Source organism: Phoxinus phoxinus (genome assembly GCF_949152265.1).
Source record: "Phoxinus phoxinus genome assembly, chromosome: 10".
Lineage (NCBI taxonomy): Eukaryota > Metazoa > Chordata > Actinopteri > Cypriniformes > Leuciscidae > Phoxinus > Phoxinus phoxinus.
Window position 1 is genome coordinate 14,242,502 of NC_136885.1, and position 56,124 is coordinate 14,298,625.

Genomic DNA, 56,124 nt, shown 5'->3' on the forward strand with positions numbered 1-56,124 from the left:
ATATCATTCTGTTTCTGCATCATGTCTTCATGTTGGTCCGGACTGAGGACTTTGTCCACATCACAGACAATGTCATCTCTGCAGGCAAAGGGAAAAACCCTAAAGCCAGATCCAGCCTTGACAACATTCTCCACCTTGCTCTTTCTCGTCCTCATCCTCTTCCTCCTTATACACCTCTCATACACATACTCTTCCTTCGCTCCCTCTTATATCGTTTCCATCCATTGTTGGTATCAACATTCAGTTGCAACATTTTGAGTCAATTTTGGCAGTCTGAACTGACTTGTATTATGCACCGTTGGTTTGGTCACATCATTAGAAATAAGTGTGAGCAATTTTGAGTCGTTGTGTGTAAATGACAGCTGTGTTGTAGTTGTGTTTGACTTGCCTGCGTTTAGCGTTTTGAAACATAAGTGCGAAATGTGTTTTAGTGAGTGAGAATGTGTTTAGAGTTTTGCGAAGAGAGTGCCTGAAATTTGCAAACAGTGTTTTAACTACCTGAACTTGTTTAATGTTTTACAGAAAGAGTGATTCATTCGACAAATTGGTTTACGGCTATTGATATTTTGGTTCAGAGAATGGGGTTTAGTGTTTTAGCAATTCAGAAAAACTGTAAGTACAAAACACATCTCTGACATATTATTATTGTAAATTGATGACAGTTTATGAAATTATGACGCTGAATTTCACTACAGGGTATTTCTGGCAAACACAGCTGTCATTTTTTTTTACTGTATATATAACAGTATTTTTTTTTTCAAGGCTTATTTATTTATTTATTTTGGTGGAATCATTGCAAGATACCAGACATATTTCCATCAGCGTTAGCACAATGAATTCTGCTGGCTGTGGGCAAAGGAACAGGGATGCCTGAGCTCTCTACATGTTTCTCTGCTCTCTTTCTCTGACCTTAAAAACAATCAGAGTAAACACACAGAGGCCCCTGAGAGAGCCCAGACCCCTACCGTGTCCTCAAAACCTGCACTCTCCAGCGTGCAGCCTTAATCAAACATACTGGCATGCTGTTTACTAGAACACACAGGGGAAACAAAGTGTAGGAGCCCCTAAGTCTCAGCGTTAACCAGGACCATCTGAGCGTGTGTGTGTGTGTGTGTGTGTAAGTGTTTTAGAAGACAGTGAAGTCTTCTGCGTATTTACTGTGTACGTTTGATCAAGACATCCTAAATCCTTATATTTGATTTCTTCTCTGTGCTCGATATGTATTTGCGTGTTTGAACAAAAACAGAAGTCCGTCTGTGCGACTGCTTCATTTCCTTTCCAGAAAGCCTGTTTCCTGAGCTGTGTGGAGCCCAAATGTGGCTCCTCACAGAGGGAATTCAGAAAAGGATCAATTGCACTTGTTACATCTCAGGTTTCCCTCTCCCCAACCCCCTTACTTCACTCACACAGGACTGAATTCTCAGCTGCAAGCAATTACTGCAAGGACTTACTGACTAACAGTTTCCAGATTGCCTCTTGATGGCCCCCAAATTGACAAAGACAGTCTGGAGTATGGACAATGTAAATCCATTTCTGGTTTTGTCAGTTCCAGACAGCTGGTCGGGGAGACCAAAGGCTGCGGCTTTGAGAACTCAGTGGCAATCTTAACATGTAGACAAATTTTCATCCCTAGCAACCTTTCCATCCCAGAGTAAGGTCATTTTCTCTGAATTGCAAATATTGTGCAGCCAAGAAAATATCTGCCAGTTTCTTGAGACGCTGTGTTCAAGACAAGTGGAACATATAACAGTTTTGGCTCTACTGTGCAAGAGTGTTAATGTGTCATTCACACTGATTGCTTGACGTATTTATGAGTAAACCAATCAGATGCCGTTTGAAAGAAACATATAGCAAAGAAATCAATTGTTTCGACGTCAAAGGTATGGTGCAAAAAAAGGAAGGACTTTATTCCAGAATGTGATTTCCACATTGCTACACACACCGAGTGTTGTTTTGTTCCCTAAATCGACTTGAAACATTTACTCCTGATTAGTTTAATCTTTGATGGGATTTTACAGATGTTGAATTGTTCTATGTTCTACAGTTGAACTGTTATTACTGTTGGCTTGTTTGTTTACAGGCTCCAGAAAGAGCAGAAGTAAAACTATCCATTGACAATGTGATGACTGGAGTCCTGCCATATTGCTGGAAGCAGTCGTGAGGACGGAAAGTTTTCTCAAAATGCATGAGAGAAGGAATGGCCTGCAGCCGACGGCTGTCTCGTTCAATTAGTGAGTCAGAGGAGGGACTGTCAGAGGAAAAACATGGCGCTGTGGTTTTGTCATGAGCTTGAGACAAATGGGTGCCAGATGAACGCTTGTATTAGTTTTAGCAGAGACCAGATTTGACATGCATTCCATAGAGAATCTTTAGAAAAAACATTGAAATTTCCCCCTATTCATTGTTTTTTTAAAAAGGTAAAGTGGTGGATTAAGCAAAATTGGAAGCAAAAAGAGTACTAAACAGCGGCAGTATTCACAGTTGATACCTAGCTGGAAAATACAGATTAAGATGGTGTTAACTGTGTTTTGGACAGCTGGTCATTAGCTGGTAGATAGGCAACAACAACAACAACAAAGCCTGTAACACCATGTTATAAGCTAGTTTTTGATAAAGTGCTGGTCAGATCTAGACTAGCAAATGTCCAACTTGGACCAATGATTGACCAGTCTAGACCAGCTATTGAAAAGCTTGGAGCAGCTAGTTACCAGCTATTGACCAGTTTAGACCAGTTAACAGCCCCTTTCACACATACAGTCTTCACTGGTAAATTACCGGTAAGAGATCAGGCGTGAACAGGACTTTAAAAAAAATACCGGTAAATTGGCTCTGGCAATGTGTCGCACTCAAAACTATGCAGTAGGTTACTATTATGCGCGTCACGTGTTTTTAAGAGCAAAAACGTGTTCTGTTCGATCATCCCCTTATGCCTTTCACTCAGACGTCAATTTTTTTTTTGCTCATTTCCGATGACTGACATCACAGAATTTACCGGTATTTTGAAGCTGATGTGTGAATGGTCTCTTACTGGTAAAAAGCCAGAATGGCGTTGCTTGTGTGAACAGCGTATTTGTGTGTTTGTGTCATTGTGGCAATTTTACGGTAATTTACCGGGATTGCTGTGTGAAAGGGGCTTTCTTGGACCAGCTAGTGGAAGCATGTAATAACCAGCTTGGACCAGCCGATGACCAACTTGCACCAGCTAAGGACCAGTTTAGATCAGCTAATAACCAGCTTAGAGAAGCTAATGACCAGTTTAGATCAATACATAACCAGATTGGAGCAGCTAATGATCATCTTGGACCAGCTAATAATCAATTTAGACTAGCTAATGACCAGCTTTGTACCAGCTTTCTTTTCATAAAAAATATTTAGTTTTTGGAGTCTACTAGAATAGGTTTTCATGCTTAAAAATGATCTCAGCCAACAAATGACTAGCTTGGACCAACTAATAACTATGGACAACCTAATGACCAGTTCAGACCCACTAATGCTTAGACCATGCTATAACTAGCTTGGACCACTTAATGATTGGGTTTAGACCAGGTAATGATCAGCTCGGATCAGCTAATAACCAATTTAGGCCAGCTAATAACTAATTTGGACCAGCAAATGACCAGCCAATGACCATCTTGGACCAGCTATAACCAGCCTAGACCAGTTTAGACCAGCAAATAACTGGAGTGGGATTGAGAACCACTGGTTTAGACTAGCTAATAACCAGCTTAGGTAATCTTAACCACTGCAAAGGTCAAATGGTAGTTGGTTTGTTGCTGGTCCATTAATGGGATAGTTCACCCAAAAATGAAAATTCTGTCAGTAATTACTCACCCTCATGTTGTTCCAACCCCGTAAGACTTTCGTTCATCTATTCATCACACGCATCACACACATGACCAGCATTGGCCAATAGTGAGCCTACGTGGTGACGTGCAACACAGACGCTCTGCGCAGATATACTACGCAAACACACTCAGGCCCAGGGAGAATATAATGAATAATGGAATAAAGTCGTTAGTTTTTTTAGTTTTTTTGCGCACAAAAAGTATTCTCGTCGCTTGAAAAACATATGGTTGAGCCACTGTAGTCACTTGGACTATTTTAACAATGTTTTTAATAACTTTCTGGGCTGGCAAGTTTCAATCCCTTAAGAAGCCTATGGAGGAGTGAGACAGCTCTCAGATTTAATAAAAAATATCTTAATTTGTGTTCCAAATATGAACGAAAGTCTTACGGGGTTGGAACAACATGAGGGTGAGTAATTACTGACAGAATTTTCATTTTTGGGTGAACTATCCCTTTAAGGTCTACAGCCAATGACCAGCTTGGACCAGTTAGAAACTTTCCACAATGTTCCAAAAAACACACCAAATAGCTTAATCTAAAATTTTCAGCTTGTTACATGACTGTCAAAGCAACTCACCAGCATACGATCAGTTCTTTGCTTTAAATTAAATAGAGCTATGAGAACATGAAACCCTTTAACAGCTCTGCATGATTATAAATCAAGCAAAAATAACACAACCATATATAACATTTCACATAGGAAGACATTTGAAGCTAACTCTGAACATGGACATTTCTCCTCTTTAAAGACAGAAATGATTGCCGGAGAGAAGAACAGCCCATGAAGTCTTTCTGTTTGTAGCCAAACCACAAGCTGCCTGTATAATGACTGTTTCTCTAATTCTTGACCAGCATATCCAATCTCATTGCCCAAAAGCCTGATCACACAGAACAGCTTGTGAGGCCTAAGGGTAAAAGAACTGAAAACAGAGCTTGGCCCTGATTGCTTCTAACGCACCGATTTCGGGTTCAAAGCGCACAGCTGTGAGAGAGAAACAGAGCCCCGAGCCGGGAAGGTCAACAGACAGCGTTCGAGGGGATGGGGCACGAAGCGATCCACCCGGAGACAGCCAGCAGCTGCGGAGTGACAGTGTGAGCTGGCTGGACCGCACTCCTCTCTCACCATACAAAGACATCATGCCACATCGCTGTCATGGCTGTCAGCGCACCGACCAGCTCGTTAACAAAAGAAGAGCCAATCAGAGCTCTGAGCTCAAGATATTGACAAGAGTGTGAAGACTTTGAGTCCTTAAGTAGCCAATCAACAAGGCAGACAGGACAGAAGTTAATTAACCAGATTTCTGTGAAAGGGGATAAAGTGATAATGACATCAACACAAAGGCAAATGAAAGGGTTGGTCGCTTTTGGATTGAATCGCTTAAAATGCGATTTAGCATTCACTCAAAGGAAGTAGCTTATGATGATATACAGTACAATGTGCTAAACACATGTTGCTGGAGTTTTCGCCCAGAAATGTGATGTTATTTAAAAACACAAAACTAAAAGTTACAGCATGTGTTTCACCATCCCCCCATCCTGCCTTGTTTTCACTGTGAGGGCAATGAGAGTTGAAGCATGCAGTCTTTGAAAAAAAACAATGTTTGTGTGTTTTCCATGCGCTGAGCGTAAATATCGAGTTTTTCTGACGTTTGCACAATATTTATTTGTGGAGGGAAAAGGTTGACATGTTGTGGACGTTTAGCTCATAAAAGAGCTCACTCAGGTCCTGTCCCCGAGTGCGGTCCCACCATGCGCTTCTTGACGTAAATTATTCCCGGCAAGTGAAGAAATACTTGAATCATTTCATGCAAAATATTGCCTCTGGCCTCTGGGTTGTGTACAGTAATAAATTCTGTTTGGTGCAGGCGACGTTTTTTATTCAAAATATCACAGTGACAGTTTAAAGACTGTGGAATTACAGCTAATTAAAGAGACCTTATAGTGAACCTCAGTGTGATTGGCAGGAAAAAGCTTGAGGATCATTTGCTGAGCCTCCGCCTTTCATCAAAATCAGTGCAAAGTCATCTGACAGAACCAACAAAATATTTATGGCACAATATTTGTGGCACAGGAATTCAAAGGCTGCAAGTGAACTACAGGTTTGAAAGTACCAAATAAAACAAAGCAATAGAAATCTATGGTCAATAAGAAAAGCTGTGCCAAGAGCTTAGAAATGCAGTCTTTGTATACATTTTGGTTTTATAAAACTTTTAGACAATTATGAAGAAAAGTTTCAATTCACTGACTCTAAAAATGTCATGTGGTGTGACCATCAGATAAAAAGTTATAACATATTTTCCTTGCACCTTCAATTCATTTGAGTCTTATCCATTTTTTAAAAAGTTTTAAGTATATATTTCAAGCAAAATATCATTTGAATTATTTAAGAGTTTAATTCATGTCGGGGCTGATGGCCTCTGGTTAGCGCACTGACGTATGATGCAACTGCGCCTCCGGCCGACCCGGGTTCAAATCCGACTCAAGGTCCTTTGCTGATCTCTCTTAACCCAATGCGTTCCTGTCAATCTTCACTGTCCTATCCGCTAAAAAAAGGCCAAACAAATATTTGGGGAGTCGCACAACATGACGTTTTACAACATGAACTAACCTTGAAATTTCATAAAAAGGTTACATTTTCAATATTTTTAAATACGTACTGACCTTAACACACAGTCATGAGATCATTTGATGTATAATGTATGCTTTTTATTGATCAGGCATTGATCTTTTTTTTTCTCATATTTTAAATAATAATCACAAAGATCTTGATTTGTTGGGCAAAGGTTGTTCAAATAATAAGCAGTTTTCAGAAAACTTCATAAGATTTTATATTTTTATTCTTTTAATGAGGCTTTTTTTCTTTCTTAAAGGTTCATTCAAAAATGAAAATTATCCCATAATTGAATCACCCTCAAGCCATAGGTGTATATGACTTTCTTCTTTCAGCCACTCGAGTCTCTCATGGACCGACGTTACCGGAAACTAGTGATTACAGTTTATGAAGTTATAATTTTGGATATTTTTCTTACAAAAACACATCGCTTCGCTTCAGAAGGCCTTTATTAACCCTCTGGAGTCGTATGGATTACTTTTATGATGGATGGATGCACTTTTTGGGGCTTCAAAATCTGTTATTCACTCCCATAATAAAGCTTGAAAGCACCAGGATATTTAAATATATATATCATTCCGATTGTGTTTGGCTGAAAGAAGAAAGTCATATACACCTATGGTTTGAGGGTGCGTAAATTAAGTGGAGGCAAAATAATAAAAAAAGGCTATATTTACAAAAATGACGGAATGCACAAAGCCTCCTTCTGAATAGAACCTCAAAAAGAGCAGGCTATTCAAAAGTGGTAGCAAGTTCCTTGGTTCAGATCAGGCTGTGTTGTCCTCACTGGTGTTTGAGCTTCAGAGTCACGCATGTCTCAGGCTGTGAGGGCACACATCTCTCCCATTCCCAGGGTTTATTATTACAAATAACCACTTCCATCTGCACGCTGACACTCAGTGGGGCACGGAGCCAGAGCAGATGCATACCAGTCTGTCCCTCTCCCAGTGAGAGAAGGTCTGTCAGCAAACCCTCTCCCCAGATCCTCAGTTTAAAACCACTGTGGACATGGTGATGAAAAATAAGAAATGGACTGGAGAAATCTGGAGGAATTTCGTTTTTGCTTCTCTTCTTCTCTGTCTCTCTTTCTGTCACTCTGTCTCTACTAGCCTGACCCTCACCTTCCACCCTGTGCCTCTTATCTGTCAGTGATCCCTCATTCTCCTGACTGTGATTGGCAGTCCTTAAAGGAAGCTCTCCAACCAGAGTGGAGGAGGTCCTGGTACAAAAGAAAGTCACCACAAAACAAACAATCTGATGAGAATGTGGCGTCTCGCTAACTCACTAATGAGTCCAACAAAGGCATGAGAACTGCGCATGGGAGGTTTACGAGTAAATGCTAATATGATTTTTACTTAAAGGTAAAGTAACATTTTGATTCAAATACTTTGTCCTTTCCCAGTTTAGAGACAATGGTAAGACAGGTTGCTTATCCCCAACATGTAAACACTGTGGATCTGTTTTGTGATTTTGTGGTAAAAAAAGAAGTTTTTGTTTTGTTTGAGTATCACCAGCCTGACATGGCAACATTAGCTTAACCAATGGTGTGAATTTGGGGGCAGGACTATCTGGCCAACCAATGGCAGGTGAGGTGAGTGTCCAAAAAACACACGATTTTTGCAATTCTGTTTGTCGATGCTTTATATGCATCTATATAGGCTTCAATTATTTGTATATATATGTTTTTTCTTTGTTATAGGCTATGTATATGCATATATGTATGGTGTCGATGAATCATGAAGTTTTTGTTTACATAATACATGTGTGTGTATATCTTTGTTAAACATCCCAGTGCATGAAATGTTAATTTTTTTTTATATACAGTTTCTCAGAAAGTAATATTCATTGCTAATGACTATTTACCAAGGAAAGATTTACTCAAAAAAATTATCTCATTATTCACTCATACCAAAATTATAGGATTTTTTTTCTGCCGTATAGACAACAAAATTAGATGTCAGGTTTTTGTTCTCTATACAGTGAAAGTGAATGGCGATTAGGGGCTGTCACAGTGAAAGAAGAAGAAAAAAAAGGACGAAAAGCATCAGGCAGTTATGAAAGTGGTCCAGATGGCTTGTGCGCTATATTCCTCTATACGTCCTCTAAAGACATCATGATTTGTTACGAAACACACAAGAGGCATCATGTATAATGACCTTTTCAAATTATGACACGTAACCTGGCATGGCACGCAAATATCAACTTAAATTTAGTTATTTTCCTCCAGCAAAGCCATTTAGAAGACTTGGAAAGTCAGATGAATTACTTATTTTTTTTTTCATTTTGAGCTTGAGAAACCTAGTCATCACTTCCTTTCATTGTATGTAAAAGATAAGCGCCAACATTCTACTACACAAGTCAGAAAAGTCCATACACTTTGGAACAACATGAAGGTAACAGAATTGATGACAAGTTTTCCATATAACAGTTCTTTAAACACCTTTATGTCAGTTACTACACTTCCCATATAATCCGCTCTTGTAGCTGAATGCTGTATGAGTTATTCTGCTGCGGGCTGAGTATTCAATAACTCATTTCAGCTTTGTGGAATAGTTGTGCGTGGCCTGCCAGTGACCCTTTGCTCTTGAGGTGAGGTCAGGCTCTCCTGTAGGCCTCCCAGCTGTCTCTCTCCCCACACCCACACGTCCCTCTCCGCTTGCCCTCGGATTTCTCTCTCTCCTTCTTCACTCCCCCGGTTTTTCCTCTCCCGCGTCCAGAAGGGTTGACAGCTCCAAACAAAACAGGGCCTGTGAGTTGACTGACACATTCTGCCTCTGAAAGGAGAGCATTTAACACGCCTCACACCCTGCACTGCCCACCACACACACACAACACTTAGCCAGCCGAAACAAAACGCCAGCATAGAGAAAAGAGTGGATCGGCCAGAGTTTCGGGGGAATCTGCACCTTGAAGAAGAGAAAAGGGGGAGAAAAGATTTGAGAGAGGGAGGAAAAATAGTTTTTTCAGGTTCAAAGACAGTCTTTTCTCCCGCCTGCACCCTGTCACTCATCCTGAGCGGGTTGCCCGGAGGATAGCGCTCCTTTTTCATTGGTGTCATTCATCCATCCGTCAGGCTGATGTGCACTCCAATGGGTTTGGTGGAAAGCTGCGGAAACTTCCTGTCAGGGCCTGCCGTGAGATCAACACCTGTTGGAGTGAGACGGAGTGCCGCTTTCCAGCCCGCACACTAAAGCCACACATACACAAACACACACTCAACAAACACAAACAAACCATACTATCTCCTTTCTCACAACTCTATTAGATATATTTATATTAGTGTTAAAAGGCAAAAATCAACATTAACAGTATAAAACAGCAGTTATGTTTGGCTTTATGATAGCAATGTGGATTTGGCATTGTGCAGTCTAAATGAAAAAAAAAACTACACTATTTACTTTTGAAAGAAGTTTATGTCTATATTTTTTTTTTAAATGTTTTATTTAAAAAGTTTTTTTTCTATATGATTTACTTCAATAAATAATGAGAACACATTACATCAAATAAAATAATACAATTAATTAAAAAAAACAAATTATATTAAATAAGGGATTCATGATTAAGATGGCAAAAAAAAAGCATATAAGCGATTAAAAAAATCTGATGCCAAATTGTTTAAAAAAATTCAGATAGATTTGGTATGTGTTTGGCTGGCCTATATATATATATATATATATATATATATAGAGAGAGAGAGAGAGAGAGAGAGAGAGAGAGAGAGAGAGAGAGAGAGAGAGAGAGAGAGAGAGAGAGAGAGAGAGAGAGGTGCACAAACTGGTGTGCAGATGTGGTAAAAAACATGCGCGAAACCGTGGAGGAAAGCACTTTTGTTTTGAGTATACCAACATTATTTTTCTCCCTTTTTGGGGACATGGGACACGTTTGCTTACTGGAGTATTATCTTTCTCCATCTCTGGTAAGATAGCAATCAAGATAATATGTTAATTATTAATGATTAATTATTAGGGATCCGTGATCGGTATGGAGGACCAGGCCTCACGGTTCGTGTTTCGCGGATTAACTGCTAAATTTAATGTAATTTGGGCTTGTTTCAGACAGCGCTTGAACACCGAATTGATTCCTCTTTCACGTTTACTTGCACTCGAATGGACATATACACTCAACATTATGTCAAAATACAATACCTGTCTCGGCAAGTATTCTCTTGGTTATGTCATAAGTGTAAAGAAAGTGTAAAGAAAGAAACCGGATGTGTCAGTAGCATATTCGGTCTGTGCGTTCGGACTTAAAGTGACAGCAGCCTATTTAATGTTAATACAATAAAATAAAATACAGATTTAACAAAGATGAACCTATATTTAATTTCTACAGTGAACAAATAGTGTTATTTTACATTTAGGCAGCTTGTAGGATAAGTGTGTCTCGTAAAGTGTGAAGCAGCATCTCCAGGTGCTCCTTTGAGAACCAGACCAAAAATTTTGAATATAAGGCGTCCAAAGATAATTTTGTAAAATATTGCCATACTTTTTTTTCCTTTTCTTTATTCTCGTAAAGTGTGAAGCAGCATCTCCAGGTGCTCATTTGAGAACCAGACCAAACATTTTGAATATAAGGCGTCCAAAGATAATTTTGTAAAATATTGCCATACTCTTTTTTCCTTTTCTTTATTTTTAATCAGACTTCAAATGTCTACTTCATCATGATACAAAATACTGCATTTACTCGTGACTTCTATTCCACCACAGAACCATTACTTAAACTTCACTCTCACACTCTCACAGCGCTTTTCCCGGCTGTATGCAGCCAGCAATCTGAGCCATGTATGTTGTCATGAAGCTGTGATGCCAGAGGTGCCGTGATGCTAAATGAACTGACCACAGTCCTGCTATCAGGTACATTCTCATGGAGACCATTAGTGCTGCTGTCCCCTGAGGCAGGCCTTTGAATAATGCATGTGAGAGCTCCTGAGGCATATCCACCGCTCTTGTTACCTCTCATGGCATATCCTGTCAGAGTCACAGGTCAACATGTCGCCTGCTGGACTGTGTTACACACGGCTCAAACCACCACAGACAGATTCTGGTTTCAAAAGCAGAGCAGAGCAACGAAAGTAATCACTGGCTTTTATAAAGAACTCTTGGAGAAAACGTAATAGGTGGACAAAGGCTGTACTTTTCTTTTTCACTGATTCTGTTCAAACCTTATTCTATTTAGCATTACCTGAAGGATGTAAGGATCTTACCTATGAAATAAAAATCTGAGACTTGACTTGTGAAATATTAAATGATGAAATATTATAAAATAACTGTTTTCTATTTAATATATTTTCAAATGTAATTTATTCGTGTGATGCAAAGCTGAATTTTCAGCACCATTACTACAGTCGTCAGTGTCACACGATCCTTCAGAAATCAAGAAACATTCTTTTTATTGTTTATTGTTAATAAATGATATCATTTATTATTATCAATGTTGAACACAGTTGGTCTTGAAATATAAGACTTTTGTAATAGTATACATGTCTTTACTGATATTTTTGATCAATTTAATGCGTCCTTGCTGAATGAAAGTGTACGTCCTCGTTCAGTTGTGACAGATTTTACACTGGAAAATACAGTGACAAAATTGTTCATCATGCAGAAGTCAACAAAAATCCCCTTAAAACCAAACATTTATAAAAGTAGTTGCATTCCCAACAATTCACAATACTATTAACATAACATTTACTGAATAGATTTAGTAAATGCATAAAAAACGTTATTGCTTGAGTGTTGGTTTCATGCTTTAATACAATCATTTGCATGAAACATTGTGCTTTGTGGTTCTGGTTGCAAGTGAACCCATATTTATTATAGACCCGTATTTTCTTATACCTTGCATAGTTTTGTTCGTGGTTTTCAAGGATGAAGTCATGCAAACTCTCCATCTTGACTTCTGCTTAATTTATCAAGCTTCTCCCAAGTCACATATACGAATTTGTGCCAAAACACAGAGGTTGATTGGACACATGACATACACAAGAAAATATACAGCGTTTTCTCCCTTTTTAAATTGATAAGCCTATTTATTATTCGATCCTAATTAAACACGATTCCGTAGTTGCAGTTAATTGTTTGCAGCTTTTTTGCTTCCCTGATCTTCCTGGGATATCTGGTAAGAAATAAACTGGAACTGACACACCTGAATCTTTCTCTTTTTTAGATACAGAAACACACACGCAGTGTTCAGTCTTAATTAGAGTGAATGAAAGGATTGTGTGTGGGCTGGAGGAGGGAAATGAGTGTAGTGCTCTGCTGAAAGTGATCCCTGTCACACACAGGATGTCTGCTCACTCTCTCTCTCTCTCTCAAAACCCTCCATCACACACACAATATCTCTCTCTCTCTATATATATATTAAAGAACTGAGGACCTAAGAGAGAGACATCAAAATAGAGAGAGTGGGACAGCTGCCGATTCCCACAAAGTCTGTTGTTGCGGGCAGAGCGGACTGGAATTCCCCCATTCATGTGTGTAAAGGCACCCGCAGTCCCCGTAATGACTCGCAATGACCACGAACCCTTTATAAGACTTCACTATATCAACAATCTCTCATTGTTGCCATTCTGCACACATTCGTGCAAGCCAAGCCAAGGAGCCATTTCTCTTCTCCAAAGACAATTCTCTCAGAACACTCATACTCACACACATATACAAATGGAGAGAATATATTAAAGTCTGTCATCATTTACTCACCCTCATGTCGTTCCAAACCTGTATGACTTCCTTTCTTCCGTGAAACCAAAAAAGAAGGTGGACAAACTTAAACAGTAGGGCAAACTTAAATTAAACAAATTAGTTCAATCAGATTAACTTTTATGAGTATTTAGAACTTACTTTGACTTTTGAGTTCACAAAACTGACACATTTTAAGTGATCTCAATTGTTTCATTGTTTTGAGTTTTGTGAACTGCCTTCTTTTAATTTAGACAAACTTAAAATTAACTGAAACTGGGATAGGATTTCTATTTCCCATGCAGCATGCTTTGTCATGGCACTCGACAGGGAGAGTAAATGCTCAAATTCAGTGTTATGTAATGATTTTTGAGTAAAATGGGAGATTTAGATGTGTTTTGCTATGTTCATTTAGAAGAGTTTTTGTTGTGTTGTGTTTTTTTTTTTTGGGGGGGGGGGGGGGGGGTCCTATCTTGGTGACAAGTGGAGCATGAGCTTAGTTTGAGATGAGGTACATATATATTAAATGTTAATGATAATTTTAAGCGACTAAGCTTACTCAAATTTTTTAAGTTAAGAGCAAATCAAAATAATAATAAAAATCTGCAAGTTCTGCTTAAACTTTGAATCTCTTAAATTAATGTATGTTCGGGTTATGTAACACCCAAAGTCCTTTTTTTGTGCTTTCATAAAATCTGGATAAGGATTTGGTGTTTACTGAAAAAATGCAGTTGTAAACAAATGGAGAATAATGCCGTAGGGTTATAGGATTATAAAATTAGAAGTTTGTTGTTGAACGATCCGAACCAGCTTAATCAAACTGAAGACGTTCACAAGTTTTGGCACTGTTTTAGCACTTAGTACAAGACGGAGCGAGAGGGAGAATATTATTCCAGGGTGTTTTGGCACCAGAGGACAGCTCTATGAAAGGTTACCCAGGTGGTCTTTCCTCAACTCCTCCGTCTCTCCCCCAGCAGAATGTCAGTTTCAATTCCCTGGCTCAATCCCCCCCAGTCCCTTACCCAAATCATCATGTGAACCTCAGATTGCTTAAATATGGGCCTGTGAATCTGATACTCTGTTGGGTTTGGAGTCTTGACGGAGGTGCTGAGAGCCGGCTGATGAGGGGGCCCAGCCGTCCGCCATATTGCCGCCCAGTATGCCGTGTCATGTTCTCTGAACAATCGCCCGTGTCCCTCTAGTTGGGTAAACAACAGAGGCTGTCAGCCGGTGTCAGGTTTGGGCTTTTCAAAGCAAAAGAAGGAGAATGACAGATGACTGCTCTGAGTGTAGCCGACACTTCGCTGATAATGGTGATCCGAGTGATGATATGGAGAGGCAGAGTGCGATGGGCGAGCGAGATATACCCGGTAAAACATACAGAACCCACAGTTTTAACAAACACACTGCTGGGAAAGACTGCGAGGCGCTTTCAGTGAGATTCCCTGGCTCGCCCCGATTCTCTGATTCATCCGTGGAGGAATTTTGACACGCGCTGAGGTTGAATCACATCCACAATAGCGAGTTAGCAACGAAAAGCTGAATTCAAGGCTCGTTCAACTGCATGAAAATGAGAATAAATAAATGAAAGAAGGAACTGGATAGAATGGATATGAGCCAAAGTAGGAGCGAGCCAATAATCAGTAATAACAATATTTGTTTGAATAAGTTGAAAGATACCTTATTCCTGTGTTAAGAAAATGTAATTTTAGTCATTTAATTTTAATGTGATTCACGTAATGTATTGTTAACAACAAGTGTTGATTTACATAATGTATTGTTAACAATTTTAATACATTTGAAACAGATAAACATATACATTTTCCTGTGTTAAAAAATTATAATATTTTAGTCATTACATTTTTTTTGGGTTCACATAAAGTGCTGATTTATGAAATATAAAAAAATTCTAAATAAATGTGAATTAATATTAGTAATTATATTATTGATATATATAAAAAAGGTTTTTTTTTCTGTGTTAAGAAAAATAAATAGTCATTTAATTTTAAGATGGTTCACAATGAGCTGGTTTCAGCAGATTTTTACAAAAAGGAAAAATATTTTTTTTCACTCTGTCCATCAGGTGATTTCTAAATTATAGAAATAACAGAATACTTTGGTGATAGAAAATCTGGTCAGTGTCAGCTGCGAGATGCACAGATGAAGGGACCGTATTTAATGTCAGCCTTTCGGATTCCTTGGTGTAAATCAGCTGACCCTTTCACAAACTGCTCGATGAATTAAGCTCCACAGAACACTTTCATTAAATTGAACTCAAACTAATCTGTTCAGGGTTCATGGGGTTGACAAGCCACAAAAAAACAACATGTCTGACACGGCCGGCACGAGCGTACCTGTAACCTGAGCCGAGGGACGGTGGCGTGCCAAAACTCGGGAACCCGCGCGCAGAGAAAGAGTCCAGTTAGAGCGGATCCCCACCCCACACATCAGCTCTCGAGTGCTGGCCAGGCCTGCACAGTGGGGTCCCTCCATCTGGACACATTTCTACCCTGACAGGAGCCATGGCTGCATTAATGAACGTATTCACATATGGCCCACTCAGGACTGTCACTGCTGGAGATGGAGAGCAGACTGGAGGACTGGACTGTGTGGAGAGAGAGAGAGAGTGAGAGTGAGAGAGAGAAAAAAGAGAGAGAAATCTGTGAGTTTCCTTAAAACACAGAACTCTCGTTCTATAGCCCATCTGTCAACCATTATGGGCCCGGAGCATCAGCTAAATACGGAGCTCCTCCTATACATGGAACGTACAGAGAGAATCATTTTTGTTCAACATATAGAAAAATAAAACATTATGCAGATGAAATTACTAAAGGTGTATTCAGAATTAATAATTCAAACTGATGTTTATATGAAGAATTTTTCAAATTCATATCATTCTAGGCTACATTTGAGGTTTAACATATAATGGTTTAATATGCAATACATGATCAAATGCATTTTATTTTTTTGTGCAGTGATGAATTACAAACAAAAAATGTACAAAAGAGAATGATACTTTGGGCCTAAAAGTCGTTTTAATCCTTAAGAACTTGCCTTGATTTCGTGCAACCTCATAAAAACTAGCTTTTGAACAAGAGTCTTGAAGCTATAAATTGCACATAATGTCAAAGGAGATATAAAGTTAATAAAGAAATTATAAAGTAAACGGAGCAAATGTTAAATACACATTAACAAATGTAATGAAACGTTTTATAAGTTATCTCGTAAAAATAAAACTTTTTTTATGAGGAGCAAAACAACCACTGAAAATGGCGATGCCAAGAGATTTATGGTGGATAATAGCGACCTCTTGTGGGCCCACTAAGAAGTGGCAGGGTTTAACATCAAATACAATATTTTCATTTGAAAAAGTATTTTTGTCTTCATTTTATGATTTTAATACATGAAATATTAAGTCAATAAAAAAGTAATGAAGGTAAAATATATGAAAATGCTAGTAAAAGCTAAAAGGAAAAACTTTTGTTGTGGAAGGTACACAACCAAATAGGCCTATTTCTTTAATTTTAAATCTTTAATGCAATTGGGTGAAAAACTCAACCAATCCGATTCAACCTTCTCTCTGATTGGAAGGTGCAAACCTGTCAATCAATTAGAAAATAGGAGGAGCTTAAGTTCTACACTGAAACCAATGGTCAGTTACACGAAAACGTCCTAAAGTAAAGAGCTCCGTATTATTACCAAAAGCTCCCTCCACTACCCCGTGGTAGGACAGGTTTAGAGATCCAATCCTCTATTAATATTATCATCGATATTAATTACATTATTATTGTTATAAAAAAAAATTGCATTACAATTTATTTAGTCATTTGACGCAATAATGTGCTATTTTATACTATTTTAACAGTAAAAATAAAATTATCCCAAAACAAATCAACAAAGAATTTGCAATGATAGAACTAAAGATACTAATTAATACTAATATTCTATATCCATATGGTAATTTAAGCCATAATTAAGTTATACCCTGATTATATATTTATATGCTATAATTATAGCCTTTAAACAAGACTGCATAGAATGTAAAATAACAACAATAATAATAATAAAGTGTAGTATAAAACTAATAGGATTATTATTTGGCCATAAAAGTGGGCCTTAAACGTTACTTCAATTCCAAAGTAAGAATCGTTTAAGAAATATTTTTAATGTCTTCTAATGATATTTTACACGGTTAAACCATGAATCACTGAACTCGAGCTGTAGGTTTTATAAATGCAGTAAAATGAGTTGCGCATGCGCCCTCCAGTGTCCTTCGACTACATTACAATCGTGACGTCAACACAACACAAGGTATTTTCTCTATCTACATCTTTCCTAAACCGAGACGCAAATGTTTCTGTATGCAATAATTCACTAACGTTCTTTTTTAACTAACACAATAATCTGGTATTAAAAACGGCAACTGTTGCCAATATGAGTGCAAACCATCGTAATCAAAATATAAATAGTAGCCAATTCTAAATTCTACAATTCAAAACCCTTCCCTAAAAATACGTCCGTGTGCGCAGAGAAATTTAGCCAGGTCTTGCTCTCGTCTCGGGATGCGCCTTTAAGGATTCCTCCCCCGGTTTCCTGAACTGACCTCTTCCCTTTGAAACCACTTCCTCCCCTTCTCCCAATCGGCCATGTTTAATTTGACTCATTCATGAAAAGTTATGTAAACACAACAGTAAAGCCATGATCGTGAAGGCGACATAGTAAGCGATGCTAGATTACTGAACAGCACTGTGATCTTCCGTGTGGATGCACCGCGTTGTTTGTACAGAGACTGATCATTTGCACGAGCATTAATCACCAGCAGTGGGAATAAAAGAGTAGCGCGTGAACTGCGTGTGAGGCTTCGGCAGGTGGGCACGCGCACACATCAAATTCATACCAGTGGCGTAGAATGGATATAATTAAATACAACAAAACAACCGTTCATAATATTAACCTGCTTGGTCAGTGACTGGGAAAGTTTAGCTAGTTGGAAATGATACGTCATACATATTGCGGTGATTTCACTGGCATCTAACGTTACGTATTGTTGCCATTGTTTATTTAACGTTAGGGATTCCTTGTATGCCTTCATGTCAGATGCATGCAATATTGATACACTAACAGAAAACAAACAACTACATAAGTATCAAGTGGAAAATTATTTTAAAATTCCTCCGACTTTGTTGTTAAACAACAATTCTATGTATAATGTAAGTTTAGTATTTGTGATATTCTGGGCCTATCAAAAACCAAATCGTCACTAACCAATTTCCTTAAAAAGACTCTTCATGTCATATCATATTTTATTAATTATATGTCTGCTAAACCTAATATAAATGCTTTATAATAGATTTTGAATTACGCAAGCCTTTGAAAATATTATCAAATGCTGTGTTTTTATAGGAAATCATGAGGAAAAAGCAGAATGTGAAAAACAGGAAAGCAGAAGAGACAACCGTTGTCCAAGAGTTTGCAGTGGAAAAAATCATCCGCAGAAGAGTCAACGATGGAAAAGTTGAATACTATCTAAAGTGGAAAGGCTTTACAGAGTGAGTGTCTGAAACAATGTTGCCTGTGTGTGTCTGTGTCAAAAATTTATTTAATATATCTACCAGTATATGACATGTCTATAGTGCTTCCATCAGTGCAGAGAACACCTGGGAGCCAGAGGACAACATGGATTGTCCCGAGCTGATAGAGGAGTTTCTCAGAAACCTAACCGTCTCAGGAGTGACCGATCAAGAGGGGTGTCAGTCTCTAGACCATGAGTTCCAGCCCAAGCAAGAGTTAACTGAGCTAGACGCTGATACGGTTAGTGTCTTTATATACAGCTGTGCAGTTCACTTTCACTCCTGCAGGTATTACTGCACCACAGTGTTTCAAGAGAAGCATTAAAATTCCTGAATATCAATACATTTAGTTGCATTAGATAAGTCCAATCCTGGATCTGGAGGGCCGCCTTCCTGCAGTTTTTAGCTCCAACCCACACACCTAAACCAGCTAATCAAGGTCTTCAGGATTGTTGGAACAGGGTGGAGCTATTCTCAGCAGGCTCTCCAGGACCAGGATTGCACACCTTTAGTATTGAGTTTGTTATTTCCAAAACCTTGCCAGGCTTTATGATAGTTTAGTTCAGTGTCTGTAATCATGCAGGCTCACCAGCGGCTTCAGGAAGAACTCATCGAGAGAGGTAATGAGGAGGTTGGTGATCACAGCGCTGAGATCCCAGCAGGACAATCCAGCCACCCAGAACCTGACTGCATCATCGGATGCACAGACCGACAAGGAGAGATCATGTTTCTCATCAAGTGGTAATATTTCTAACACTGGACCATTTGTGGAGATTCTTGTTATTCCACACTGCTCTGTTCATTTTAAATGCAATGTAAATCACACAAAAAGTTTAGATGTTTTAACGATAATCTTTAGTATTAAGATCTGTAATCACACATCAATATTAACTTATGTTTCACACCACATTGCCTTGATTGGAAAATTGTTTAGAAATGATTAGAATAGAAGCACGTTGTTGTCAGGTGCAACACAATTACTAAAATTAAAAATACAAAAATAAAACCTAATTCAAAAGTAAAAAACGTATATCATCTCAGTAATGCTAAAATAGTATTGTGACCATACTCTTTCAGTGTTTAGTATGAAATACTATTATATACTAGTTTAGGTTTTAGTGATTTTGAAAATATTTATATTTAACCTAAATTACTTGACTTTGTTTTATTCTAGTTACTTGCCAAGTTTAAGTTTGTCTAATTTATAAATTCAATTTTATTCCAACTTTCCATTTTTAATCCTTTTAGTTTTAGTTAACAATACTGTTCTGCTTAAAGTTAATACTGATACCAAGGAATTCCTTTTCCTTTCATGTCCATGCTCTTCTTCGACACACGAATAGAGATGAAGATCAAAAACACCCTCACAGCAAAAACATGGCGTAGTTTACAATTGTGTTGCCACTAATCTGCAGCCGGTGATTATGTGCTTTTAATTTGCCGTGTTTGTCCATTAACACTGATCATTATTTCTTTATTTCATCGCAGGAAAAACACAGATGAGGTCGCTTTACTGTCAGCCAGAGAGGCCAGTAAAAGGTGGCCCCAGATGGTAATCCGCTTTTACGAGGACAAGCTGACCTGGCATGGCGAAGACGAGCAGTGAGAGGGGAAATATGTAGCAGCGAATACTACTGTACCTCCTGGCAGCTTTACACATACACAAACACTGTGGCATAAGTCTACTGTTTGACATACCGTGTTTTCAAAAGGTGTGAATCCACAGCCCAATGTGAAGCTCTTCCTAACACACTAACCTGTAGAAATGTGAGTGGAGTATTAGAGCGCTACTGTTAGTGTACAAGTGGTTTATTAATCGAATGTTGTTGTGTCTCTTGGTCTGTTGTTTGAAAAGTTCACTTGTGATGTTCATTCTTCTGTCCTCTTTGTTACTACGATCTGAACTGTGATTTAACATAGGAGATGACGACGGATGTACGAAACCTGCTCGAGAGGAACTGTTTGTTGTGTAAATGTACTGTATAAACCCCCTGGCTACGCACTTACTGGAGTTATACTGTGATGGATCCCGTGATCAGTGAGAGCATAAAGTGTGGCTCATGCAGGTATAAATCTTTAGATTTGCACAAAACAGATTCTAGAATGTAGCCTATACAATCACATTTTTTTGTGAACATCGACACGCTTGTGGTTGGGTCAGTGTCACTTTCGTAGCAGCAGTGTCATTTTAGGTTTTGACCTTTGTCTTGTAGTTTCACTCTTCTGGCTTCCTGTTTTCTGTAAAGATCACTGTTAACATTAAATCTCGAAAGAGCAATCTCTATAGGTGCTTTAAATAAACACAAAATTACCTCAGAAGTGTTGTGATCATTCTTATAAACATGTTCATTTGCAGTCCTCTGTAAAAGTGTTTTACAAAAATCTAATAATCTTTACTACATTATAGGAGAGATGGATAAAGCAGCCTTTTCTTACCAGTTTGTGCATTTAAATATCAAAATGCTCAATTCAATTTTAAAATAACCAGTCTGTAATATCAAGAGGTTTGAAAACCCACAAGCAGGGCCTAAAACGAACTTTTTGCCAAACCTGCCAATGGCCGGTGAATTTTTATTTAATTTTATTGGCCATAAATACTTTTTACCAGCTATGAAACATAGATTAATCCACATTAAACTTACACACGTTATTCAGTCAAGAGCAATGAGCGATTGTTCTTTGTCTTTTGTTGTTTGATTAACATTAAAAACACAGTCACTTTAAGAGCTAATGCACGGGTCCAATAAACTGTTACTTTTTTTTCTCAAATGTTTACGTTTACTTAAAGCTGCAGTCCGTAGCTTTTCCTCTTTGTCGCCATCTCTGTTTGAAATCTGCAATTGCAGTTATTTGTGGAATTATCAACTTTACTGAGTTGTGCCTTGTTGAGAAATACTCCGCAACAGTGTAGTTAATTTGTCTTCTCACTTGTCTTCTGTACCTAACGAGAAAAGAGGTGATGTGATAGCGCTTATGTCATTTCCAGCTCTATTTTCTGATGTTCCATCTCAGACTAGCGTACTAGAACATGACATCGAAGTAAAAGATGCCAAACCGATAAAGCAACATCCATATCGTGTTAACGAAATTAAGAGATCCGCAATGAAGACCGAAACTGACTATTTGTTACAAAATGATTTAGCTCGTCATAGTTATAGTCCGTGGAGTTCCCCATGTCTTCTGGTAAAGAAACCTGATGGTTCCTTTCGTTTCTGTACGGACTACCGAAAGGTTAATGCTGTCACCGTACCTGATTGTTATCCACTACCGAGAATGGAGGATTGCGTTGATAGTGTTGGTTCAGCAAAGGTCGTTAGTAAACTTGACTTACTGAAAGGGTACTGGCAAGTATCGTTAACCCCACGTGCATCTGACATATCTGCTTTCATAACTCCGGATTCTTTTCTACAATACCAGGTTATGGCGTTCGGGTTACGAAACGCACCTGCTACGTTCCAGCGGCTGATACAAACTGTTCTCGCTAGCGTACCGAATTGTAGAGCATATTTGCAAAACACGGAGTTCACGCCACCTTTCAAAAGCCCTTCCGATATCCTTGTTTTGCATGGGCCCGGTTGCAGTCTCTTTTTTTCTGTAACCACTCCGAAGTCAAAAGTCTTTTGCATTTTACAACGGGTGAATCTCGTCACTGGTGATTGTCGCTTACCGTTTTGAATCGAGCTAAGGCAAGCAGATAGTTTTGAACACTGGCTGGTATGTACTTGCTCAAAATTTTATTTTGGATCATTTTTAACCCAAAAAAGTTACGGACTGGAGCTTTAAGACATAACTGAATCTGTTATGTTTACAAGGAGACTTGCCAAGACAGGCATCTTGACTTAATTTAGTTTGAATATGTCTGTTCAAGCGCAGGAAGAAGTAAAAGAGAATTCAATTCATCATTTGACGCTTCTTGACGCACATGCCAGATGTTTACATACAGAAAACTTTTCTCACAGCGCGCAAGTAACAAATTAAGTTCCCTTTCTTCTTGCACTTGAATATTTAAATTGGCCAGGCTTAAACATTCGTGACAACAATGCTGGCCCAAGTGTCATTCATGTTCACGTTCTGTTAATTAATTAATATTAATGAATTAATATTAGCATTACTAGAATTTATAAAAATTTTGTTGGCCTACTGGCGATATTCTGTTTCATATACTCGGCAACACCGATTTTTACTCGCATTTGCCGCTTGAGTGTCAATTCAGGCCCTGGCTACAAGTCAACTGTCCTTGAATAACTGCTAGTTGTTTCAAACATGCAGGTGTTATGGTTATGGTACCATTTTTTCCAGCTGCTTTTTCCTGCTCCTTTTATTTTTAATGACGCTGCTAGTCTGCTATGTCTCTGGCGGCTGGTAAAAATGAAGCACCGCTGTCAGTCAGGGACACAAAATGAGCTCTGATGTTTTTCCCTAGTCTACAGTTCCCATGAATCAGCCCCAGTTGGTCAACAAGACCAATGTCTCATGAAAATACTTCCTTCTTTATGCTTCCCATTTTTAAACCTCAGCTCTGGCTATGTGTTCCTGTCCTATGTGAGTTTGTGAGTGTATGTGTGAGGTCTTTTTTTCACGTTTGGACGCATGCAGGAATTCACTGGAGTGTGGGTGAGGGACCCTCGCATCCAGAAGGAAGATTTCTGGCATGCCTACATGGATTATGAAATCTGTATACATGTAAGTGCAATAGAAACATATATAGGACACAAAATAGTCAAACAAGAGGGCAGAAACTCCCGGATCATTCTCTGTATTTTGTATTCCCTTAGACAAACAGCTTGGCCTTCACTAAGAAGTGTTCCTGTGTGCGGCGGAGATACAGCGAGTTTGTGTGGCTAAGAAAAAAGCTACAGGAAAATGCCATGCTCATGTATGTAAGCACTGCATCATATTCCTGTCATTTACTTTGTTTGTTAATTGTGCACTGATGGTTATAGGTTTGTAATAGAGTCAATGATGTATAACAATATTTTTAAAAGTTCATATATTTGTGTTCATGTTGGTTTCTAGAGCTTTTATGCCATTTTCATGAAAGACTAAAATTCTTATGAAGTGTACCCATCAAACTGACAAATATATATAAACTGCCCGGCCAAAAACAGTTGCTCTTTGGATTTAAATGGGCAAATGTGTAAAAGTCTATGACGGGATCATTATTGCAGCGATTATTATGTTTCTAGCATGCGTTTGGCAACCATTCTTCTAACCCTAATTGATGTATGTAGGAAGACACATCATGGACTTATTCCAGAATGACAATATCAAGATTCATTATGTAGGCTTAAATTATGAAAGAATGATTGGGAGGGAGCATGAAGAATCATTTTCACACATGAATCGGCACCTCTCCAGACCTTAAATTCATTGAAAGTCTTTGGGATGTGCTGAAAGAGACTTTACAGAGTGCTGGACTCTTGCATTGACAATACAAGATCTTGACCAAAAATGTATGAACCTCTTGATGGAAATAAATGTTGTGATATTATTTCTATCAAGTGGTGCATTAATTTTTTGCTAGAAACATAATAATCACCGCAATAATGGTCCAATCATAGACTCTTAAGAATTTGCTTTTTTAAATCAAAACAGTGAATTATTAGCGTATTATTTTTGGGGGGTTGGGCAGTGTATTTGTATTCATGTTGGTTTCTTGAGGTTTTATACTATTTTCAAGAAAGACTAAAAATCTAATTATATATTTGTCACATATTTTCCTCATATGAACGGCATTGTATATGTGAGACTTAAATATTGAATGTATTTTTTGAATAAATTACTGAGCGTCGCGTCATTGACCAAATATACATCTCTATTCATTCAAATATAATTTAGGTAATTTATTAGTATCTACAAATTATTAATTGTTGCTAATTACAATGGTTATTTTAGTATTATGTATATATTTTATTATTTATTATTATTTTGAATAAGCTGTCATTTTTATATTTTCAGTGTTCGTTATAATTTTAGTTCAAGTTTAAATAATTATGTTGTAATTTTAGTACTTTATATTAAACATAGGCAATTTCAGTTCGCTGCCAAGAGATAATATTTATTTTGTGTGCAATTTTTTTAACGTTTTTTTATTTAATCTAATACTTTTATTTGATTTAACAAATAGATTTTTCAATAGTTTTAGTTAATAAAAACAATACTGCTAATGACCACAATTAGGCAGCTGTTTTGATGCACTGCAGGCATATTCAAGTTTTAGTCATTAGGCAAGCTTCTGTGTGACGCATGTAAACTGAATCTTTGTGGTTGTATGAATTGCAGAACACACCTACCCAAACTTCCTCCGAAAAACCCGTTCTTCAGTCTCAACAATGCCAGAGAAATTGGAGCCCGTATGCAGGGACTCCGAAACTTTATAGAAGTGTGAGTATCAGAATAGCCCTAAAGACCATGTTAAATTAAAACATAAAACCATGACTAAAATAATTAATTTAGCTTGAGAACATATCTCAGGTTACTGTATATCTCGACTCATAGAAAATGCAGTATATGTATGTAATCTATGCTTACATCCTCCAGCGTGGTTCACAGTCCGGTTCTGCTGTCGGACAGTTGCTTGCACCTCTTCCTACAGTCCCAGCTGAGTGTGAAACAAATGGAGGCCTGTGCTGAAGGCAGGAGTCACTACACAGTGTCTGAGGCCATTCACAGTTTTGGCTCAGGAAACAAACGCTTTGATTTTCAATCTGAAGAGAACATGGAAGAGGAGGAAGATTAGCACTGAGAATCCGAGTGATTGACTATTTCTTGCTAATAAAATAGAGCAAATTTACTACATTTACAAAGGCATTGCTGAAGTGCAACCCATGCTTGAAGAGGGACAATGAAACATGAAAAAAGTTACTGTCATTGTTGAGTAAAACAGTGTTTTGTCTCCGTATGATGATTAATCTGTATTGAAGAAGATAACCTAATAAATTAAATTATTTAATCCACGGTTGCGCACACATTAATGTCTTGCTTGGCAATCAAATTAATGTATAAAAGCATAATGTGGCCTGTGTGGAAGACAGTTTGTTGTTAAAACTACAGATGTGTGCGTTGAGAGGTTTACGAGAAGGAATTTATGTTTGCGTGTAAAGTCCCTTAAACGCAATAACCACATCCTAATAAGCAAATACAGAGCATTAGGACATTATGTGATTTAAACCCGACCTCACAGAGCTAAATCCCAATAATAATCTCTACTCAAACAATTTTACTGCCATAGTTAGCTATAAAAGATCATTGTCTGGATGTCATACAAATTGTGCCTTGTCATAAATATTTAACAATCGTGTGAGGCCATACTTGACCTGCAGATGGCGCCGCTGCTCTTCTGTCTTTCCATGACTGTCGGTCTCATCCCTGCAAAATCATAAATGTTTAATCAAACGAGTAAAAAGCCCTAAAAGCAAGCAGTATTTCCCCTTTTCAAATCATCCACTGCTCTCGTTGACTGGGACATCAAATCATCAAGACATTCTAGAACAGGAGAATAAAGGAATTATATATCGCCAAAAGCAAACAGTTCAAAACACACATCAAAAAAAAGGGCTGCAAGCAATATTCAATAAACTGAAATCATCAAGGCAAAAATATATTTTACAAGGGGTGAAGGGTTGGATGGTTTGTATCAGGGCTGTCATCTTTTGAGTTTAGCTTGGAGTAAGAATTATGGATGGGGGGTGGGGGGGGGGCTGATTCGATTAATAATCTTGATTCTTGATTCAATATTTACATTTATTTGGCTAAAGATCAGGTGCAGTAGTAGACAACATGTAAATTTTTCTCAAGGAAACAATCTCTCTCAACTAGCTGTAAACAGAGGGAAACCTGTCAGCTGGTTATTGGTATATTAGCATAAAGCAAAATGCTAGAGTTAATTTTTCTAACATGATATGGTCATTGAATGGCTTTACGTGATATTGTTCACAAGCGGGTTTTTTCACGTCTTCCCACGGTTGAATTACTCATTGAAAGGTTAGACATGAACATTTCAGTAAGCTGTGTATCTTTCAACATACCTTCTGATGTTGATTCATGTTTACATGCTAGATAACTAGCAGCAATAAAGAGAACAGATCGGTTCACATGCAGCTTGAACTGAGGCGGTACAGCGTTCTGCCATGACTCATGCCACATTAAGGTTAGTTCACCCAAAATTTGTAATCCTGTCATCATTTACTTATACCCTCATATTATTCCCAACATGTACTTCCTTTCATCTGCAGAACACAAATGAAGATATTTTACTAAAATCTGAGCAATTTCTGCGTTCCTTCATTGACAGACCACTTTGATCCTTTAAAAAGTTGATAAAGAGATTGTAAAACTAATCCATATGAAGTGAGTAATTTAATCCAATTTTTTTGGAAGACACACAATGGCTTTGCTGAACAGATTTAATTTAGGCTTTTATTCAAATAAACAGTCATGATGTTAGCTCAAGCATGTTTGCTTGACGTGCGAAAAACCAATGAGGTTCATTCTTATGTTACGCAGCACGTTTGAGCTTCAGCTAGCACCACTGAGGTTTATTCGTGTTACGCAGCACGTTTGAGCTTCAGCAAGAACCACTGAGATTCATTCTTGTGTTACGCAGCACGTTTGAGCTTCAGCTAGCACCACTGAGGTTTATTCGTGTTACGCAGCACGTTTGAGCTTCAGCAAGAACCACTGAGATTCATTCTTGTGTTACGCAGCACGTTTGAGCTTCAGCAAGAACCACTGAGATTCATTCTTATGTTACGCAGCACGTTTGAGCTTCAGCAAGAACCACTGAGATTCATTCTTATGTTACGCAGCACGTTTGAGCTTCAGCAAGAACCACTGAGATTCATTCTTGTGTTACGCAGCACGTTTGAGCTTCAGCAAGAACCACTGAGATTCATTCTTGTGTTACGCAGTCGCAGCACGTTTGAGCTTCAGCTAGCACCACTGAGATTCATTCGTGTTACGCAGCACGTTTGAGCTTCAGCTAGCACCACTGAGATTCATTCTTGTGTTACGCAGCACGTTTGAGCTTCAGCTAGCACCACTGAGATTCATTCTTGTGTTACGCAGCACGTTTGAGCTTCAGCAAGAACCACTGAGATTCATTCTTGTGTTACGCAGTCGCAGCACGTTTGAGCTTCAGCTAGCACCACTGAGATTCATTCTTGTGTTACGCAGCACGTTTGAGCTTCAGCTAGCACCACTGAGATTCATTCTTGTGTTACGCAGCACGTTTGAGCTTCAGCTAGCACCACTGAGGTTTATTCGTGTTACGCAGCACGTTTGAGCTTCAGCATGAACCACTGAGATTCATTCTTGTGTTACGCAGCACGTTTGAGCTTCAGCTAGCACCACTGAGATTCATTCTTGTGTTACGCAGCACGTTTGAACTTCAGCTAGCACCACTGAGATTCATTCTTGTGTTACGCAGCACGTTTGAGCTTCAGCAAGAACCACTGAGATTCATTCTTGTGTTACGCAGCACGTTTGAGCTTCAGCAAGAACCACTGAGATTCATTCTTGTGTTACGCAGTCGCAGCACGTTTGAGCTTCAGCTAGCACCACTGAGGTTTATTCGTGTTACGCAGCACGTTTGAGCTTCAGCAAGAACCACTGAGATTCATTCTTGTGTTACGCAGCACGTTTGAGCTTCAGCAAGAACCACTGAGATTCATTCTTGTGTTACGCAGCACGTTTGAGCTTCAGCAAGAACCACTGAGATTCATTCTTGTGTTACGCAGTCGCAGCACGTTTGAGCTTCAGCTAGCACCACTGAGATTCATTCTTGTTACGCAGCACGTTTGAGCTTCAGCATGAACCAATGAGGTTTATTGGGTCAAGCAGGTTCGTTTGAGCTTGTTTGTTCTGTGATCAATGTGTTAATAAAAGCCTATAAATTCAATCTATTCAATATGAATCAGTCCGAATTTTTCAGTCGTGTCTCTTCAGAAAATTTGAAAAAACACTCAATTCATATGGTTTTAGGCCTAATGATCTCGATTTACTTTTTGAAGCGTCGTCAGGTAGCCTAGTTGTCAATGGAGATAGCCTACAGAACTCTAAGATTTTATTAAAAAAATATCTTCATTTGTGTTACAAAGATGAACGAAGGTCTTGGGTTAGGAACAACACGGGTCAGTAATAGACCTTATGCACCAGAGAAACGAGGGCGCAGCCATCTTTAGAATAATGTATTTGAACTTCCGGTTTTGCGGTCGCTCTGTATATTTCTATAGCATCGCTGTCGAAGAGTAATTAGCTGGAGAAGTGTTTTTTACTAATTGTAGAGTTAACGAAAGTTATCACGTGCATTAATGTTTAAAGCAGATGTCGTAACAAATGTTAGTATACCGGGAAGATTTTAAAACGAGCTGTTCAATCATAAATACGCAAGATCGTAGTGAAAATAACAGACCGGAACACAAAAGACAACGAGCGCAGCGCTGAACAGGGGCGGGCTACATAAGGTCAGATGACAGTATTTTAATTTTTCGGCGAACTAACGTTAACCCCATGAAGAGTGCCAAAAAGGTTTTATTTTTATTGTTTTGAATTTTGTAATACAATTGACAAAGTGTTCACTTTCATAACAAACGGTACCTGTAGGCCTAACGTTACTACCTGCGTGTCTCTCGGCGCGTGTCATCTTTGCTCCGCGTCCGCGATGTTTTTTAACTGTTTGAGAAAATGAATGTGTGGCGTAAGTTGGCAGTCCTGTTATGGTCCTGTCAGTCACATATCATATCAAATAAGTGAGAGAAATTGTAATGCTCAATATGGTGGGCTACCAATAGTCCCGCCGTGCACTTTAAAAAAGAACTCGGTCAAATTTGATTGACAAATGGAAGTCCTGTCTTTCAAATAATGGAGCCAAATGAACTGTTTTACATAATAGCCTGTTACTCCTGAACGCGCATGCGCATTCGATGGACTAACCTGCCGAAAAACACTTCTTTGCATGAATTAACAATTGATGATATTGTTGTATGAGTTTATATTTTATTGTTGTTGTGTATTTATTTATTGTTATTATATTACTATTTAAAATCCTTTTAAAATATATTTTATAATTATATTTTAATACCTCATTTGTCTTTTGCTTTGGATAAAAGCGTCTGCTAAATGAATAAATTTAAATATATCTATTTGAAATATGTTATTTAAATGTGACATTGGCAAATACTTTCAGAGACTGCAGAATAAATATTATTCATTATTTTGGTCTTATTTTCTAGGAAGATCTGGAAAAACAAATGGAGGGAGTTTGAGGTGGAAAACCTGTTTGGAAACCATAATTTTTGCAATTTCGTTGGTGATGCTAGAGGCACAGAAATCACACACTTCAGCTTTAAGAGTCTGATATTTTCACTAAAAGGAGATTCCATTGCCCCATCTCGTCCTGCCTTGCTTGTACCTTTCAAACTTCAGGCAAAGGTTCATATGTGAAGAAGACTCGCCCAACAGGTTGAAATGTTCCTCTAATCGCCTGCCCCCTGAACATCACTCGCCACGGCTCCCTAAAGAACCCTGACTGCCAGCTGCTGCTGTCTCTCTAACGATGGAGACCGTCTTAATAGGCTCTGCACACACTCAGCTGCCTGATAGCAGTGCTGGCAGCACCGGGCCTGAGACTCCCACTGGACGCACAAATACCAGTAAAAGAGACCGGAGGTGTGTGTGTGCGTCAAACAGACAAGCCGCTTCTACGTTTGTATGAGGGCAATACCACGTTGACAGGCAGAGTCCCAGTGCAGGCTGCTGTGTTGGTTAATGTCAGCGGCCTGTCATTCTGTCCACCTTCCAAGATGACGTGCTTGGCCCTTGCTGTGACATCTTCATGAGGTGTATTATTTATTCAGCAGGCCAGTCAGAACAACTGAAAGGTGACATTTGTATTATACTGTACCATCTAAAGCATCTGTTTTTCTGTGAGCTCCTTCAGCTGTTTAATCCAGTTGTGAATCATACTTGTACACCAAATAAGGACACAAGATAATAACCAAATATGAGTCAGCTAAATTGTATATTATTTGAGAAACAAAATATTTTAAGAAACAAACTTTATGATTTTATTCATCTCATAATTTATTGCTGATTTAATGGCATTTTGGCAAGCAGCTTTTTGAGATTTGGATTTTTCCTCATTTAATTATACATGAGCTGTATTTGCATGGATGAAAATAGCTGATTGCATGGCTGCCATGTATACTGATTTGCCTTTTCCCTTGTAAAGATGCTTAATTGCTTTTAATGTGCACTTGTGGTGTTCTAAAATAAACTTGCAGATAATACAATATCAGCTAAATTAAAGTCAACTTATGTATACTTAAAGGTGCTCTAAGCGATGTCACGCACTTTTTAGGCCAAACATTTTTTTGTCACATACAGCAAATATCTCCTCACTATCCGCTAGCTGTCTGTCTCCTGAACACACTCTAAAAAAACGCGGTCTCTGTAGACACCCCAGGCTCCACAAACAGCAAAAAAAACAAACTGGGCTACCCGCACCACGAAACATAACAAACAGTGTTCCAGCCAATAACCGACAAGAAGGATTTGGTGGTGGGGTTTGGGGGGTTAGTGCGCGGATGAGGAGGAGGGAGGGTCTAGCTAGCCTCCGTTTTGTTTGACAATAGTTCGAACGTCAACAAGAAGTGACGTCACCCAGGATCGTTAGAGAACCTTTAAAGGGAATTGGCTTCTTTCTTAAGACAATTAAGTACACTCAAAGACTTTAGATATAGAAGATGGTGCAATCATATGAATGGGAGAAAATGCAACGTGCAATATGGTGGAATAAGTCCCGCCTTCTAAATAAAAGAGCAAATCACCAAATGGTAAAGTCGATGAGTCACTGCAGCTACCATTAGAAGCTCCAGATCAAAGCCACTTGAAGGCAAGCCTGCAAGGTTGGCAAAAAATGTGATTGGTTATCAAGGCACACGTGATCTATGTTGGGCGTTACGCTTTCTCCAATGGTAGAGCCACGGACCCTCGTAACTCCCAATAATAAGACCATCTCTGTCTAGATGCTTTAGAAAAAATCAGTGTTCTGACAGCACATGCTGTAACGCTAAATCCAAGGAAGACGAAGATGAAGCGAATATAACACGAGGTTTATTTAAACAACTCAAAACTTAACAGACAAGATGTAAGACAGCTTTTGAAAGAGGAACAATACCGGACAAATGAAGACTGCATGAGGAGGAACTTAAATACACAGTGATGATGACAAAATAACGTACAGCTGTGATGATAATCAGTGTCCATTGAAACTAATGTGTGGTGGGAAACAAAGACAAAGAAACACAAGTGACTAATAAAAAATACAAACTAAAAGTCCATGGATTGAATATGACGGTGACAGAACGCCTCCCTCCGAAAAGGGATGAAAACAGGAGAAGGCGAAGGGCTGCTGAGGGTGGATGCGCGACGGAGGAGTGGCAACTTCCGAACGATGACGAGGTCCAAGCGGCGAAGATGGAAATGGCCCGATGGCACAGACCCAGAGCTTTCCAGTGCCGACAGCCCACGGCAAAGGCGAGGGATGGAGGAGCCAAGTTGGTGTTGTGGTGGCTGATGTCATCTTGGGGATGACCGACGGAGACTGAGGCGTAGAAACTGAAGGCGCAGATGGGGGGTCGATAGAGCCGAGCGATGGCGCAGGTTCAGGAGACCTTCAGGTTCAGTAACCGAGGTCTGGGGCGATGCCGGTGTGACCGATGACAGAGGTGAAACCGAAGAGAAGGAGGAAAGCGCTGTAACCGCAGGGGTGGAGGGATGGAGCGCAGCAACGGTCCGTATGTCCGTGGCGGAAGTAGAGTGATGACTGACCAAGGGGAAGCCGGTGGTACAAGGGAACCCGGTGGAGCCGCAAGGCCGAGGGTCTCCAGTGGAGCCAAAGGTGGGAGGAGCCAAGGCAGAGCCGACAAGACGACGCGTCGAGATGGAATGAAGGGAACAGAGGCCGGAGGCGGAGATGCAGGATCCTCTCCTATTGACGCTGCTGGTGGTTGCACGACCTGCGGGTTGACGAAGTTGATGAAACTAAAAGATCACAGTGGTGTTTCAGAACAAACTGACTGATTCTGGTCCAAACAGGTCGAAGAAATGGTTGAATCTTGTCCTCGGGCTCTTGCATCGCGGCGGGTGGTCCCTCACACAATCTATCCGCGGTCGAAGGTGATAAATCTGGCTCTGGGTCTGACTGTGTCCTTGATCGGGGAAGGACGCTCTCTACGCACCGGATGATGGCTTCCTTCCAGTTTAGTCCAATGGTGTCTGGGAGGTCAACGGGATGATAGTAATTTGCCCCAACCCAGAACAGTGATTTCCAGGTCTCGTCATCATAAGGGGAGTTGACTGCGAGACATCAAAACTCCTCTGTAAAAATTAAAAAGTCGTTGCTCTTCTGAGCCACAGCAGCAAATTTCGGGTCGTAATTCATTTCTGGTTCAGTATTCTGTAACGCTAAATCCAAGGAAGGCGAAGATGAAGCGAATATAACACAAAGATTTAAAAAAAAACATGGAGCAGGTAGTAGGCCTACAGGTACCTTTTGTTGTGAAAGTTAACACTTTGTCAATTGTATTACAAAATTCAAAACAATAAAAATTAAGAATGCAAAAGAAGGAACTTAAAGGGATAGTTCATCCAAAAATTATTTAATGTAATGAATGCGTTCATGTAAGAAATGTGTTCATGTAAGAAATGCGTTCATGTAAGAAAAATATCCATATTTAAAACTTCATCAACTAAAATAACTAGCTTCCGGCAGACGGCCGTACGCATCGATTTAAGGCGAAAGAGTAACACTTGAACTTGACCAACAACGTAATGACAAACGCGGTAGCCCAGCCCTGTTTGTTTGAACTGCGAGAGGCATCAAAGCTTACGCTACTCCTACATCCTACGTCACATCGTCAAGGGTTACTCTTTTGACGTAAGTCGACTTGCCTACAGCCGTCTGCTAGTTGTTTTAGTTTTAAATATGGACATTTTTCTTACACGAACGCATCACTTCACTCCAGAAGGCCTTTATCAACCCGCCAGAGCCATGTGGAGCACTTTTATCATGGATGGATGCGCTTTGATGGACTTCCAAAAAAAAATATACCCATTCACTCTCATTATAAAGCTTGGAAGTGCCCGGACATTTTTTTAATGTAGCTAACATGTATTCGTCTGAAAGAACACCTATGATGGTTTCAGGGAGAGTAAATCATGGGCTAATTAGAATTTTTGGGTGAACTATTCCTTTAAAGCTGCAGTCCGTAACTTTTGGCGCTCTAGCGGTTAATAAACAGAACTGCATGCGTCTTGTGGAAGAACATTAGCCGGAGCTACTTCTCTCTGTTTATGTCTATGACAAGTCACGCAGGTTCTGGGCTACTCCTCAGTGGTACGACCCGGACCAGTCTAAAATAGTCCCAATATAAACACTTATCATAGGTGTACCGTAGTGATTCAGGATAAGACATGAACACGGTTTGGAAAATGGATTCATAATGTACTTTTTGTAAATTTTGAACACAAAAAAGTGATGTACTACAGCTTTAAATACACAGTGATGATGACAAAATTATGAACAGCTGTGATGATAATCAGTGTACGTCTGTAAACTAAAGTGACTAATGAAAACAAACTAAAAGTCCATGGACTGAACTAAACATGACGGTGATGCATGATTTTATACATACAATTTTTTTTGGTCATAATTTGAGTATTTAGAAACAAAATTTGAGTGAGATGTTGTCAGATTTCATTGGTGATTTCAAATATGAAATTTAATTGTACACTTGGTGAACAGCTCTGGAGAATTTGATGTTTCCCCATTCAAAGAGATAGGAGCTGCACTTGCATGACTGAAATAGCTGCCCGAGAGATGTTTCAAAGATGGCCACAGAGTGAAATGACTTGCCTTAATGGGACTTTGGCACACGTTTAAAAAATACACTTTTATGTGTAAAAATACACTTATGTGTTATTTTAAATACACATTAAATAGTAATATTTGTAAAAATATATTTTTTGTGCTTTAAAGAAGTACATTTATGTGTTGACTAAAATACTGTAATGTGTAATATGATATTTTAAAGTTAATATATTTGTAATGCACTAATTTGCAACTTCAACATTACAATGTGTAATTACAAATATATTTAAATAAATGACATGACACATTTTAAATAGAAATCACATTAAAGTACCGCATCTTTTATCTTACCATAAGTGCTTCTCAGTACACTCGGCAATACACTTTAACCATATTTCAATGACAAAGTAAGTATGAAATTGTATGTAAAGATGTACATTTTCATTAAATTGTACTTAAGATGCAATTAAGTGTCCACTTAAAACATAAAGTGAAGAAGTAATTCTTATGAAACTTTAAGCCTTGTTTACCATTTGTAAAGACTGCTTACACAGACTGCTAAAGGAAGCTATATTGCTATGCTAATGTCATATGCCGTTAGCTAGAACACGTCTGACACATTTGCTACATTAATTAGATTACTGTGTCGTCCGGAGGTGAGGGTGATATTCATTATAAATTCATAATCGGGGAAACAAAGGACTCACGGCTGCATGACTGACAGGTAAAGTCACCTTTGGACCTCCTCTACTCAGCATAGACCAGGGAGGGCAGCAGGGAGCACACCAAATTGGGGTTGAGAGGACACACTGCTGAAGCTGTCTTATTAAACCACACAGGGTTTGTTGAGTTGTCTGTGATGTGTGTGTGTGTGTGTGTGTGTGTGTGTGTGTGTGTGTGTGTGTGTGTGTGTGTGTGTGTGTGTGTGTGTGTGTGTGTGAGAGAGAGAGAGAGATTGTGGGTGTATGCGTGTGAAGGCAAAGCGTACAGTGGGCATGAGTGTATGCATTACCCCTCCCGTCACTTTCACACATGGCGGTAATGAAGCTGTCATGGCCGCCAGCATGTGGATATGGTTGATATTCAAATGAGAGAGCCATTCACCTGCTGAAGACAGACCAGTCCAATTACGGGCTCAGGGCAGAGACCAGGCCCAGGAATAGGGCAGATGCACTGTTCCACTGCCGTTATTTCCAGTCTGGAAAATGATTTTCTGGGAAAATTCCCTCGCATGGTGTCTAGAACACAAAGTAAGGAATATTTGATGACGGGCTGATGAATTATTAGAAAATAATGCACAACCGAGGTGGTAATGTGGCCACAACGCGAGTGTGCCTTATTTTCTAATAATTGAATGGACCGAGGTCAATTATTTTGCTTAGATTATACTACGATTACCACACCTCAAGACATTGTTCAGATGTTGTATTTCAAGACATTTGTCGGGTTTTTGTCCTTAAAACGCTCTTGTGTGTAGGACTAAATTATTAAGTATCTCTTCCAAAGCCTCCATTGCTAATTCCACAACGTCATTTTAGAGATAGAAACAGAGGTTTGAGCATTGATAGCATACAAATGATGTTATTAAAGAGACAGAGAAAAGAGAGAGAGATTGATTAAGCGTGTGTAAATTAACCGAGTCTGTGCGTGTCTCAACAGTGTTCGGCAGTAACGTAGCAAAACTGCAAGTTTATCTGCTTCAAAAACAACTGTTTTTACCTCGCTAGTGAGAAATGTCATGTTGCATTTAAGTTACTAAACTATTTTACTGATAAAAATCATCAGAGCAGCGCTGACAACACGTTTCTATGTGAGTGTGTATCTGTACTGTATGTGTGTGTTTTTATGGGAGAGAGAGAATGTGTGTGTTTTTATCCAATTGTTTACTATATATTTATTTGCTTGGCCATTGTCATTGTGGGTTTTGGTTCTTTTGCTGTTGCAGGACCTTTGAAATAACTTAAATCATTTGGAGAAGTAATATGGAACTGTAATGCGGTAAAGACCTGCCTGGAACTACTTTAGCCATGCGTTTTCCTGAAAATAATTGCACACCTTAGATGTTCGTAAACCAATCGGATTCAAGCATTCATCAGCCCTGTAGTATATAATGCATTAAATAAATAAAAAATCTTGCAGTTGATACTGAATATTCTTTGGTAAAATAGTACGTTTTAAGTAATGCACCATTTTTAAGTTTGTACAATTTAAAGGTCCAGACATTTTTGTTTATGTCGCACTTGAGGATACAACTGTGATCTCATGCGTTAGCCTGGCACCTAGTGGTGTGGAGGACAAAATCGCCACACAAAAGCAATTGTTTTACATTTGCAGTTGTATACTCCATTCACATATTTGTCACCAACTGAAAGTTAACAATAACTAGACGGGTTACTGAGACAGTAGTATTTATTTAGCTGGTGGTGTGATCTCAACATGGCAGCCTCTGTGAGATGACCTACTACATGGTAATTAAAAAAGATTTTTCTAGATTATTGATGTAACTGGAATCTTTACCTCATGTGAGTGTACATCATTTTACACATCTGTCAAACAAATCATTTTGCAAATTTGTCAATTCATTTCTTTAGCACTTTTTAATGAGGAAAAAATGACTGATTGCACCTTTCAGGAATAGTCAATCCCAGGCCCGATGGACCTCTTTTGCTGTCTCCTAAATGAGAGGAGTATTGTGACAGTAAATTTCTTTTTAGCCATTTCAGATGCTGCTATTGACTTCAGCGGTATAGTGCTCCAGTCTGAGAGAGCTATTGACTAGTCTGTAATTGTCTGTTTCCCTCTTCTACAGACTGTTAACCTTGAGCTGCCACAGGGGGAAGAGGGCAGGAATGGCCATGGCTGTCAGTCCCGCTCCACTGTCCTGACAGCACTAAAAACCCAGCAGACCTTCACCTTCACCAAGTTTGAAGCAAACAATGTCTTATATCTAATGCAAGGGCTTTCAACAAGGGGCCCACCGGGCGATCTATAAAACAGAAATGTCTAAATATTTTGAATCATGACATTTCTAAATTAGAACTGATTATATTCTAACTGAATGCCTATCCACATTTTACAGTGCAGCAAAGTTAGTTTATGTTATGTCTTCTGGGTATGAGGGTTTTACCTTGATACTATAAATGAATCTTTCTAGATCTGCAAGTCTGTTTAAATGAAAAAGATCCCTGTAATATGTCAATGTGCTTCTTGCCAAATTAATTCCTGTATCATTATTGATACATTTCTTAATGTTCTGTTTCAGGCCTATATGTATAATGGCATACAATATTAGATGATTCTGATCTAATTGATCTGATTTGAAACTTATGTCAATGGATTTACATCGAAGTCATACAATTATGTTTTTATATGGTTCGGGGAAAAAAAAGTCCTCATAAAAAACAAATTCAACCAGGGAGGAAACATTGTCCCTATATAAATGTTAATTTCTGATACTGCTGATGATTGTGTTGTGTGTGTGTTTCTGTGTTCATCATAGTGTGTGGAGGTCATCTGTTCATGCTGAATGAGCAGAATGAATTCTCCACAAACAGAAGCTGCAAAAGGTGACGGAGAGGGGAATGACTCCACAGGGGACACCACCATCTGCTTCAGGGCTTGTCAGCACTTTTTATGATACCAACTGCATATTATCTCATAACACATGTTCACTCATATACAGATTAAAGTCATATTTAACATTATTTAGTTTGCATTTGACCTTAATTGTACTTATGCATATTTTGTGTAGTGGATCAATAGTGACCATTGCCACACAGCCCTGAAATCACATCAAGATACACAAGTGATTGTTGTTGTAAAATTAACATCTATGGAGCAAGTGGATGTTCAGAATTTATATTATACATTTTGAATGCAACTTACTTTTGAAAACTTATATTCCAAAAATAATATTATTTGAAACTCGTATAACCTTTTTTTCTGTTAAAGTTAGTCTAGCAAATCAAATCCATCATTAATATGGATATGGCAATATAAATATAATATCTGTGATATATATTTTTTTAAATATTCGATTTTATAAAACAAAACAAAAAATATATATACACTATGTCAGAGTTTGAAAGCTTGCGTGCAAAAAGTTAAAAATCTATCACTATAACAAGTCTTACAATTATTTGAAAAACTACTGTTTCTTTTTCTCTCTTTTTTATCATACCCATATAAAACCATAAAGGGTTCTATCAGGGGCTCTATTTAGAACCTTTTAGGGGTTCCCATCATGGGATCATTTTATGAATTTAGGTTTAATTAATTAATCTGGTTTTAATTCTCTTTTAATTTTGATAAAATTGTATTAATTAAACAGCACGTAAAAATACTTAATCACTAGAAAAAATTTAATAACCTATTAAACATGAAAGTAATGTAATAATTCTCCTTCTATAGAACCTTTTTGGCATAAATGGTTGTTTAAAATTGAGTCAGGACCAGTGTTGGGGAAAGTTACTTTAAAAAGTAATGCATTGCAATATTGCATTACTTCCTAAAAAAGTAACTAATTGGGTTACTTAGTTACTTTTCCTTACATGGGCTTGTTTGTTTGTTTTTAATAACAAAAAAAGTTATATTCTTGGCAAATGTAAAGGCCCTTTTACACCAAAAGTGAAATGAATAAGCCTCTGGATGAAGGGAATGCAAATTCACTCCTGTACAGTAGAGGGCGCAGCTCAAACAAACCTTTCAGCTGTGCTGCCATTTTGGATCGCAGAAAAATTGGATGCATGAGAAGAAGTTAAACAAAAATGAAACACGAATCTGATGTTTATGTTTGCTATTATTATGGTTAAATTGGATTATCGAAGGTTAACAGCAAAGAAAGCTAATTTAAAGTGAGATTAAATACATAAAGTATATTTGTATTATTTATATAACACACAACACATATATAACACATATTTATTGCAGGTTTCCGTGATAATCTGAGTTTTCATTTTACTGTTTGTATTCATTTTTGGGAATACTAAATCTGTTTTTGTGAGGTGAGTGAGATGAGTATTTAGTCTAGATTTAGTCTAGAACTACAATATCAATATCCATCATGTTTACACACCGCACTTACCCCAGATTTCCACCAACTGCGGAACGGCTGCGGATCGGCTCCGCTGCGTGTCAGCTCCGTGCTCCGCTGTCCTTCAATACCCACCAGGTCCGGATTTGTTGCAGAACGGCTGCGGCCGAGGACCCACGAGATCTCGCTAATTCACGTGTGATCACGCGATATGTAGTTTCGATAAACAGAACCACCAAACCAGGAACAGTTTTCCGCCATGATCATCATATTTTCCTCCAAATATGATCCGCCATGATCACGGTGTATTTTATTTTGAAAATTAAACGGATCTTTTATTTTGTTTTGTTCTGTTTTTTGCTCGACTTCCTGTCCTGCGCACTCTGCCCTGTAGTGCTGCGGAGCTCTCCGGCATCCGGCAAAAATAGAAGCTCTGCGTACCTGCTCCAGAGGGCTGCGGATCGCCGGAGTCAGAACGCAGCCGTTCCGCAGTCAGTGAAAATACACACATTGACTTTAATGGAAACCTATTGACTCCGCCGCTGTTCCGCAGTTGGTGGAAATAAGGGGTTACTCCCGATTGCTTTCAACATGGGGACGGGAGAGGTTTCAGTCAATAAAAGGGAAAACAAAGTAAAAACATAACATTCCTTATTGCATTAAACCCAACACTGGTCAAGAGTCTTAACCCCATTGAACCTTTTTTCTATAAGAGTGTATCTTATCTTGTCTGGTAGAACAACTGTTGCCCCCTTAAAAAATAGGTGCAATATTCCCCTTATGAAAGATAGCAGGTTGTTGGATAAGGTCCCACAAACTGTTGTGATAGGATGCCAACAAACACACACACATGCCATCTTGCTGTGAAATTGAATTACAAACATACAGTGATCTACAAGCAAGATCCTCTTCAAAGGCTTCCTGTGTCTTTCATACAATATCTACGCTCTATCACCTTGCAATAACTCATTGTCTTCCATCAGGATCTGGACTGCAGTGAAGGGGAGGGGACTCGTCTATGTGTCCTGTCTCAACATTAAGCTCCATCTGAAAAACAGCCCTCCATGCCAGCGCTGCCAATGCCAGACATCTTCCCCGTCACTCACTTGTCGGCAGGGAAATGAATCTGGATGCAGCATGTCCCCCATTCATCAGCCTTGACAGGCTACCTTTGCCTGGTTCCGCTCGGATGGGCTCCGCGTCACTGCGGGCAGGAGAGCATATTTCTGCTGCAGATGAAGAAATTACTGTGTGTGCAGCGCTGTGAAGTGACTCGTGAATGGAGTGTCATTTGGCTGGGTATTAAACGGCATCAAGTTGCCCTCATCTCACAAATACTTCTAGAGGGCAAATGCAAATATTCACATTTTATATGGCAATCATCTTTTTCAAATTCTTTCACATTGTAATGGGTTGATATATACTCTTGAAGATATAACATCCTCCTGAGAGCAACTACATATTAGTGTGTGTACCTGAAATGTCTTTGAATGAAAGGTACTAAAGAAATATGTGCTCTGAGAAAGTACCTTCACAGTCATATTTAACCAATATCACACAAGCAAGTCTGCTGTTATTCCTGAATATTGGCAGTTCAATAGATAATTAAATACATATGATTGTTATATGTGACCCTCGACCAGTCACATGGGTAATTTTTTTGAAATTGAGATTTATACATAATCTAAAAGCTGAATAAGCTTTCCATTGATATATGGTTGGCCGAAATACAACTATTTGAAAATCTGGAATCTGAGGGTGCAAAAAAAATAGAAACATTGAGAAAATCGCCTTTACAGTTGTCCATTTATGTTGGCGATTGTGCTGCATTCACTCACAAAAATAAATGTTTTATATATTTACAGTAGGAAATGTATTAAATATCTTCACGGAACATGATCTTAACTCAATATCCTAAAGATTTTTGGCATAAAAGAAAAATCAATAATTTTGACCCATATAATGTTTTGTTGGCTATTGCCACAAATATACCCGTGCAACTTGTGACTGGTTTTATGATCCAGGGTCAAATATTGTTTTTATAAAACAGTTCAATAAACAAGTTGGTCTCCAGTTAATAGTAAATTACATTATTGTATAGTTTCAAATAAAGCAAACATTAGGTGGTATCAAACACATTTGGTGGATTTTCGTAAATTTGATCCGACCTGAACGAATCAGCCATTTTGAACAAAATGGTTGAGTTAATGATTCAATGACTCATTCATTAAGACATTGGCTACATATGAAATTGCATATTTTTCTACTATATAAGTGAAAAAGTAGAAATACATGAAAGAGATGTCCGAATTCACAGTATTCATAAAACAGTAAGCAAAAACTACACTTCCGTGAGGTGTGCATCCGTTGGGCACTTTACAATATACTTAGCCAGTGTAGCACCATTTTTCATATTTGATATTATGAAAAGGAGGCTCTGGGATAGAAGTAAACTCTTTGAATAATCAGATTTTGTATACATGGTTTAATTGGCACTCAATCACCGGCTTTTAATCATTATCTATGTTTTTTGCTTCACACATACATTACAATAACCGACTCTTAACCTGTAGCTATTCCTCTATGGCCCATTGTATCATACTTACTGAGACAGAGAGCCCCTTAGAGGGGAAACCAACCACTCAAAACTCAAAATGGCATCATTGTAACCTGTTCCTGAATGAATGGGCATAACCGATTTCCGCAGACACATTTTAAATAATCGTGTGCGGTGCTTAAAAGCACAGTTTCACACAGCCCCCACGACGTGACGGATAACAGTGCCAGAATAGCGCCAATCTAATATCTTGTTAGAGGAAGAAAAGGGAAGTGCCCAATGGGTGAGCTCTATGTGAGTGTGTATGTGTGTGTGTGTGTGAACGTGGAGCTTTGGGAGGGAGGGCTTGGTCTCTTGAGGGTCCCTTGTATCCATGCCAGACCATATAAATCAGCACGTGGCCCACGGCCGCAATAAGCTAGAAAATAAAAAAAGCATAAAAGTGTCGGAGTGAAATAGAGGAAGGGAGAATTCTTTTATGATGAAACTAAATTCTCCTTACTCTGCAGTAGATCCACTTCCCATGGTCTGATTGTTTACTCCTGACACCATTCATCATTACGCTGCCACAAATGACTCAAATTACCACACCTGCTACTCGTATAATACCCACACAATCAGGGCTTAACACTCAGGTAATTGTTTCAGAAGGAATTCCTTCAGTAAGACCTGGTGTGACGTCGTGTACATGTGGGAGAGAAATTAAATCCACACATTTTGGACATGTGGTGTTGAATGTGGCTACAGTAAGATTCATGTTGATGTAATAATCTGTGGTCAAGAATCCAATTTTAGAGAAATGTATCAGTGCATCCTTATTTTATTTTATTTTTCATTTGTTAGGGTCATTATTGATGAATATATTGAAGCTGTGTGTATTGATGTGACCATGTAGATAACATGATAAGGCTTGTGAAAACCATACAGTAAAATTAGAAATACCCCAATGTGAAAATTCTAGCCAATACAGATAAACTGATAATTATTTTAATGGCCTATAAAAAAAACAAATTAAATTCAATACTATGTTCTCTAAATGAATTAAAAACACTGGCTATAGACCCCCAGGGTCCTATATGTTGATTTTCTAAGAGTTTGCAGATTTTAATGTTGGTAAAGTGCTGATTGTCTGAGATTTTTAACATTCACCTAATCCTATAATACAAATGATGCATTAGGAGTTGCGTTTACAAGCAAAATGTCACCAGACCCACTCATCGTTTTATTCATTCACAATATTCAACAGATGGAACCGATCTTACTGATATAGATTTTCTACCGCAAAATGATGATGTCACTACCTTGTAATTTGCGTATTGCTGACATTTGCCATATCGCACCACGTTATCAACAAGGTACAGGCATGTGATCAGCGGAAGACAAAAAGACCAGACGAAAAAAAATATATATATTTTATCAAATTAAAAAATATTTACTTATTACAATAATACATACTATTGTACTATAAAATAAAAAACAAGTATTTAATAATCATGATATAATAATATATTATAGTATAAATACAATATATATATATATGTTATAATAAAAGTATTAATAGAATTAGGCCTATTATTATTATCAATAATAACAAAGTTAATAATCATTATTATTTTATTTTTATTTGACAGAATAACAGTAAAAGTATAATACTAACATTTATGGTAATTTCTGCTTTCAAACATTAAACAATTGAGTTTTTATTTTAGCGGAAAACCTCATGGGAGAACTTATCCCTTCTCTTTGTTGACAACAACAGATTTATAAACAATTCTCATGACGAATGTTGCTTTCCCAAATGCAAATTATAAGCGACTCAAACATCCCAACATGGGACTCAAAGCATCCCAGTTCAGAGCATCCATCGAAGGACTCAGACTTCAAAGGCCGCGGCTTCGTAGGCAGGGAAGGTCGGGTTAGGGTTAGGGTCTATCCTACGGAGGATTGTTCTTGCAACTCTGACAGCTTCCGTTGACGAGCGGCAGTAACGTTTGTACTGGACTATTTATATGCAACTGCCTAAAAACTTTCTAAATGTTCACCTTTGTGCATTTATGTACGTAATAAAGAGAATAAACTATATCACATCTTGGTAAGATGCAATGAATTCTGGGGTAGGGTATAAGGATCCATTTGTCGCATCCTTCATTGGAAACGAAGGACGCATTTCAAGGCCGCATATGAAGGAGCCTTCGAATACCCTGCCTGATCTGCGCAGTTGTACCAAAACACACAAACGAACTTGATGAAATGACTAGAAGTATGGACACTATCTTCTCTTGTACATTAGAAACTGTTGCACCCATCATATTAAAAAAGGTTGGAGAGAAAAGTACTGTACCATTGTACAACAGTATTACTCACGCTCTCAAGAGAGAAACTTGTAATCTAGAGTGCAAATGGAAACTCATTTAAAGGTCTTTAGAATCACGTGGAAGGACAGCACTTCCCGTTATAAAAAGCCGCCAGGGCCGAGCATCTCTGCAAATTCATAGAAAATAACCAAAATAATCCAAGGTTTTTATTTAATACAGTGGCTAGATTAACAAATAAACAGATGTCCCCTGAAATAAATATTCCAACACAGTTTAATAGTAAGGACTTTATGAATTTCTTCGCTGAGAAATTGAAACCATTAGAAATACAATAGTAAATGTACGACCTTTGGCAGCGTTTTATGATTCAGCATCAATTATTGCCCCTCAAGAACAATTGCAGTGCTTTACAACTATAGGACAGGAAGAGCTCAATACACTTATCATTGCATAAACCAACAACATGTTTATTAGATCCAATACCCACTACTGAAAGAGTTGTTATCGGTAACAGAAGAGCCTCTTTTCTTATTATTAACTCGTCTATTTCTCTGGGCCATGTCCCAAGATGGTTCAAGCTGGTCGTTATTAAGCCTCTCATTAAGAAACCACAACTAGATCCAAAAGAATTGTCAAATTGCAGACCCATTCTAGAAAAGGTTGTGTCTGCTCAATTAGGCTCCTTATTGCAAAAAAAAAAAAAAAAAGCTTCTGACCAAGGCTGCATCTCAATACTAGTTTTACTTGATCTTAGTGCTGCTATAGATCATTACATACTGTACTCTTAGATCGATTTCAAAATGGGGGATTATCCAAGTTAACATCAGTAAATTATGAAGTGCTGCAAGGGTCTGTCTTAGGCCCTTTGCTATTTTCAATATACATTCTGTCCCTTGCGAATTCGGACGATTTGTCTAAACCCACGTTATGGGTTTAGGGGCGGGGTCAGGGGTAGGTCATTCGTACAAATTCATACGAATTTGGGAACTCGTAAAATATGTACGATTTTAATAGCAAAAATCATACAAATTCGTACGAGTGAGGTCGTATAAATTTGTACGAATTAGCCACCTCGTGGAATTCGTACGAATTGCCGTGAGATCGGGTTGGGAAACATGAGGGCTATACTGTATATACACAGAGACTAATGACTAAACCAGGGACACCTGTGCACAATCAAACAATGATCCAATGAAAACAAGACACATGAACAAGGGGAACACATGACAGGATCACATGATGGGATAAGGGAATCACATGAATGGAAAACCCAAAACCAAACGTGACACAGACAATACATATCCAAAAATGACTGACAGTGATAAATAACAGAAATCTCTAATATTGGCCAATAACTGAATTTTTTTTGTTACATTGGCTGATATGTTAGTTGTCTTAAACATATACTGACACCTAGAGGTGTGGATGCAGCATCACACAAAAAGAAAAAAGTTTTGTAACCGATGCCATAATAGAAATGTGCTATTCACAGTCAGCCATGACTAATTTATTCAGAGATGTAAAAAAATATCCAGTATCAAGAAGGTCGTTTTCAGCCGGTCATGTGATCTCAACATGGCAGCCACCATGAGCCGACCATCTTTAGGTACAATAATATGCTTTTATTAGGCTACTGATACGTCTTCATCTTCATCTCATGTGTGTACAGTATTTTAAATATATTTTTCAAAAGCACTATGTGAACATCCTCAATGATGCAAACAATGAAGGAGTGCATACCTTTAAAACATTGCCTCTGTGTTGCCTCCTTTTCACAGCATCACAGGGAAATGATCTGCTTGACTTCTCCCGACTCAGACATCTGAGAGGCATTCACAGTGTTATATCAAAGAACGCAAAATGTCCATGACCTCTCCGTGGCATAAGTCACATGCCAGCACCTCTCCAGCAACCCGTGACAGATGTGAGCACCCTCTGGGGCTTGAGGTGCTAAATCACTTCAGGGACACATTGGCAGGACCTCGGAGGAACACTACCCAACCGTGAATGACCAGCCATTCCTCAGTGACACTTCTCAGCTCGGCATTTCCAACCTGATCAAAACACACGTTCCTAACTTATCCTAAATGCTCTCTTCCTGGACACAAATCCCAGCTGTACTGTGAATCACAACATTGAGCTTAATAGCTAGAAATGTGTGTGAGTCTGGATGCTGTAACATCGACCAGTCCAAATAGAGTTTGGCAGCTGCCTCTGGTCTCAGATGACTATAGTGTCAGATGGCTGGTTTGTCTTCTCATTGGCTAGCTCACACACACAGGACCATCAGTCATGCACTAACAAGCGTTAGCATGCCAAGCTGGACACTTTTCTGGCAATCAGAGTCAGGTGTGCCATAGCAGTAAACAGGGAAGCAGCCCAGTAAATATTCTGCAACGCTGGGACAGACGAGTGTGTGGGAGAGATGTTTATAGCAGGTGGAAAAACGCTTGTCATGCTGATGGCCCTGATTTATTCTGGGAGAAAATTTGGCACATATATCACCTCTGATGGCCAAGCAAGGCTTCATTCTTACACACGCACAGTCGCGCGCGCACACACACACACACACACGCACGCACGCACGCACGCACGCACGCACGCACGCACGCACACACACACACACACACACACACACGTATTCTCTCTCAATGCTCTCTCTCTCTCTCTGCTCTGGGTCTTAAACATGATGGTGACACCCACCGTGCTAAGAAGTTTGTGCTAATATTCTTCAAAAAAAAAGAAGTTTTACTCTATTTTAGATCCAGTTACATGACACGACTACAAAGAGGCGATTTAGAGAGAAAGACTAAGATCTATTCAAATACAGCCAAAATATTTTTCTTAATCAGCATATTTTTTTTCTTGTTTTCTGGATTTTTTGTGTTGTTATTATGTGAACTATAGTTTTTTCAGTAATTGAAATAAAGCTGAAATAAATTTTTTATATAAATATTAGATGAAAAACTTAAACATATAGAAAGCTGCCTTGCTAACTAGGAAATTAAGAAGTATAATAAGCTGAAGTATAAAACTACTAAAACTGACAAAAGCACACTAAACAATGCTTAAACTAAAATCAAATGAACTTTTTAAAATAAAAGCTAATTCATAAAAAATTGTAGGCTATATAAATAATACTAAAATAACACTGAAATCTAAGTTTCCATGGACCCTTTTCACATTTATCGGTTCTCAGAAGTGGAAGTTGTCATAGTTGGGTAAACGTACACTCTAAAAAATGCTGGGTAGTTTAAACCCAATTTTGGGTAAAATATGGACAAACCCAAATGTTGGGTTAAAAATGTAATGTAAAAATTTAACCCAACGGCTGGGTTTGTCCATATTTTACCCAACCCAGCATTTTTTAGAGTGTATATATAGGTGTTAAATGGAATCTGCAAAACATATAATTTTTGAGTTCCCATTTGCCAAAATAGTAAAAAAAAACAAAACAAGCCTACATAGCGTTTTCTGATTTTACAAAACAGAAGAAAAGTTAATATCAAGAGACTGATCACGTTGGTTCAGTTGGTTCAAAGAGAAAGATGCCAAATTTGCCATCACTCCCTCGGCCATTAGAAACATGCATGCAACGTTAACTCGTTTTCTGTAATTTAATAGTAAGGTATATTATGTACATAAGGTATATAGAAAATACCTTTTTTTTATATGAAAAATGTCCACTATTACTTTTGTTGTTGTTTTAAGTTAAGCATAAACCCCACAAAAATGTCTTATATTTCTTTTCAAAACAAGACTATTACTAATAGTTTGTTAAATGTTGTTTCTCAGGTGAATTGAAAAATGTAAGAAAAAGACAAAACAAGGACATTATTTTTGCAGACTAATAGTATAAAAAAAAACTTGGTGAATTAAACTTATTTATTCCCCTATTTAGAGTGGATGATATTTATTTAAACTGATCTATCAGAGAACCACACTTTACTGTAAAACAAACGGCATGGGTTTGAGAGCAGCGGTTTAGGTCGCATTTCAAACGTGAAACTTTGATAGAACCTTTTGAAAAGTCATTGGAGGGATCTCTCTGTTCCACTGATAAATGAGACCTGGCTGTACGCTGCCACCACCACAGCCAAATGAACAAGCAGCATGACAAACAACAATTAATAATGGCCTGGGGTCTGCAGGGCACGGTGCTTTTAATGAATTACCCATCCCTTTCCTCCGCCGTCTCGTCTCTGATTTAACTCAAAGCAGCAGATTGCAGACAACACCTCATAAAACCTGTTCCTCAAATCATCCTGATACTGCAAATGGAGGTAGTCAAATTTGACTCATTCTTCAAAGTCACTGTAAATGTTAAAGTTGTGAGTGCTAAATAAGGGCACTGTTCACATGATTACTGAACATTCAGCAACAGGTTCAAAACTAAAGCACTTTACGTTGCGTCCTCCTAACCGAGGAGGTTTAAAATATGCAGAGAGAGAGCGATCTGTTAGCTTTCCCATTCAACTCAATGGCAGTTGCTCAGCTGGCACACATGACCCCTAGAAGTATGTGACCTGCAGGTTTTCATCTCTAGCAGACGGGGGAAAGTCGGTAACACTTTACAATACGGGTGCACTAATATACATTAATTCATGCTTAACTAATGCACAGATAATCATGTGTTAATGTATTACTAATGAAGAACTAAACCATTAATTAATGATTACTGCATCAGCAACTAATACAGATTCTATATGGTTAATATATTAAGTAATATATGAATTGTTATTAATTAAATGTGTCATAATGTATTGATTGCTTAATAACATATTTTATTAACTAATAGTGTAAATTAATGCACTAATTACCACAATGGGTTGAAGTCATGTACTTCAGCTTTGAATTGTCTGCTTTAATTAATCATTAGCTAATGATTTGCAAATGTATCATTATGTTATGACTTTACTTGTTGAGGCACATGACTATTAACTAATTGTTAAGTAATATGTCATTTTGGTTTTGACATCCACACTAAGGCATCCACACTATTTGACATCCACACCATGGATTTCAATTTCCAACCATCTACAACCAAGATTTCACGAGTCCGATGAACTGCCGCATCCAGTACCTTGTTGTTCATGCACAGGAGTGTGTCAGGTTAAGCTTGAGGTCGTGGTTCACTGAGAACATGCGGCCGAGCTCTGCTATTTCATAACACAGTGTCTAGACTGGACAAAGACAATAGAACGTCCATTTAGTCAGTGATACACTGGATGCGACGCTACCCCGACAGTAAACCGATGCCACGTTATATTTCTGACGTATAGGCTACTCCGAGCTCTTGCGCTAGATCCGTTACGAAGGACAAATGGACTTGCAATGGTCTGTCATGTCCAGCTGGCCTCGTCCAGTTTAAACACAGTGTAACAGCGGTCAGGAGTTCAGATTCTGGTGTGCTGATATTTGTGTGCCGCCCAACTTACCCATCCTTCAAACACATTCTTTGACATTACATTCACTGCATGTGCAAACTGTCAAAACCCATAAATGGCATATTACTTAACAATTAGTTAATAGTCATGTGCGCAACAAGTAAAGTCATAACATGCTGATACATTTACAAATCATTAGTTAATGATTAATTAAAGCAGACAACTGGATGTTGAAGTACATAGCTTTGACCAATTGTGGTAATTAACGCATTCATTAACACTTTTAGTTAATAAAATATGTTATTAAGAAATGAATACATTATGACATATTTAATTAATAACAATTCATATATTACTTAATATATTAATCATATAGAATCTGTATTAGTTGCTGATGCAGTAATCATTCATTAATGGTTTAGTTCTTCATGAGTAATACATTAACACATGATTATCTGTGCATTAGTTAAGCATGAATTAATGAATATTAGTGCACCCGTATTGTACAGTGTTACCGAAAAGTTACCGGTTCAGGCTTGTCCTGGCGCAAACGTTCCCTGGTGCTATTTTGCAGTTTCAGAAAACAATTCCGTTGTTCAGATGCTATTTTAAGGGCGCATGCTTGGCCATAATGTAGCGTGTGCACAACGCGCATACACTTTGCTTCTCTCATCTACACAGATGCAGCAGTTCCCATTTTTGCAAACCATACATAATTACAAGGAAAAATATTACCACACGAGGGAAATCAGTGTGGTGTCCATGAAGATGTGGAAAAATAGGCATAAATCTATTACATATTTACCCAAATTATTCAGGCTAATTGTAGTAATGACGGAACCTGTTTGACCAATAGTGGCAAGACACATCAGTGTATAAGGACATCTGACAAAGTGGGTTGTCCGTCAAGAACCAGGAAACAAAATTATGTGACTGCGAAATCACCTTTACCATCATGCAAGTTGTATGCGCCTGGCAAATCCGAGATCCGCTTACAAAGTTACTTGCGTTTCGCGTTTGATACTTGCGTTTCAGATCGGGCCCTTTATGTTTAATGTGCCTTTATGTGGAGTCTAATCGTAAACCAATGAGATGTCTCAGTGGGCGGGGCTACCTGCACAACATTAATTATTGTCCGCCCATTTTCCCCATAGGGATTGTTTTATAAAGTCTTCGTTAAAGTGTCATTGGCCATGAACCAAACCAAATAGCAACAACTTGAATTACAAACATTACATTACAAACTTTTATATGAAGCAAAATTTTTTTTAAAAAAGAACAAAAAGACGAAGGTACAAGAGAGTGCATATTCAACGGCTTTAGTGGGGGAAAGCAATTCCATGAAGCATTGCGAATGACACAAACAAATTATTGGTTTCAGTATTAAACTATTCTCTAACAGTTGAGAAAGAAGACGCCTGTGTAACAGTATAGGCTAATGGATCCGTGCGTCAGGTGGTAAAGTGACATCAGCCTATATATTCAGCCAAATTATAAGATAATATAAAAAAAGATCTATATGGCAAATATCTATATTTCCCACTATTTCAGGTGAACCTTGAAAAATTTGAATATCGTGCAAAAGTTCATTTATTTCCGTAATTTAACTTAAAAGGTGAAACTAATATATTATATAGACTCATTACATGCAAAGTGAGATATATTAAGCCTTAATTTGTTATAATCATATAGCCATAATCATTAAAATTATAACATATAAAGGCATGAAATATCTCAATTTGCATGTAATGAGTCTATATATTAGTTTCACCTTTTAAGTTGAATTACTGAAATAAATGAACTTTTGCACAATATTCTAATTCTTCGAGTTTCACCTGTATATTAATGTCAAAAATTGGCCAGTTAAAATGCTGAGCGAGTAACTTTGGAAAAGCACTAGCCACAGTGGCTGATGAGCAAAAGAGTTCAAAGTTAATGTCAAGCCCTATATGCACGCACGCACGCACGCACGCACCACACACACACGCACCACACACACACACACACACACACACACACACACACACACACACACACACACACACACACACACACACACACACACACACACACACACACACACACACACACACACACACACACACACACACACACACACACACACACACACACACACACACACACACACACACACACACACACTCTCCTTGGGCTGTCCTTGTAACCTCTTTTGACAAGATTTGATTGGTGGAGTTTATGTACAGCATCATGGGTAATGTAGTTTTTCCACACCAAATTCCACTGCTAAACAGAATTATTTTAAAAATAAGTTATACCTGAAATAAGCTTTGAAATAATGCTAACCTAACGGCTTCAGCAAAAGCATAACCCATCAATTAACAACCTTGGAACTCACAGTAAGTCTGTCTTTAAATTTATATAAGTTATTAAAATATCTATTTCCCTAAAGCAATCAACAAAATGTCCTGGCACTCGTCGTTAATTAGGACAAATACTCAGATTTACATTAAAAAATATTTTGATATGCTTTTATGGCATGTTGCTTTATCGCATCTGGTTAGGTGGTACAGTCTATCAAGTGAGTAACACAAATGCAGCTTTTTGACTGCAACTTAACAATCGGGTCAGTCAGAGGCAGTTACACAGATCTAAAGCTAAATTCACTATAGGGTAACATCACAGCATTTCCTTTAATTGATAAAACACTTGCCTGGTAAAATATGAAGGCCAAGCACTGCGACCATTATGAATCATCTCAGCCATAGCCAGCACACGTGGAAAATGTGAGGCGTCAGCACCCCGCTCTGTAATGCCACGGGTCCACAAAGGTACTTTACATTAGACGCCTGCATGAGTTGCATCTGCTGCGACTGACCCCAATTAATATTTGCTTACATTTCAGTGGTGTCTGCATCAGATTTAGAGGCGTAAAATGAAGACAGGGCCTTAATGGGATGCTGACAGGAGGCCAGTAAGAAAAGTAGTATATTTCCCTGAGGAACACCCGGGGATACCACATAAATAAGCCCCTGTTATTTCCAAGAGAGTTAGTGAGGTGTGCCTTTCTGTAAGTGTATGTGTGAATGAAGGAAAGTGAAATAGAGAGGAAAAAAAGGGGGGCGAGTAATAAAGGTGCGAATAGTTCTGGATAAATGAGCAAAGAGGTCTTAAAACACCACAATGCTCTTCAGTTATACGGTAATAAATCACATGTACACCTAAAAAGGCATTTTTATTTTTAAATTGATATTTGAAGGTATGACTTTTTGTATGAATTGATTTTTAAATGTATGACTTTTGTATGACTTTCATTTATTCCGTAGAACACAAAATAAGACATTTTGAAAAGGGCTCAAAACAACATTTGTGACCCTGCCTGGACCACAAAACATGGGTACATTTTTAAATTGACATTGAGATTTATACAGCACATGAAAGCTGAATAAATAAGATTTCCATTGATGTATGGTTTGTTAAGATATGACTAAATTTGGCCAAGATACAACTATTTGAAAATCTGGAATCTGAGGGTGCAAAAAAAATATCTAAACATTGAGAAAATCGCCTTTAAAGTCGTCCATTTATGTTGGCGATTGTGCTGCATTCACTCACAAAAATAAATGTTTACGGTAAGAAATGTACAAAATATCTTCATGGAACATGATCTTTACTTAATATCCTAATGATTTTTGGCATAAAAGAAAAATCGATAATTTTGACCCATACAATGTATTGTTGGGTATTGCCACAAATATACCCGTGCGACTTGTGACTGGTTTTGTGATCCAGGGTAACATTTAACATTGTACCATATGGACTTTCATTGGGACTCTTACTTTTTAATCTTTATTTATTCTCGCTTGCTCAACCTTTGGGTATTAAGTATTACTTTTATGCCGATGACACAAATTTATATTCACTGTAAATATGGTCAGAGTGAGGCTGTCTCATTGCTCACTGTAACTCTATCTTATTGGTCATGCTTATTGGTTCTCCTCATCAGCTCAGTAGGGCTTACCAAAGTCCTCTTATCATTGATGGTTCTGTACTTGAGTTTCAGAAGAAATGAAGGAATCTAAGTGATCTATGATTCCTCATTGACATTTGACCCTCATGTACAAAATTTTAAGACTTCATTTTCTCTCGCGTTATTGTAACGCACTTCTTATTAGGGTTTCGAATACTTTAAGTAAGTTATAGTACTTTCAAAATTCTGCAGCTAGAATTTTAACCGGGGCCAAAACTAGAGATCATATTTCTCCCGTTTTTGAAGTCACTATACAATCAGTTAGGTACAAATTTTAATTTTGAAGTTCTCATCCATTCAAAGCTCTCCACGGTCTGGCCCCAGAGTATTTATCTCAAATTTTAACGCTTTATACTCCAAACCATCGTCACTCTTCTCAGTAAAGGTGTGTTGGTTTTCTAATAAAGCGATATTGCTTATTTCAAGCATATTATTTTCATAACAAGTACTCTTTTTAAAAGTATGCTAAAGAATAATTGACTGAAGAGTGATTAAAAATATGCCTTTAATATCTTAATCCATATCATACACACAAATACATAAAACAAATTCATCATGTCCCCTTAACTCCAACACAAATAACGACATAATCCATCTGTGAACGGTCATTTTCTTTTACAGTGTTAGCTCATATAAACGGCATCATTACTGAATCGAGCAGTTAAACCAGAAGGGCACCTGCTCTCCACTTTGCACTCTCTGCACTATTTTCAACTTGACTCATCAAACTTCTTGTCCAGTTGCCCGTTTTAATCATTAGCGTTTTAGCATCATTACTAGAATTTAATGCGCCCGCAGATTAATTGTTCTGTGGCATTTACTTATGAAACCTATATTTTTCCAACAAATTGTAATAAAGGATACGCAGCTGTCCGAAGCAGAGCAGTGCAGATCCATTAACCAAATCATTTATTAGCCTATAAAATCAAATGGTAATATTTAGCAAAAACGGGCCTCGGCGACAGCCAGCACGGTAGCGCTTTCATACATTTTGCTGAAAGGAGGGATGGCATGATTGCCCCCTGTCTGCAGGATGTTTGCAAAACCTACATTGTAAAAAACTATATTTTAAGGATTACTGGAGTAGAAAATGTCTTTCTTTGTGAAATTTACAAGCAATTTCTGAGTGAAATTTGTTTTGTAGCCACCAGAATTATGATCTAGGATTCACTCACCACAGGAAAAAAACACCAGACTACGTCCTTATCACCCATTTGGGTTCGAAACTTAAAATCACAACACGTCTGATCTCTGATTAGACAACTGGGGAAACTTCCAGTGAAATCTCTGCTTTCAACCAACACAGATTTCCGTCCCCCATGATGGACTGCTCCCTGCGGCACACACACCTCCCGTTTAATGTAAAACCGCCTATGACTAATTATGGTAATTCATTACATCTCCAATTAGGTTGTGGGATTTATGGCAAACTGGCCCCATAAAGAGCAGGATTTATGGAGCCTTTGAATGTCACCCAGAGGACAGAGGGTTGGCTTCATATCATTCTGCTCTGAGCCTCCAGCTCACTATATCATCAGCTCAAAAGACAAAGACACTCCACCCTGCTTTGTTCAAGCACAAATGCTACCCATCACCATGGTAAAAATCAAGGCCTATGTCTCTAGTCACATATAGTTGAACTATATAAAACTGTGATTCAAGTGTGACCTCATTAACCTGAGCTTCAAACATGTGATCAATAGCGACCAGCTTATATAGTCAATACTTCAATATCTGCAGTGCAGTGCTTTCCACATACGGCCCCTGCCATCTGCAGATCCAGCTTTGATTTTCACGACTATCATCTGCGAGTAACACAAGCACAGAGCTTGTAAACACTGACAGCCAGGCAGTCCTAAAAACGCGAGGACCCTTTGTGCCCTGTTTTTTTTCCCCTCGGAGCGGAGTCGTGTTCCCTGCAGCAGAGCCGCGGGAAGGCTGATTTGTTCCCTGGCTGGAGCTGACAGGAGCTGGTGATGTTGTTATGAGTCGGCTCCAGCTTCTGTGTTTCAATCAGGCACACAGCGGGACAGCCCATCTGCTGCCGCAAACCTCCCAGCCGCTACAAAAACAGGACCTGAATGGAAACGAGTGTTCTTTCGGCATCCTAGAACGCAATCTACGTGTAAACTTTCACAACTGTAATCTTGCACTTGTTGTGTTGAGTTGTTTAGTTTTACTTTTGTTGCTGACAGGACTAGTAAAGGGATAGTATGACCAGTATGACTGACTTTCTGCAGAACACAAAAGAA

The 56,124-nt window shown here is 38.4% G+C and overlaps 3 protein-coding genes across 7 annotated transcripts; 2 read left to right on the forward strand and 1 right to left on the reverse strand.

The window, feature by feature from the left end:
- Nucleotides 1-10,975: 10,975 nt before the first annotated feature.
- On the reverse strand, nucleotides 10,976-29,777 carry LOC307006306 (uncharacterized protein). 2 transcript variants are annotated; one of them, XM_079627152.1, is made up of 7 exons: nucleotides 29,298-29,777; nucleotides 26,013-26,069; nucleotides 25,233-25,408; nucleotides 15,486-15,736; nucleotides 14,154-14,329; nucleotides 13,153-13,182; nucleotides 10,976-12,022 (listed from the first exon to the last, which is right to left on the reverse strand). In XM_079627152.1, exons 4-7 carry the CDS (start codon nucleotides 15,622-15,624, stop codon nucleotides 12,002-12,004), a joined length of 366 nt encoding a protein of 121 aa, XP_079483278.1. In that variant the 5' UTR covers nucleotides 15,625-15,736; nucleotides 25,233-25,408; nucleotides 26,013-26,069; nucleotides 29,298-29,777; the 3' UTR covers nucleotides 10,976-12,001. The 2 variants fall into 2 exon arrangements, 1 of the variants encoding a protein (XP_079483278.1); XR_013799435.1 differs by lacking the exons at nucleotides 10,976-12,022; nucleotides 13,153-13,182; nucleotides 14,154-14,329; nucleotides 15,486-15,736 and adding an exon at nucleotides 24,995-25,103.
- cbx3b (chromobox homolog 3b) lies at nucleotides 16,791-21,068 on the forward strand. Of its 4 annotated transcripts, none has more exons than XM_079627147.1 (5): nucleotides 16,791-17,442; nucleotides 18,535-18,680; nucleotides 18,765-18,942; nucleotides 19,285-19,442; nucleotides 20,190-21,032. In XM_079627147.1, exons 1-5 carry the CDS (start codon nucleotides 17,386-17,388, stop codon nucleotides 20,305-20,307), a joined length of 657 nt encoding a protein of 218 aa, XP_079483273.1. In that variant the 5' UTR covers nucleotides 16,791-17,385; the 3' UTR covers nucleotides 20,308-21,032. The 4 variants fall into 4 exon arrangements, with proteins under 4 accessions (XP_079483273.1, XP_079483274.1, XP_079483275.1 ...); XM_079627148.1 differs by having other exon boundaries at nucleotides 17,078-17,442; nucleotides 18,777-18,942; XM_079627149.1 differs by lacking the exon at nucleotides 16,791-17,442 and adding an exon at nucleotides 17,653-17,999 and having other exon boundaries at nucleotides 20,190-21,046.
- snx10b (sorting nexin 10b) lies at nucleotides 22,621-25,653 on the forward strand. The gene is made up of 4 exons (XM_079627151.1): nucleotides 22,621-23,384; nucleotides 23,477-23,577; nucleotides 24,984-25,085; nucleotides 25,242-25,653. The coding sequence occupies exons 1-4, from the start codon at nucleotides 23,292-23,294 to the stop codon at nucleotides 25,438-25,440; spliced, it is 495 nt and encodes a 164-aa protein (XP_079483277.1). The 5' UTR covers nucleotides 22,621-23,291; the 3' UTR covers nucleotides 25,441-25,653.
- Nucleotides 29,778-56,124: the final 26,347 nt, after the last annotated feature.

Excerpts from the sequence above, each read along its gene's own strand:
- snx10b (XM_079627151.1), top strand. The coding sequence starts at position 23,292 with ATGCAGGAATTCACTGGAGTGTGGGTGAGGGACCCTCGCATCCAGAAG. Across the intron at positions 23,578-24,983 it reads CAGGAAAATGCCATGCTCAT|AACACACCTACCCAAACTTC; the intron begins GTATGTAAGCAC and ends TATGAATTGCAG. Across the intron at positions 25,086-25,241 it reads CTCCGAAACTTTATAGAAGT|CGTGGTTCACAGTCCGGTTC; the intron begins GTGAGTATCAGA and ends TACATCCTCCAG.
- LOC307006306 (XM_079627152.1), bottom strand. The coding sequence starts at position 15,624 with ATGGAGGGACCCCACTGTGCAGGCCTGGCCAGCACTCGAGAGCTGATG. Across the intron at positions 13,183-14,153 it reads AGGTTCACATGATGATTTGG|GAAGTCATACAGGTTTGGAA; the intron begins GTAAGGGACTGG and ends CACGGAAGAAAG. Across the intron at positions 12,023-13,152 it reads AGGTTTGGAACGACATGAGG|TGTAAAATCTGTCACAACTG; the intron begins GTGAGTAAATGA and ends TGTATTTTCCAG.
- cbx3b (XM_079627147.1), top strand. The coding sequence starts at position 17,386 with ATGCGCCCTCCAGTGTCCTTCGACTACATTACAATCGTGACGTCAACA. Across the intron at positions 17,443-18,534 it reads TGACGTCAACACAACACAAG|GAAATCATGAGGAAAAAGCA; the intron begins GTATTTTCTCTA and ends GTGTTTTTATAG. Across the intron at positions 19,443-20,189 it reads ATCATGTTTCTCATCAAGTG|GAAAAACACAGATGAGGTCG; the intron begins GTAATATTTCTA and ends ATTTCATCGCAG.